The 69,538-nt window shown below is 45.9% G+C and overlaps 4 protein-coding genes across 7 annotated transcripts in view; 3 read left to right on the top strand and 1 right to left on the bottom strand.

The window, feature by feature from the left end:
• Nucleotides 1–5,870, top strand: part of PRKCI (protein kinase C iota) — a 25,183-nt gene extending 19,313 nt beyond the window's left edge. For both annotated transcript variants that reach the window (XM_048059299.2, XM_013174713.3), the window contains 5 exons: nt 871–996; nt 1,099–1,178; nt 2,197–2,286; nt 2,596–2,711; nt 3,284–5,870. In XM_048059299.2, coding sequence (XP_047915256.2) covers nt 871–996; nt 1,099–1,178; nt 2,197–2,286; nt 2,596–2,711; nt 3,284–3,371 — 500 coding nt within the window. In that variant the 3' untranslated portion in view covers nt 3,372–5,870. The remainder of the gene's footprint in view (nt 1–870; nt 997–1,098; nt 1,179–2,196; nt 2,287–2,595; nt 2,712–3,283) is intronic.
• A 5,617-nt stretch (nt 5,871–11,487) lies between these two features.
• On the top strand, nt 11,488–28,046 carry SKIL (SKI like proto-oncogene). 3 transcript variants are annotated; one of them, XM_067002409.1, is made up of 7 exons: nt 11,488–11,567; nt 11,904–13,730; nt 16,919–17,016; nt 18,415–18,653; nt 18,882–19,120; nt 20,216–20,440; nt 23,563–28,046. In XM_067002409.1, the coding sequence occupies exons 2-7, from the start codon at nt 12,624–12,626 to the stop codon at nt 23,722–23,724; spliced, it is 2,070 nt and encodes a 689-aa protein (XP_066858510.1). In that variant the 5' UTR covers nt 11,488–11,567; nt 11,904–12,623; the 3' UTR covers nt 23,725–28,046. The 3 variants fall into 3 exon arrangements, with proteins under 3 accessions (XP_066858510.1, XP_066858511.1, XP_066858509.1); XM_067002410.1 differs by having other exon boundaries at nt 11,507–11,562; XM_067002408.1 differs by lacking the exon at nt 11,488–11,567 and adding an exon at nt 11,578–11,661.
• Nucleotides 28,047–31,011: 2,965 nt separating this feature from the next.
• Nucleotides 31,012–41,563, top strand: CLDN11 (claudin 11). Its single transcript, XM_013174715.3, has 3 exons — nt 31,012–31,440; nt 33,941–34,105; nt 40,369–41,563. Exons 1-3 carry the CDS (start codon nt 31,215–31,217, stop codon nt 40,599–40,601), a joined length of 624 nt encoding a protein of 207 aa, XP_013030169.2. The 5' UTR covers nt 31,012–31,214; the 3' UTR covers nt 40,602–41,563.
• A 3,080-nt stretch (nt 41,564–44,643) lies between these two features.
• SLC7A14 (solute carrier family 7 member 14) lies at nt 44,644–68,377 on the bottom strand. The gene is made up of 8 exons (XM_048059556.2): nt 68,237–68,377; nt 57,620–58,028; nt 53,868–54,104; nt 52,938–53,155; nt 50,760–50,906; nt 50,371–50,579; nt 48,958–49,835; nt 44,644–47,034 (listed from the first exon to the last, which is right to left on the bottom strand). The coding sequence occupies exons 2-8, from the start codon at nt 57,921–57,923 to the stop codon at nt 46,712–46,714; spliced, it is 2,316 nt and encodes a 771-aa protein (XP_047915513.2). The 5' UTR covers nt 57,924–58,028; nt 68,237–68,377; the 3' UTR covers nt 44,644–46,711.
• Between the last annotated feature and the right edge of the window lie 1,161 nt (nt 68,378–69,538).

Here is a 69,538-nt window from a genome sequence, read left to right as displayed (position 1 = left end):
GTGATAGTAATAAATGTGTTGCAAAGGGCTTAGGTAACAGACATCCCTTTCACAAGGTTCGGTGTTAAAAGAAAAAAATGAAATTGTCTATGCAATTGCTTGTTCAGGAAGTCCACAAGATTCCTGAAGCAAGAGATGAGAGAGTACAGAAGGCAAAGGGTTTTTTGTGTATGTTTTCTCTACTTACCCTTTCTTTCTGAGCTTCCAGTGCTGTGCCAAGCAGATCTTTGATCTGTGTTTTTTCCTTAAGATTCTGAAAAGTTCCACAACTACTTCCAATTAAAAACCAAAACAACAACAAAAAGTGTATCTGTACTTTCAAGTCTACTAACTGAATTGATTGTCTCTGTTTGACTGGCTTAATAACATCCTTCTGTCCATCCTTCCTTGCGCAAACTTTATAGGCCAAACAGACTATATCAGTCTAAGCCTAGCCGCTGGATTTTTTTTTCTTTAGCAGTGCATCATAAAATAGATATGTTCAGCTCCATAAATGACTGTCTCTCTGCTATTAAGAGCCACGTACTTCCTTCTTGTCCTTCCCCCGCCTCAGATAATGCACTGTTGGTTAGCAATGACTAAGCTTATATATAGTCTAAGACTTTAAGGTTGTAACACCAACCTTTAAACCTGTTGCGTTTCCTTTTCTTTGTACAGCATTCCTTCCTATCCTGCACCCAATGAACCAAATAATGTCTGTTACAGCTGTTACCTCTCCTCTATTCAGTAGTTCATAGAGAACTACATAATCAGAAAGACTGTCAAATTTTTGAGCTAATTCTTAAAGGAAGTCTTAATTTAGCCCTAAAAATGTTTGTATTTTTGCTCTAAAAAACCTTAATCTTGTGTATTTTCTCTTGTGAATTCTAGGCTTCAGCGTAGACTGGTGGGCACTTGGTGTACTTATGTTTGAAATGATGGCAGGCAGGTCACCATTTGATATTGTTGGAAGTTCTGACAACCCTGATCAGAACACAGAAGACTATCTGTTTCAAGGTAAGTACAATGAATGTTCATATACTTCAGTGCTTTGTCTCCACTTACCTTTAATCTAACCTTAAAGATGCAAAGGCTGATGTGAACGTTGGTTTCTTGCAGTAATTTTGGAAAAACAGATCCGAATTCCCCGATCCCTTTCTGTTAAAGCAGCAGGTGTTCTAAAGAGTTTCCTTAATAAGGTAAGAGCTAAATCAGACAATTTGAGACTTCTCAAGAGAAGCTGTTTTTTAAAACCTGTTGACTAATTGTTGTGTAGCAGATGTATCTTACCTGCTGTACACAGAGACAGGGTAGAAAAGGTGTGAACATATTGCAGAGTTTTAATGGGGCTGGGAGACCTGTTTTAGATATTTCTCTTAGAACCTGAAGTTTTAGATTCTTAGTCTGGGGTTGAGAGTAAATTTCAAATTTAAAGGTTTAGAAATGCTCTAAATAATTTCTTTAACTTGGGGAATTGGACAACTACCAGATTTGTCTGGGTACTTAAACAGGAGTTTAGCAAATCACTCTGACAACTTCTGATGACCTTCTTGAGGAAAATGCAGAGGCACTATGCACTTGCTGTTTGCTGGTAGCTAACTAGCCTGATAGTCAAAACCTACATCTGTGGCAGTGGATTAGTCTGAGCACATGCTGGGTTTTATTTAGTGAGTTGCAAAAGTGGGGGGAGAATAGCAGGAGAAATCAGATTTAGTTAAAATTACTCAGAGGGTAATACTGTTAAAGCACGCTGCTTCTGTTGCAGCTTCCTCCTGTATTGAGAGCTGTAGTGTTACAGCCTCCTAGTGGAAAGACTTGTTAAAATAATCTTTCAGCTGTATTCATCAGGAACTTGGAGTTGCTATCCCAGTGCAATTGCCTGGCGTAGGCAATCTGCTTGTTGAGAGGGAAGAGTCAAATTCACTTGTGTGTTTCAGAGCTTGGTTAGATTACAGTACATTTAAACAGGTCTAAATAAAAATGAGGAAAGATGGGGTGGCTGTTATATATAATTTAGTTATAGGCTTCCATATATTCATGCCTGTTTCAGACAGTAAATTGGAATGTTTTCCAAAATAAATAATGTTAACTTAGTTCTCCATTGCCCTCTGTGACAGAATTCATAACAATTCATAATTTCTCACAGAATTCATGTTTGTCTTTTTATTCATGTGTAGGCCATGGCACCAATTTAGAAATATTTTTGTTCTTGCACAGGATCCAAAAGAGCGTTTAGGCTGCCATCCTCAAACAGGATTTGCAGATATCCAGGGACATCCGTTCTTTCGCAACGTTGATTGGGACCTGGTACGTGAATACCTGTTGGCGTGACTTACTTTCTTTGTACACAGTGGTGACTTGACAACTTGTTTTGGTTGTATGGGATGCCACAAAAAAAAAAAAAAAAACTTTCAAAAACTGTAAACTCCTAACGGGTGTACCATAGTCATAACACAGAACTTTTTAATTCTTTTTACTTACTGTAAGTACAGTAGTTTAATAGAATACTCAAAGAAAGCATACAAAAGAAAATAAAGACTAACTTTCAGCCTTGTTTAAAAATAATTCAGTAGGTTGTAACTCATTTTTGGTGTCACTAAATGCATTTATTCTTAGATGGAGCAAAAGCAAGTGGTGCCTCCGTTTAAACCAAATATATCTGGAGAATTTGGTCTGGATAACTTTGATTCCCAGTTCACCAATGAACCTGTGCAGCTCACTCCAGATGATGAGTAAGTAATACAGAATTTAAGACATTTTGATGAGTCAGTGAAGGAGTTAGATAAAATTATAGAATAGCTGTATTTATAGTACAGAGAGTGTATGTAAAACAGTAAATAATGATTTCTTGTGTTAGTTTGGAAAATTCTTGTGTGTGTCCTCATGGTAGACTTAGAAAGGATGGATTCAATATTGTGCTATGGCACGATGTAGAAATCAGCAGTTGGAAAGCTACTATAAAGAATTTTAGTTTGAAAAAGGATGAACAAGTGCTATTTTACAAGTTTTAATGGTATCACTTGCAAGAAACGAACACGTGAAGGAGAAGACCTGTTTTGTGTGGTTTATTTCTGCATTACTCTAAGCCATTATATTTCTAGAATATTGATCCCGAGTGGTTTTGTGTTTTGTCACAGTTGCAGGGGCTAGAAAAAAGTTACAAGGAAAGAGAGGGTCAAAAGCAAGAAAGGGGAATGTTCTCAATTGCAGTCTATTGTAGACGTCTATGTTTGAGGACAAACTACCAGCTAATCTTGCTGCCTTTTAATTTTGTTGAGCTAACAACTGTTTTTAATCTTAATAGTGATATTGTGAAGAAGATTGACCAGTCTGAATTTGAAGGCTTTGAATACATAAATCCTCTTTTGATGTCAGCTGAGGAATGTGTCTGAATTCTCCATTTCTGGACTGTGCCAATTGTTACTCTGTTCATTTTTGCATGGATAAACATCTCTTCATTTGAATGCACTTGCATAAAAATGAATAACAAAACGTCATACCATTGCCACCTAGCGTGGATTACTCAGTAATTTTTCTTTTTGTATTAATTGTCATCTGGGACAGTTGTTGTGCTGAACCTCGGGCTGCCAGAAGATTTAAAATGTAAACTTCCCAGCAGTCTTGCCAAACTTGAATTTTAATATAGAAGTTGGTCTCTGGGGTTCCTGACTGACAATGGGATCTGGCTGTATAATTTGCCAATACAGTGTTCTGATAAAGGAAAGTTTTCTTACTGCTTTAAGAATACAAATTGCATTAGGGGAAGTAATAAAATATCATTAAAGGACTTCCATTTTTCCAGCAAGACAAGTAAGACCTCATGACTTTTGTAGTTCTAAATCTAAATGTGTGATAGCCCTCTTCTCCTTAGATGTCGAAGTTGCAGCTCCATCTTACAGCTACATTTGCCCTTCAGATTTAAATGACAGTAAGGAAAGCAGATTTTTAAACTGAATAGGTCAAGAATGGCTGTTCTCGTAGAGTATATTGATCCTGTCCTAAAGGAGTTGATTAACTCAGTATTAGAATCAATAGGCTTCACTCCAAAATGATATACAAGGACTTGTACGCGGTTTGATACACAGAGTGCCTTTCTGAGCCTGTCCCTTTCAGTGAGGGTTGTGTGGTATTAAGTGTCAGTTTAAATAAGTGGAATTCAATTAATACTTTTAAAAATTAAAATCTGTAGAGTGCAATTTAGCAGGAATGGGCAGCTAATACTGAAGAATGCAGAACCTCATGCTATTATTTATTGCTTTCACAGTTTCTGTCTTAATGTATTAGAACTGCATACACTACAGCTATGGCCTAGGTAAGGGCATTGTTTCCCTTTTTTTTAATCTCACTGCCATACTGTTGCCAGTGGAAAAAGCACATCTAGAAAAAAAATAGGTGCTGTCCACAATGACTCCCTTAACTTTTCCATTTATAGACAGTAATTTGTAATCACAATCAAACCTTACATGTCGGTAGTAAACTCAAATCTAATAGTAAAGCAATCAGAATAAATAGAACAGTTCAAACTAGGACTTTTGGGAGGTGTGTTTCTTACATTTCACGTTGGTAAACAGTGTAATATACAGCACGGCTTATTTTTAATGTTTGAGGAATAGTTTTGAACGTCTTAGGCTGAAGAAATGCCAAATGTATCACTTTTTTTTATTTTTATTTTGTATTTTGGGGAAAAGGGATTAAGAGACATTGAAGAAAAGAATCTGTATTATATAAATAAGAGCTGTATGGCAAGCTGAGTGTTACTGAAAGCAGATTTAAGTGTCTGTAAACACGTTAGCAAACCTTATCTGAAGCTTTTAATAATATTTCTGTTTAGTCAATGTCTCTCCTTGAAAAATTCTTGTGTGGTGAAACTGTAGATTCATAGCACCAATCTTGCAGTGAATGTTTTCACTTACAAGTTAGCTTCAAGGGGAGAGATTGCACAAATGCACAGTAGTTGGTAGTATGGGGTTTAGTTCATACTTTTCTTTGCAACGTGAGTAGGAAACAAAATATTGGACTGAGTTTTCAAAACTAGGAAGTGATTGGAGGGGCCTCAATTTCAGGGAAACGTCGAACCTCTGCACTGTTAGAAGTCGGGTTCCCTTGAACTCAAGTTGTGTATTTTCAAATGTAAACTATCAGAGTAAACCTATTTCTAAAGAGCAACTAATAACTTCAACGTGGTTAGTTCATGTGAAATGAACTGCTTGCGTGCAGTTTTAAAATTGCGATCAAGTGTTTAGCCTTTGACTCTTACACTTGGGTGACTAGTTTAGACATCAGGACTTAATTGGTATTAAACTTTGAAGTTACTTCAAGCAAGAAAAAGGTTGTACAGTGGCTTAATTTCATATGGGGTATTAAGTAAAATGGCTTTACGTAGGGAAGGGCATTTCTGCTGTTCATCACAAAAGTGTAATGGAGTAGTACACTGTCTTTTGTGCTCAAAGAAAAAAAAGATGATGTTACAGAAAAGAATACTTTTTTCTATTTATATATCTAACCATTGTCAATGACATAAATCACAAAGATCTTACATGACTGTAAGTCCATTTTTAAACTTTAATTTTCTCCAAAGTGCCATCATATTAACAGTTATTTTTCACTGTTTAGCATATAGCAAGTGTCATGAATATTCAGAAGGGACATAGGGTGTAAACAGTTCAGGGCAGTAGGCTTTGTTTTTTTGAATACAGTGTCTGCATCAGAAGCATGATATATTTATGTGGAGTTAACCTTTTTGTACACAAGTTGGATTCTTATAGGTGCTCTGCTAGTTAATATTGTCACTATTTTCCTGTTTCATGTGGAATGTGGTCTTGAACATTGTTGTGTAATCATTCCCTTTATTTGTGCACAATTTTTACTTTAAATAAAACATTTACATTAGGCCTCTGTGTGTTAACCTCAAAAACAAATACTGCGAAACTCTGTGATTTGTTTGGGATCCTTGGAAGACCCTTAACTATCCGATATACCTGTGCCAGCCCATGATTTCCAAACTCATCTTGTACACTGGTATGCAGGTCCCTCCCTAACGTGCTTCAGCAGCCTTATATTCATCGCGCTCTGTGAAGAAAAAGCATCCATGTCACTTCAGTCTTTCCTTCCAGCACCAGTGATGAAACAAAACTAACATAGGCTTCAGTCAGCTGTGCAGATACCAAAAAAAAAAAAGCCTTCAAGTAAAATTTAAAATGCAATTCTAGCTTATTTGACCAAGGACCTCTTCCAGCTGGAGCTTCTGAGACTTTTCAACTGCTGGAGATTTGCGGTTCAGAGCAATGCTGTCATCACTGCACTTATCTCCGTCTGACTTCTGTTCCTTTCACTGCTCCCCACGTATTCTCAGGTTTCTGACACAGCGGCAAGGGCACTTACCTCGTACCCTGTTACAGATGCAGCATTTTTATTATATCTGTGTATTAATGCCTGTGTATCTGCATTTTAAAAGAGACTTCCTCTTGCAGCCTGGCTTCTTAGTAAAAGCATGTAGCAGCAGTCCTAAACAAATGCGACGTACAGATGGCTGCATATCTTAAATACTTGACCTTCCCCCACGCATGCTTCTTGTTTCTGTTCAGTTTGGTGGCCAACTGCTCTCTGCTCAGTCTGAGCAATTGTTTATGTTAAGACACTGTATGAAAGAAATTATTAGCTTGCATCAGCTGTATGTGCTTGATAACTGCTAACCGTGCATTCTCACTCCTCGATGGATGTTCTCAAAGCAGTTTAAGCAAGAAAGGTATCTGAAATTGTATATGATCCGTGGTGTTTTCCTGAGAGGAGGGAGTTGGGGCTTGGAGCCCCTTTCAAAAGAAGGAAACCTTACCATATCTTGTATTTTCTTGAGGAGTTCAGTTAGTGTGCTTTTTTTAAATTTTTTTTTCTGCTTGTGTTAAGGAATCTGAGAGGCACACTTGATGTGTGATCTCACCATTATGTATTTAATCACCAATGATTAAAGGTAGGGAAGCATCCATCTCCTGGATCTGTTCATCTTTTGTGGGCTTTTTCAGACAGAAATAGAAGTGGAAATCTGTCGTGCAGGCATTTGACTTCTAAGCTTGAAGCAAGTGGCTGAGCTTATATCCCTCTTACATTGGGTGCTGGAGCGTTGAGCTAAGCACCTACATTCTGACCATGATTTTAGATGCAGAAATTAGGTCATAGTTCACAATATTTGTTAGATATAGCATTTGTTTGTAACCGTTTCCAAAGTAACTTGTCCTGTAAGATGTGGATCGTGCTAAAATCTATCAGCTTTTTGAATTCTGCAACATGGGGTGTAATAGGGTATCTCTAATACAGCATCTCGTCTATATTAATTTCTTGTAGTAGGTTTCACAAATATATTGAGTGCTCTTCAGTACTACAAACTACCATTAAAAATTACCACTAAAATTAATTTTTTTTTCTTTCAAGATAGCAGCACGCACATTTTTACAGAGAACACTTCCCTCTCCCAGTCAGTGCTAAATTGTCCTCTTTTGCAACTTCAGACTATATGGGAACACTTTTTAAAAACACACTGCTTTTCCTTTTGTCAGAACAGAAACTTGTTTGTAAATATGCGACTTAAATCTTATCCATTAAACTGCGACAAAATTCTTTACATGCTTAGCAGTGTGACAAACAAGTTTTTGCCTGTGTTAACCAGCTCAACTGAAAGATTATTTCATTTTGCTGTAATATGTTCTTTGGCACTTCATTTTATACGCAGTTGTTTAGAGGATTTATTTTTATTTGCACTTAGAAATGCAGATTAGTTTGTCTCACTTGCTCTTCTTCTTAGTGCGTGAGTGGAGGAGATGCAAGGGATCAACCCAAGAGACTGCCTAAGGGGACCTTCAAGGAACAAAAAGAGGTATGTGTGCGAGGAGGACAGGACCTGTTCTTTTTTGAAACATACTTTTTTGATTCACGATATTTTGGAGGCCTGTATTTTTGCATGTGTCCTGCTTGGTATTATTTTAGAAATGTATGAAATAAATTATATACTTTCTGGGAAGCCTTGTGGTTTACCATATGTTATATATGCCTCACTTTTTACTCTAACTGAAAATGAAACTTCTACAGTCACTTTTTAATTATACAGGAAAAATCACTTTTTAAAATAATAACGTTTCTTCCTTAGAGCTGACTTTAAAGACAAAAATTCTGTGCAGGCTGCCTTGGTTTTAAACCAAAGGTGTTGAAACCTACCAGCGAAGGTGCTATTTGTGAATTACGCTTTAAGACAACTTTAAAGGTTAATTTTGTAAGTTTCCAAAGAATTTGAACATTCAGAACAGTTAGTAATAAAAGCCAGATCCCTCCTATGCTCTGCTATTGCAATTGATTATATCTTGCAAGGGTCTGTAACTCAGGTTTTAGTTCCTTTTGGATCTGCTTTGCACAGTCCACAGTAAAAGTTGTAGGTGGAGTTAACATGTTTTAGACAGTCCTCTACCTACAAACTTTCTTATGTTGCCTAATTATTATAGCTCTATAGCAACATTATTACAGCACAATGGTTACCAGAATTTGCAATTTGAAATGGAAAATGTGCAGAACTTTTAAAACCCAAATGAAATGATGATGCTGAATTCCTAAGCTTCCTACATCAGTAGGTCTAATAAAAGATGTAATATCCACCCACATGCAGCTTGCTTGTATCCCCCTCAGTGACATGCATCCTCCCTACCCTGGGCAAAAACAGTTCATGTTTTCATGTAAGGCTGGAATCTCTTGTACTGTTTAAATGGAGAAAAATACCAATATTTATAAAATCCTTCCACAGAATCGCTAATTTTACTCTTTTCTGTCATTTCCATTCTGGCAATGCTGCAGATGTAGCAGCAGTGTTTGATGTAGCAGCCAAAAAGAGAACCAATGCTTGGACAGTCATATGTAATTCTGTGTTGCTGCAGGCTAAAGAACAGCATTTATGAGAAGTACCAGGGTGCTTACTACACACTGCACAGTGTCAGAATTAATTTAAACGTATTTATGTTTCTGTGCTTTGAAATGTACAAACAACAAATGTAGATATCAAACTGCACGTTGAGGTGGAATGACGGGTATTTATTAATTACTGTGCGTTGCTAAATTAGATCAAGTGCAGACAGATGCAAAGATGAGCCAAGAATAGTTTTATGGACCAACATCTGTGAAACTTCCTTAAATACACAAATCTTATTTGCGATAAGTCTCAAGTGGCTGGAAAGTACAAAGTTATCAGTCCTGATCAGCTTCCAGTTCATGAAACTCAAATAATGTGTAGAGACTGATGTTTTCAGGTGTAGACGTTTCAGCTGTGATTCTGCTGCTACAGGGGACTGAGTCTGGCAACAGGAGCTAGAAAGTAGTAGGGTAAACGTAGGGAAGGAAAAAGGCCCTTCCCATAATGGTAATAGCTATTATGATAAGTGCTCCCGGAGGAAGGGCTGAGTCAATCTTTAGTGATTTACAATAAAAATAGAGAAACAAAATGATGTTGGAAAAGGCCAAATAGTAGAGTATTAAAGGGAAAAAAATGAATTTATCCATTAATTGTGTTCTTCCCCATGATTAAATCTTGGCCTCAGTTTTTGGGAAGCTTTTATCTTTACTTTGGCCTACGTGGAATGGAAGGGATTTATGCTTTCCATTCATTTTCTGTTTTCTCTAGCCCATGAAAAGGGAAGTAATGTTTTTGTACAGGCATTCTACGAAATGCCTACCTCAAGCAGCTCCAAGTGAGACCACACTTAATTTCAAGTAATTTGGAGGTTTATATCCCTCAGCAAAATTAAGGTTTCTTTTTTGGTACCCCTTCATTTTGTAGGAAAGCCTTGCCTTCTGCCTGAGGGTTCTGCAATATGGCAACAGTAAAACGATGATCCTTCCTGTTACACCACCTTTCACTGAACATAAAAATGGAAGTCGTGTTCTGCTTCAGATTTATGATTCCTTCATCTCTATTCAAATTCTTTAACAATAGAAAGGTCAAGTGGTTTTCTCTAGGCTTTAAAAAAATAAATATAACCATTATTGTCTTTATGATCACTGTTACTGTTAAAAGCCCAGGCACAGCTGTTTACACAGTTACTCTAAACCCTGTTCTACTGTTTAAACTGCCAGCAATTTATTGTTTTTGCAATATAAAGCACCATGTGTCTCCAGGATTGCATTAGGTGATGTGCAAGCATACAGTAAGATTTGCAGATGTTAACTTCAAGGGCAAAACCTGCAAACAAAATAGTCTCACACCACGGGGAATAATAACAGAGAAGTCAGTACTTTGTCTGTCAGTGCGCAAGCAATATATGTAGTTTGTAATATGTGAAAAGGAGTGTATGCTTCTTTTTATACATATAAGGGGCAATTATATACTTTAGAGTAATCCTGGATCTCTGCTTGCCCAGCCCTCATCAGAAGGAAGCGTTACAGATACTGCAGCGGATGTGGTATTTTAAAAGAGAGTTAAAAGGTGCCTTGCGAAGCCGCTCTGTGTGAGGCTGGAGCACCACTCAGCCCGGCCTGCCCTGAGGAAACCTGAGCGCATCAAAGGTGCGAAGTCAAAGATTAAAGAGTACCCAAATCCCCTGCTTGTAAACCGCTCAGCAGCAAGGTAACTTTTGTTTTTCCTGCTGTCATCATCCTTCCAGCCTGGTGCTGGGAAAGGAGAGGACCGAGGCCGCTCGCGGCGGGGAGCAGAGGGCATAGGGGGTGCCTGGTGTATGTGCAGCCACCCCTTCCCCTGTGCTGCATGCTTTTGTTCTCAGTGTGCTCATGTCGGGTGCTGCACAGGGCGAAAGGCAATGGCAAAGTGGGTCAGTCAGCCGCAGCGTTGCCCTCACAAAGGTGTAAACCAGAGAGCTTCGGGCTCCTTGCGCACACAGCGAACTTGTAACTTACAAACAAGCCACACAAGGACTAAGCAGTCCTTGAGGAGCATCTTCCAGCCATGCAGCAGGGAGAAGCTCCTCACGTAAACCCCTCTTTTAATGAAGCGATGGCTTGATTTATGCTGGGGGCTCCATGCTGCGCTTTGACGCCTGCTCTACAACGCTGCCCCTCTCCGCCCGGCTGCCTCACGGCGACAGGGCCTGGCCGGGGTGAAGTGACCGTGCCCGGGGGACCATGGCCGGGGTGACCAGGACAGGGATGACCGTGCCCGGGGACACCAGGCCGGGGGTGGCCGTGCGCGGGGACACCAGCGGCCGCCGGCACCTCAGCGGGGCTCTGCCCTCCCTCACAGCCCCGCGCTGCCGGGCCGGGCCCTCAGCGCCCGCGCAGGGAGCCACCGCCGCTAAGGGCTGGGTGAACACCGAGTAGAAACACCCAAATACCATTTTTGTAATTTCATTTCGTTTCCTTTTATTTGCTTTTATTTCATTTTATGCGTGTTTTTTTTTTTTTTTTTTTAACGCCGTGCCGGGCGGGGGCAGGGCAGCCTCCTTCCTCTGCGTGAGGCGCCGGCGGCGGCTCCCGCCGTGCCCCAGACGGTGGGCGGGGAGGAGACGGAGGGAGGGGGGGTGAGGGAGGGAGGGAGGCGGCGCGCCCCCGGCGGGTTCGTGCCCGCGCGTCTCCGCCGCCGCCGCCGCCGCCGTCTCCGCAGTGAGGTCACGGGGGGGGGGGGGGAAGCGAGGAGGGGGGCGGCGGCGCGTGCGCGGCGCCTGCTCCGCTCCCGGGCTGCCGGGGCCGCCGCGGCGCCGGGTGAGGGAGGCGGCGGAGGGGGGGGGGGGGGGGGGGGCAGCGGCTGAGGGGGCTGGGGCCGGCCTGAGGCGAGGCGAGACCGGGGAGGGGGGGGGGGAGCGGCGGCGGCCCCGGGGCCTTCCGGGGAGGGTCGGTGCGGCGTGAGGGGAGCGGGGAGGGGACGGGGACCGGCAACGGGACCGTGCCGGTGGGGCCCGGCCGCCGCTGATTCCCCCCCCCCCCCCCCGTGTGTCTCCCCGCAGGCCGTGTGTGGAGGAGCGGCACCGCCGGGCGCAGCCGCTGGCCTGGAGCCGCGCCGCCGGTAGGTGAGGGCGGCCAGCCGGGACGTGCGGCGGAGACAGCCCCGCGGGAGGGGACCCCGGGGGTGGCCGGCTCCTGCCCCCCCCCCCCCCCCCCCTCTGCCCCACGGCCTCTGCCCGGCGGCCCCCCGGAGTTGGCAGCGCGGCGGAGCAGGCCCCGGGAGCCCAGCGTGCGGGGGGGATCGGCGGTGCTCCGGCTGAGGTCTGCGAGCCTTTTGTACCTCAGCACCTAGAGACTTACCGCAGAAGGCTGTCGGTTTGCTGAAGGAGAACCCATCGGGGATGGCCGCTCCTCCGTCAACTCCTTTTTTACTAAATCGCTCTTCTAGACTATTGTGTGAAGCAGCGGTGGGGCGTGAAGCGTAACCTTTCTTATACACAGTGTTTTTTATAGAAGAGAATCGAACAAATATTTATAAAACTTAAAAAAAAAATTGTCTAACCTCTCCAGTCTTAATTTTGTAGTATTACGTGCAAAATGGGTCATGGTTTTTCGCGTTGGAGACTGAAGAATTAACTTCTTACCGAAAGGAATGCAAAACCTGGTGTGCCGGAGGTAATCGAGATCACTTCAGATTGTGTTTGCTTTTTTTTTTTTTTCTATAAACCAGCAGGAAAATGCACGCTCGAGACTTTAATTAATTAAAGTTGTGGCGTTTAGCGATGGAAAGCCCGCAAACAAACTTCCCGCTAGGTCTGGTTTCAGACCAGAAGAGGACGGGGATGCAGGAGGACGGGAGTCCCCCGTTCAAAAAAGTAATGACAGAAATGCACGTAAATAGCCAAGTGCGAGTCGTAATAAATAAATTGTCAACAATAAAGAAGGAAAACTTGGACGAATACGATGAAACTCCTATGGAGGCTGATGGGGAAAATGCCAAGCCAAACAGTACTTCAATCTCTGAGCCTTTGAATTTAAATCCAGGTCTGAAACACACGTTGGCACAGTTCCACTTGAGCAGCCAGAGCTCCCTGGGTGGACCGGCAGCTTTTTCAGCTCGCTATTCCCAGGAAAGTATGTCTCCCACCGTCTTCTTGCCTCTTCCGTCGCCACAAATCCTGTCTGGTCCGCTGCTCATTCCTCCAGACAGTTCCACCGAGCTCACTCAGACTGTACTGGAGGGAGAATCCATCTCTTGCTTCAAAGTCGGAGGGGAAAAAAGACTTTGCCTGCCTCAAGTGTTGAATTCCGTTCTCCGAGACTTTTCTTTGCAACAGATTAATACCGTGTGTGATGAACTGTATATATACTGCTCAAGGTGCACTTCTGACCAGCTTCATATTCTCAAGGTTTTGGGAATTCTTCCGTTCAACGCTCCCTCCTGTGGGCTAATTACACTGACTGATGCCCAGAGACTATGCAATGCTTTACTACGCCCTCGCACTTTTCCCCAAAATGGCAGTTTTCTCCCCGGTAAGAACACCTTGGCCCAACTGAGAGAGACTGGCAGTGCCTTTGAAGTAGAGCATGAATGCCTGGGCAAGTGCCAGGGTTTGTTTGCACCTCAGTTCTACCTTGCGCCGGACGACCCCTGTATCCAGTGTCTGGAGTGCTACGGGATGTTTTCACCCCAGACATTCGTGATGCACTCACATAGATCCCCTGACAAGAGGACCTGCCACTGGGGGTTTGAGTCAGCCAAGTGGCACTGCTACCTTCACATTAACCAAAAATACTTAGGGACGTCAGAGGAGCAGGAGCTGAAGCATCTCTTGGAGGAAATGAAGGAGAAATTTAGTGAGAAAAACCAGAAAAGAACTCGGTCCAAAGTAAGTTGGCCTGCTCTTGTAGAACTCCTGAATCTTTCTCTGCTCACACGTAAATATGCTGTTTGGAAGCACGTTGCTTGCCTTTTGTAAATGTTGAACGCTTGTCAAATCAAGCCCAAGTTAAATCTATGACAGGGCTTCACCATGGAAATACATTTTTGATGAACAGGTGCTGTAATTTTCCTCTTTGGGCTCTGAGTAATTTCATTCAAGCCGGTTTGGTTTTGTTGGTCCTTTTTCCATTTTCAAATAGGCAGTCTTTGGAAAGTTCAGAACTGTTGCGGAAATACTCATTCTCCCTTTTGACCTTTGAGTATGTTTTATGCAGTATGCCTTGCAGCAGCTGAGCACAGCAGAAAGGAGCTTGAAAATGAAGTATTACGAATTACTTTTTCATTTGTTAGGTTTACACCAGCACACACGCTCGTGGTGTATGGCCACCTAGCCTGCCAGCCACCCGTCTCATGACTTTGCCTGCAGGGTAATGGTGCATCGATAAGTCGCTGTTTAGAAGCCCAGCGTCTGCTTGTTCAGCACCAGCTTTCTGTTTAAAGCAGTTGTACAGAGAAATATGCCAAAAGAAGGGGGTTTTAAGCAGTCCAAGTAATGAGCAGTAGGCCGGTATCTTGACAATGGTTAATAATAGACATAGTATTTTTTCCTAAAATACCGCTGCAAGTCTGCAGTGTGGTTCAAAAATACAGAGCTGCTTTTTCCCCAGTTTAAATAATAAGACAAGCACCAGATAAATGGTGAACGTTGCTGGGGAAATAATCGTGTTATGCTCAAGGAATAAGTTTTTAAGAGGATATTTGGTAGGGAGCAGAGAGTAACAAGTAGATGAAAGTGAGATGTGCAGGGAATGCCATCAGAGATGTTTGCCTTCGCAGAATATACAAGTTTATTGTGCATAATTTAAACCTAGATGTTCTGAAATGGTTCCTGCCCCACGCTGTGTTTCTATTTTGTTTATTGGTCATTTAAATGTCTGCTTGCTGGCTGCTGGTTTGATTGATCCATTCTGCCTGTTGGGTGTTGGGTTGTGGACTCCAGAGGAGCAGTGGCAAGAGCAGGCTGGATCAATGGGCCCAAAAAGGTGTGCAGGGTGTTTGACACCTCTCAGTGTAAACTCCTCAAAACGTAGCATTGCAGAAGGGCTTACAACAGTAACAAGTATTTTTACAGCTGTGCCGGTCTGCTGTAAGGGATTTTATCAGAATATTTCCACGAAAGTCTGCAATATGGTGCTTAGAGATGCAGGTGAGCTCATAGCGAGGAGACTGCTTGTCGTCTGATAAAGGCTCTCGTGACAATCTTTGTCCTTGCAATGCCAGTACAGGTAATAAACTGTCGCGGAGTGCGTGCATCTGTGGAAATTACCTTCCAGAGTCACACCTATTACACTGCTTGCTTCCTGCTTTATGGTAACAGATTTCTGACCACGAGATCTTTCAGTTTCCTGTATACAGATGAAAAAATAGCTCAAGTTAACAGTAGCAGTCATTTGGAGTGGACTGCTACAAATGAAATACAAAAAAAACTCTTTCTGGAGTCTTCCCTTGCACACCTGTATAGTTCTTTCTTCTAAAGCAGCACATGAAATCAGAATGAGAGAAGAACTCTGAAAACTTTAGCAGAGATAAAATGGTGGGGAGGGTTGGTTTTTGTTTGGTCTCACGGGTATTCATCTTGAAAGTACAAAAGGTTAGAAGAGTTTAATAGGGGAGTGTTTGGATCACAGCCTCTGCTTCCTTGTCCTAGGTAAGCTGGCGCTGCTTTGGCAAGTCTCGGCTTTCCCTCATTCGTGTGTGCGAGAGCTGTTAGATGTGACACACAGACATTACATTTTCTTACGCTCCTGGGCAAATTTGTGCACAGGATATTGCGTTTGCTGCTCTGTCACCTTCTCACCACTTGCTGAGCGGTTGCTCCTCAGAGCTGTCACCGTGTCTTTGAGGTCGTCGTGGAGGGAGCAGGACGGACAGTCCCCCTTGGCTAGGTCTTGGTCCATCCCTGCCTTCTGGAGAGAAAACTAATAAAGGAAAATAGTAGTTCGTCTGTAAAATAAGACCCAAAGAAGAACAAGAAGCTTTGAAGTAGTAATAATAAATTTCTAATTAAACCCTTCGTCTTTGGGACATTCCAGATGCGATCCTGTGCCTTGCCTCTCTCCTTAGCATTGCACTCCGAGCTTACTCACCTCCCAGTGTACTTACGCTTTTGCTTTCGGTACTTTAGCAGTAGGCAATGTAGGCCCTCCCCTACTGTACTCACACAGTTTTGTGCTAATAAGAAACCTGTAGGCTGTGCATTAGCCACCGAGTTTCTTGTTTTCTGCTGAGTTCTGGGCTCCGTGGCATCATACCCGCCCGCTCACCGTGGAAGTGCCTTCGGTATGCCCGGGTTGCTCCCGCGCTGCGGCACAGCCTTTGGCGTCGCCACAGTTCTGGTGGTCGCTGCACTAAAACTGACCTCGGTTCTCAGGCCGCGAGGTGGCTGCCGTGGTTAACTCCAGAAATGCCTCTTGAGACAAATGACGAGACTTGCTGCCTAAATACAGAACGCACAGAAGGTTTTTGCAAGTTGATGTCTTCTGATGCGCCCGGAGTAATCCTGTTTGTTACTGCAAAGGGAATGGAGTTGTCAGGTTCCTGCAGTGGCCTTGCCCAGATCTCCAATAAAAGGTCCTAACTTCCTTTAGCGGTCTTCTCTCTAACACCAGTCATTTGCGCTTTATTCATTTTGTAGTAAAGCATCTGGCGAGCACATACTCTGATGTGGATGCTTCATTGCAGAGGCTCATACAAGCCTTGGAAGTGTGGAATCCTCCTTCCGCTTCTCTCAAGCGCTTGTAGCATGTCCCTGGCGGAGATCTCAGCAGAGTTTTTATGTAGCTTTGTAAAGAGATTTTCTTTCGGTTTCATTGCTCCTTTACCCATAATGGGAAATTGGAGATGGAAGAAACTTCTGGTGCTTGCATCACCCTGTACCTCTGCCAAAGGCTGTCTGCTTTCCGGTACCCCAGTTTGTCTGCTTCTGCCCACCTCTGTCTATACGTATTAATGCAGTAAGTGCCATTCCACTCAGAAGCATTGATTAAAATGTGAATAACATGTGCCTGTGTGTTACAGGCACAATTACTGGTTTTTATTGTGTTTTTTTTTTTTTTCCTTTTTTCTTCGCTTTAGGTGGATTCACAGCAGAGCCTAGAGTTATCCCAGTGGTATCCCGTTATAAAGCAAGAAGCAGAAACTGAACCTCAGCCACCCTCCTTTTTCCATCCCAGGTAACTGAATTTCCTGTGCAGAACTCTGAGCATCGTATGCACGGGTTAAATTCTTTTAACTGTTTAAAGATAGTTTCAACTGAAAAAAAATATGTGCTTGCAACCTGAACTGTTAGGAAGAATAATCGAACCCTAACTTTTTATTCATTTCTTAGTGTAAATATTAATGAACTGCTTATGAGTGAATTATTGGTACGGGACTCAAGTTGTGATGTATGAGTGTTCTTCAGTAGGAAATAAAATTGAAATGTAATTACAGTTTCCCTTCTCAGAGTAGAAATGGCAGAAGCTAATTTTTAATCTTTCCTATTATAATGTAACTCATGTCTGTGAAAAACCGCATAGGACCTATTTACCATGAGTGCAACTTAATTTTCTTTCAAAAAAAAAACTTGCAAAAAACGTCTGAAGACTTTATCCCACCCTGAAACAATGACTGCAGCTGAATTGTTGGTTGATTAGTTTCCTGGTTTTAGAAACCAAGTGCACGTCCTTCACATAGTGCGCACTTTGTATTCTGCATCAACCACAGAAACAGTCTTTGTTGAAGTACCTCTTACCCTGCATCCCTGCGGGGCAATGCATTTAGTTTGTATGGGTGAGATCAGGCTCTTTTGACTAGCAGCATGCATCAAAGCAACACAAATACACACTAGTTCCATGCAGACACGGGAATGGCAGAACATTTCAGATGGTCCCTGTTTTCTGTTTCTGCCGGTGCCCCCTTCAGAACCAGGAGGAAGGAAAGTGGTGAAGGCAGCAGTGTTGACTCCAACGTCGTGACAGTAATTATCTTGGCACTGCCCTTAACAGATCTGGCAGTTTTTCCTTCTGTACTAGACGAAAGCTGAGTGGCTAGGTTAGGGAAATAGAGACAAATTCTCCCAGAAGTCAGGAGCTGTGAAAATCCAGACAGATTTGTAAACTCACGTGGGGAAAAAAGGTCGTCCGATGCTGGTCTCGGGTCCGCCCCAGCACAGCCAGCACACAGCTTTGCTGTTTAAAGAGCAGTTTGCTCATTCCCACTACACTGATCCCTTCCGCCATTCTCCGTTGCTAATACGAGGATTATGAAAATGCTAGAGTCTGGATCTGGTGCCATTCTAATTTCACTCTTTGCATTTAAATGAAGACTTCAAATGATTTTTATATGATTTTTTTAATCTGTCATGTTTGAAAAATCTGTTTTTTGATGGCCGTAAAACTGTATCTAGATAATCTAGTCAGTAAAGATGAAGTAGGTCATTATTTCCTTTTGCGTAGGAAAAATTTTGAAAGGATATGCTTATTTTTCATTGGAACTTTTACTGTTTGAAATCAGATTAAATTAAACTTACTGCTCTCATTCATCATTCATTACACATTTTCATGCTTGGTTGTACTGTTCTACTGTTGCAGTTACTACCTTTATATGTGTGATAAAGTGGTTGCCCCAAATGTATCCCTTGCATCACAATACAAGGACGTTGCGAAAACAGCAGTCAAAGCTTCAGAAGTAATTAAATCTTCACCTGGACAGTCAGAGAAAAAGCTCAGTAGCGGAAAGCACAAAAAAGTTGCCTCCTATCCAGAGCTTTCTCTTGAAGAACAGGAAAAAATTGACTTGAAAGCTGGCATGGAACAGCATAAACGATTAGGTGAGTAGATAAACTGTAAAGAAAATTATGTTGAATTCTCTTCAATTTTTATAGCATGTAATTTTGGAAAGTTCAACACCAACCGAGTATTTTCTGATCATTTCCATGTCACTTCAGTTTTCCAAAAATTCTTTTGACCTTTTCTTAATCTTCAGTTCCCTTTGCATTTTTTTCACTCTAAGCTTAGTTTTGTGTGATTTTTATGCTGTGTTCTTCTTTTATCTATAGATCCACCTGTGTCAACTCATTCTGCAAGAGGTGGAAAATCCGAGCGCATTTCTACCAAAAGCACTAGAGACTCTAAACGTGTTGAAGTAGGTAGCATGAGAACCTTGTCCCCCACTCTCATGAAAGACATCAGCTGTGAAGATGACAAGGGAAGGATCATGGAAGAAGTAATGAAAACCTACATCAAACAGCAAGAAAAACTAAATACTATTTTGCGGAGGAAACAGCAGCTTCAAATGGTACAGTGCCAGTCTGAATACCTTTAATTTTTGTCTACAGAAAACTAATGCTAGATTTTTGGTTCTAGAATCAATCTCACAGGTGACTTTCATGTAGAAACACCAGAACACACAAATAGTTTTCCACCAGCTTGAATCCAGACACGAAATATTTAATGTCCTATGTGTTTATTAGGTTAGAGTTTACTAATAATTGATGTGTGTTCAGTTTGTAACTACTGTGTTTGAACTTCTTTTATTTTATCCACAAGAAAACTACCTTAAAATATTTTCCGAACATATAAGTATTTTGGCAAATACAGTTTTAAGTCCTCTAAAAATTTCTCAATTTTTAGGATTTTAAAGATGGAGACATCAATATCCTGGGAACAATGTTATCATTGGCATGTGTAACAAGAATACCACCTTCCTATTTCTATTTGATAAACCTTGTTTTTAGGAGGTTTTATTGATCTTTTTAGTAATGGATGGCATTAGAAATCGGTGTTCATTTGTGATTTTGCCTCATTTCTATTTTCTGTACTAACTTAGGTAAATACTGTCTTGGCTGCTTACATTCATAACCCAGACCTATTTTTTTTTTTAACATTAAGCTCAGAATTGGTCAGCTCAGATAGGGTCTCAGGGCTGCTACTTTTAAGGTGTTCTGCTTTTGGAGGTAAAGCTTAGAGAGAAGTTTATATATATATATATGTATATTTTGATATTTTTCAAAAGGTCTTAATGTTAACAGAAAAAGAAACCAAACACACTTCTTTTTTCTGATGATGCACCTCTTCCTCTTTAGAGTATGTTTTAGTAAACTAGTGCTACTGCTTTCTGAGGTTCACTGCTGGATGTTGTGGATCTGTTTCGGGAAGCTCCGTGTACTTGAAAGTATAAATGATGTCGTTATATTGAATTAAGTGCTTGCTACAAAATTCCATGCCAGCACTGATAAGTAGATAATTACCATTACCAGGCTATTGTTACCTTAACATAAATATGCTCTTTTTGGCCTCGTTGTTTCTAGATACACATTTAAATTACAAGGCTAGTGTTTTACTTCCCTGGTGTTAGAACCAAGGTGTATGTAATCCTGATCTGTCTCCACAGGAAGTGGAAATGTTAAGCAACTCTAAAGCTATGAAGGAGCTAACTGAAGAACAGCAGAATTTACAAAAAGAACTTGAATCTTTGCAAACTGAGCATGCTCAAAGAATGGAAGAATTTTATTTTGAGCAGAGGGACTTGGAGAAGAAACTGGACCAAGTGATGAAGCAAAAGTGTACCTGTGACACCAATTTAGAAAAAGACAAAGAAGCGGAATATGCTGCACAGGTGAGAAGTGTATCAGTAAATTGCAAAGTTATTGCTCGTCCATTTTAAGATTTCATCTTCTCCATATCTTCTGATGCCATAGACTAACTCCAAAATAAGCGACAATGACAGCATGTTTATTTCCCTTTCCCTGGACTGAAACTGAGGGAGAATGCAACTTACAGAAACACTTCACCTGTCAGGTGCTGCATGGTTCCCATTTCAGATACTTGTATGATATTGCTGATGAAATAATTAATCTTAAACATGAGGTCTGTAATACTCTCATTTAAAACAAGTCATGTTTTTAATGTATGTAGGCTTGTCCATGTTACAGGATTAAACATTATCATTTTAGTTATAGAAATAAGCTGTTAATCTTTTTCTTCTTTTTACTGGGGGGGGAGGGAGGGGGAAGTACCAAACCTCTCGACTGCCTTTGTGTCAGGTTAGTAGCATACCTTGCTGCTCTGTGTGTTCCTTGGTGGTACCATCTTCTGCACCATCTGCTGAAACCCCTTCTGTGCTCTATCAAAGTATTTGATCAAGAATTCTCTTTTGGACATTTTTTGGGGATTTTTGTTTCTCCCTATTCCTGCCTCTTGGGTTCAAATATCATAACCTACGGAGGTATTTTTTTCTTTCACCTTCTTTTTGACTATTATTATTGCTTCTTTATGATGGAGGTCATTCCAATAGGAAAAATCCATTAAACGCCCAAGACAGACTTGGAAGGGCCCTTTTCAAAATTCATTGCTGTTATGATTAAATGTGTATTGAAGTTCTTTGTACTGTCACAGAAAACATAGTCTTTTAAACAAACAAAATCTAAAACTTAAGCTCAGTAAAACTTTGTGGTCATTTGATCATAGTTTTATCTGTTCTTATTGTCTCAAAATAAGAAACAGGCTGTACTTGAGTGACTGGTTTTGGTATTTTTAGGGAGTAGGGCAGTGACTAGCATCATAAATCCTTCTCATGAATTTAATTTCATGACATCCCGCTCCACAGATTCCTAGCCTTTGCTGCCAGAACTAATCCTCTCTGACTAAGGTCTGATTTACCAAACATCTGGTACAAGCCCTATTACTGCAAGTAACAACATGTTCTAATTTATGAAGATAATCGTGCATAGTGTGTTTTGTATGGCTTGTGTAGTTTACGTTCTTTAGAGGATAAAAAACATAGATTGTTCCCCGAGGAGATACATCGATTGTTTCTTTTGATGTTAGAATACTAAATACGTTCTGTCCATGAAAGTATACTTGGTTATTAGTTGTATAACTATCTGGAACATATCATTTGACTCTTTTTTTCCATTTATCACATCTATATTTTGGACCCCAGGTTCCAAGCAATTGTCAGAAGCGTCTGAGTTAAACAGAGGTCCTGGCAATGGTTAATTTCCCAGAGCTGTCTTATACAGCATTGAAAACAGCTTTAAGCTGATGTCTTCTTGAAGCCAGTTGCGCTGTCTCTCTCTCAGAACTGTGGACTGAGAAGAACCCTCTTTGTACTTTAAATGAAATTAATGAAAATAGGGGGGTTGGAATTTGGGTAAATGTTTGCTCTTCTATCTAGCCCTGCCTGAAGATGTGCTAAGTGTTTTCTCCTCCTTTTTTTTACTCCTTTGTTGACTTGTCTAGTTTAATTGCTGCTTTACCCTGTCAATCACAACAGGGCAGTATAACCAGTACTGAAGCCTCTCCTTACAGCTGGAAACCAAAGCTCAGCCAGAGGACCTGCTTATGTAGTACGTGCTGTGACATGCAGGCAGTGGGCTTTACCGTGCTGCACCAGTCCACATAATCAAAGCAGTGGAGTCAGAAGACTTGTGTTAGTAGGCTAGTGCTGTCTAAGAATTACTTATATATTTCTGATCATATTAAGAACCGTTTAAATGGTTCTGATTATACAAGTGAAGGTTAATGTCCGTTGAGCAGTAGGTTCCTCTAAAATCAGCACAGCAGTTTCTTTGCCCAGGATGTTGTACAGTAATTGGCAAACACCAGTGTTCATGTATGCTCCTCCTTTTTTCATTTTCATGAGCTGTTTTTTTTTTTTCAGTGAGATGTACATGTAGCAATTATTTAGATAGATACACATCATCGTTAATGCAGATGGAGTTTTTAGATTCAGTGAGGTCTTTTCATAAGAAACACGTAAATCAGTGGAAGAGAAGATAACTGGTTTCTAGTCTCCCTGTTTTAACTGAGGGTAGTATACATGTAAGCAACTTGACATGAACTTTGTCACAGTTGAAAAATTCCTCAGACTTTTCCAGATCTCACTGTAAAGAAGTTTTGATGGGAAAGAACTGACCCCAATAAATTCAAAATAGTTTTTTAATTATTTAAATCTAGGTGCAATATTTATTCGTATATAAACAAAATGTGGTTAATTTTTTAAAATTACTCTGTTTCATATATATATAACAGAAATGCCCTTTTCATCAGTGGCTGGTATCATTTGGTCTACTTAAGCCTTTCTGACAGTCTGGCAAGTTTCACATTTACGGTACTCCAAAGATTAAAAACGTATTTAATTTTCTGCATTGAAACACAAAATATTTCACAAGAAATCCTGGATAGACTCGTGTTTATATTTGAACACACATAAATGCGGTTATATTCAGGATTTTCTGCATCTCATTTCTCCTTCATTTATGCTAAAGAATATCAAAAGCAGTGTTGGTAGTTTTCGTGTGTTCTAGAAATGCATTAAGTCTTTGAAAAAAATAGTAATATTTTATCAGGTAAGAGAAGTTAACATGGAAAGTGGAAAAGTGCTATTTATTTTGGGATTTGTGAAACATCTGATGCAGACATCATCACAGTCTTCCTAACATTATTGATATGGGCTGATGTGGCAGTTCATCTAACTAGAATTTATATGTATTTAAAAATCAACGTCTTCCATTTTTTTGATTATAATATGATGTTTGTGGAACTTTCCTTATTGGTGTCATTTGCTATTGGTGTAGTAGGTGTAGCATAATTCTTGATAACTGTAGAAAATGAGCTGATAAATAATGGTGAAAAATATTTTTATCTGATTCACAGGGTGGTCATCGGTGGGGTCTTGAATAGTTGATGTTTACAAATACGTTTGCTAAAATTAAATGTCTGTCTTCTCTTTTACAGCTAGCAGAATTGAGACAGAGATTGGATCATGCAGAGGCAGATAGACAAGAGCTTCAAGATGAACTGAGGCAAGAACGAGAGGCAAGGGAAAAGTTAGAGATGATGATAAAAGAATTGAAGCTACAGATTTTGAAATCTTCAAAAAATGGAAAAGGAAAATAGAAATTCAAAGAGGAAGCATGACTGTGTCTTTCAAACAGGGTGTTTTGTTTTTTATCGAATTGTAAGCTGTTTCTGTGTGATAAGAGAAAGTATTCTCTACAGATTTCTATTTGCCAGACAAGTCCAGATGAAGATATACATATATATAAATAAATAGATAGGTATACATTTTTAGATTTTCCTAACTAATGAAAATCTGCATTTATTTGTACTGCTGTTTCTCAAACTATGAAAAAAAAGAAACTTACGATTCAGAGTGACCAGTTTCTGTTTATTTCTAATGCAGTCTTGAGGACCCTATACCTTCTAACATTGTCTGTTAAAATATATTTGGTGATCTTTATTTTAGCATCAGTTATAAAAAATAAAAAATTTAAAAATTCTGATTTCTTCAAGGCCAAGAATAGTTTGGGTTTCAGTGAGAATTTTGTGTTTTCTAATTGGAGAAAGTAAAGGCAGCTTTTCATCTGTAAGGTAATACCCAAAATCACCGTGACAATAGATGGATGATTATCAGAAGTGATTTGCCAGCATGAGTTTTTCCCATAATTTTGTTACGTGAAATCAAGCTGATCTTTTCAGTATGTGCTATTTAACAATTCATTCACTCTAAAGCATTTTACAGTAATCATTTGGTTACCATGCTAGAAGAAGAAAACAACAGGCTTTTTTTCGTAAATTAAAAAAATAGAATCAAAAATGAAATCTTCTAAAATATAAAAATCACATTTTCTTTTATTGTCTTCTGTACTGCAGGTAAAGCAGACTGTTTACGAGGGCTTGTAGTGACAAGAGAAAGGGCAATGGTTTAAAAACAAGAGAAAGTAGATTTAGATAGGATATAAGAAAAAAAAAATTTAATGATGAGACACTGGAACACGTTGCCCAGAGAAGTTGTGGGTGTCCCATCATTAGAAACATTCAAAGTTAGGTTAGACGGGGCTTTGGGCAACCTCAGCTAGTGGAAGATGTCCCTGTCCATGGCAGGGGAGTTGGACTAGATGATCTTTGAATGTCCCTTCCAGCCTGAACTTCCATGATTCAGTGGCTTACCTGGTTTTCAGATACTAGTGCTTTCAAGAAAAATAATATTTATTTAAAAAAAAAAAAAAGTATTGTTTTTTTTGGTACCCCAAGCCTCCATACTTTGAGCTTCTTGCTAGCTAGTGTATTTTTCTTTCATCACATAAAACAGGCCTTAACTGACATGATGATAATTGCTTAGAAAAATCAAATTTTAAGATATGGCACTTTGAAAATCATTTTGATAGTTTCTACATTTGAATGGCATGGTAATGTTACCATGAATTAAGAAATACAGCATGTTCGTTGAGCTATAACATTTAAAAATGTGTAATTGTACAGAATTTCTGTTTTATGTATATATAACATTTACTTGAGTACTTCAGAAGTCTGATTCCTGGTAGATTCAATGCATGACTACAGATTAAGATGAAGTACTTCTTTGCACTTCTTTCCAAAAAGTTTGATATAGCTGACAGGTGTTAGCTGATTATGTCGATGACTAGAAATGTCTTAGCAGTTTTGTTACTTCACTACATAATTTTAAACTGTGCTTTAGCTCCTGTTACATTTTTAAGGTACTTAGGTTTATAACTCTCTTAATAATTCAGTTAGTACTGGTGAAACCACTAGTGAAAGCCTACTAGCATCGATTTTTATTCTGAACTAGTAAAACTGAAAACTTCTAGTTCTTCCTTATCTCTCTGTTAGTGGTATAATAGGATTGAATATCGTAGAGACAGATAAAATTGCACAAATCTTTAAATTGAATGAAAAATTAGGTGGTAAATGTCATGGAGTCATAGAATGATTCTTTTATAGCTGTATATAATTTTGTCTATGGACTCTATGTCACATTTACACTGATAATTAAGGCAGGTTAGGTGAAAAAATATGGAACACTTTTCTTTGACGATGTTAATCAGAAAAGAGGATCCAGATTACATTTTTCCCTTCTTCCTCAGCTCCATGTCCAAATTATTACTTAAAGAAAAAAAAGAAGAGACTGTCTTTACAGCAGAGTGATGGTTTGGAACAAAATGATTATAAATTATTCTTCTTGTATGTTCACCACTTGCTTTAAGATCACTTGAATGTTTTATTTTAATAACCACCAAGAACATGGCTGTAGGGGGAGTGGGCAAGAATGTCGGTAAAAGTGTGATTATTATTAGGCACTGCAGCTTGAAGCTGGATTAGCTAAGTTGATAAATAAGGAAACACCGTCCTGGGGAACCACAAAGTTTCTTCTGGGTGTTATCAGAGGATCAAAAGAGACCGTTTGGAGCTGCTTTTCAGTATCAGTGTTTTGAACCAAACTTGTTCACTTGTCAGTGTAGAGAAGGCCACGCGGTAGGGCTGGAGTACGGGATTTACCGCAGTGTTTATAGCTTAGCTGGCGAATGTATGGCATCCTCACGGGATTATTATACCAGAGTACTGTATATTCACTTTTCATTCAGGTCTTGTCTACGTTACGTGACTTCCGCTCCAGTTTCCCATTTTGCCACTGGTTGCAGTGGGGGACCAGTACAGCTGGGGTCCGTGCCTCGGGCAGCGCTTCCACCGCGCGCCAACCAGGCTTGCTGGTTCCTGCTACAGACCAATAAAATGCTGGTGGCCGTAATTTGTACTAATATTTTCACTGCTGCAAAAACTCCAGCAGCTTATAGCAGTTTTAGCAATTCCAGCTGCAGGTAAGGCCTCCTAATACTTCTAAAACATCTGGCTGAAAAAGCTAATTGAGCATTTATTAAAATGACTTAAAAAGTAGCTTTGTAAATATTCCATTTAGTCAATCTGAAGTTAGGATGCATTTTAAATTATTGTAATCCTCTTAAAATTCTTAAATATTACTTTCAGGTTCTTTACATAACATAAATAATTTTCATATGTGTAGACTTAATTTTATACTGATTTTAAGTAATAATGTATACATAAATGTGCCATAGATTGTGTGTTCAGTCTTTGAAAGATAGTTTTTTAGTAAATTGTAAATAATATGATGCAAGTTCCAGAACAAATATATGTTGACCTTTTTTCACTACCTTATGCTAGTTAATATTGAGTGGTTTATTTTACAACCCAATGTAGGAACTTGGAATCAGAGCTTAAGGGCCTTCACTTAAGTGCACACCTAACGGTAGAAACTAATTCTGTCACTAGGTACTTGCTTTTAGCCATGGCATGCTCATTTTATGTATTGTTGTTTGTTCTACCTTCAGGTTTTGGTTGCCAACAATTTAGGCAGGAAGTTGTTTCCTCAGATAGTTGTGACATTAAGTCTTTAGGAAAAAAAAAATCCTAGAATTGTTCACAATTTTAAGTCTTGATTATTAAACACCTAGATTGAAATCAAAGTTGCTTAGTGCACCTTTTGGAACAAAGTAGGATTCAGGCTGAAATACCTAAATTGCTCCTAGACTTTTTGAAAAGAACTTTCACAAGCTTTGTGTACTCTAATGAGCAAGAGAATATAAGATTGAGAGAAATTTTGCAAGTCTGAGAGAACCCTCGTTCACAGAGTAGCCATGTGTCCCTAGACGAAAGAGATTTTATCCAAAATCTCCAAACTTGAGTCCGTCTGTGTTTAGTTTTTGTAAAGCATATCGTTTAGCTTGAGAACTTAGGTGAATGTAGTTAAGTTTCACATCCTTCAACTAATTTTATTCTATATTTAATATATTAATAGCCTAGGTGTAAAACCGTTTGTATATAGTGAAGGCATAATGCAATTAGTGAAGTAGGAAAAGTGGAGTGGGAGCATAAAGCTACCAGTGGCCTGAAAAAATACGGCTTGGTCCATATTTTAGAAGTCACGACTGTTTATTCATACATTCTTGATTTATACTGGAGGTTGGATAGCTATAATGTGTTAAGAAATTTTTGGAAAACTTTCCTAGCATTAGTTGTGAAGTTGGCCTTGAAATGCTGTCACGGTCAGCTTCCTAGAATTCACTTGTTTGTAGAGTATATATTTTGACTGTCAGCAAAGATAACAACTTTGTATTTTTTCTGCACTTAATTCATGTAATTGATCCACACAACAGAGTTTTCTATAATATGATGAAGTCAACAAACGACGTAATTACACCTACCTGTTAATCTGTGCTTGAACTATATCAGTAGTTTTATTTAAGCTGTCAGCAGCAAGCAGCAAGAAGCTGCAATTTTTGATCTTTTTGCTCATTTGTAGTGGGAGAAGTGTTCATCAGTGTTTTCATTACAGAAAGCTTGTAGAATTTTCTATGTGTTGCAAATCTATTTCAAAAAGATCCTTTTTTTTTTTTTAGCTTTTGTGAAAGCACTCATTGCTTACAAATTGCATGACAAGTGCACTGTGTGTCTCTATTATTTAGATTTTTCCATTATTTAGCTTTCTTTTTTTTTTCCAGAGTTGGTGGTTCAGTTGGGAAATGCTTGAAAAATGAGTTTTAAGCACTTCATCAAGCACAGCAAATGGTTAAAATTTTGTTTTTGGAAAATTGAATATATGTAACAATATCAATTGATATTTTTTTTTTCTTCGAATATAGATACCTCACTTAAAGGAAAGCACAGTTATACTGTATTTAAAATAATTCTAGGAAATAATAAAAAGTTGGTCTAAAATATTTTGTTGCAGTTACGTTGCTTTCTGTGATGGACAAAATCTGTTTTTGTGTTTTCGTACTTGCTCTCAAAAGTATTTATTGATGTTGACATGCCAATACGATTATCTTAAATTCCAGAAAGTAGTTGCAAAACACCAGTCTGTTTAGCTCAAGGCAACAGGTTGGATGACTATTCCAAAACCATAGTAAAAGCCTGTGAAAACAATCAGTGCATTCAAGGATTTTTAATACTTTGCCAATGATGTACAGTCTTACTGCTAGCGTTGCTGTGGTTGCATTACATGACACACAAAACTGTCCTCTACCTCACGTGAGATTAACTGATATTTTATATGGTTTTAGTAAACAAGAGGCTTCTATCTGGTCACTTAGTTTACAAATTTTGAATTATATTTATTGAAACATGACATACTGTGCTCTTAGCTTATACCTCAATTGTATTTTGTGCTGTTATCCATTTTCATGCCGTGTAAATACATGTACAGATTGTGGACTCAAAAACAAATAAAAAACTAATGTCACAACACTTGTCTTTGTAGTGTTTTGTACAAGGAAACACAAATGTGACTTTCTGAATGTGTTTAACAATGGTGCTGGTTTAGAGAAGACAGTCTGCCTTGCTTTGATTACAATAAATTAAGACCTGATTACACTGAAGCTTTGTTAGCAGAACTCCAACAGCCTGCAGCAGCTCCCCACTTTTATAAAGGGCGTTTTTGGCAAAATCTACAAGATCCCCCTCACAGTGAGTCCATTTCCTAAGCCTTGTAGGGCTCCATGAAGATATCGACAGCAAGATTTCTCTGTATTTCGACACAGAGTTGGTGTTTGTATGTGTAAATATAACCACTTGTGTATTTGGCATGATCTCCGGTGCACAGCTTTTGTTGCTACTTAACTACTCCAGCAATGTTTCAGTCGTTCACACCTCTCCTTATTAGATTAGTAATGAAGAAAATAACACACATCACCATACAAAATGCTGTGATGTATAACCATTTAAAATCAGAAATGGTAATTATACTTTATGTGCTGAAAAATATTTTTATTTACTGCTGATGGAAGCTCTGCCCTACAGTGACTCTAAGGAGTTCCCAGGTTTTGTAAAACCCACGGGATTATGTGGTTTCAAATCAGGAGATTATGCTGTGATCTGCTGAACACAATCGTGCCTTCCAAGAAGTGGAACAATACTAGTTTCACTCGAGAGATGACGTTTATCTCCTGAATAACAAACGAGCAAATGTATTTTGAGGGAAAGATTAAATCCACCTAGAACCAACCCCTAGACAATGTGGAGATGGCACTCGGACATAAATAACAGCAGTGAGCATCAAGGAAGTCAACGGCAAGACAGCAGGCAGCGTGGCTTCACAAAAATACGGTTAACCAGGCATAGAAGATGAAATGACGAGGAGCGTAGGCAATGATATAATGCAAAAGCAACCATTAAATTTGTGTTTATTATAAAAGCTCCTCTTCAGAGGTGATTTTCAGCCCTGTAGGACTGTTTAGGCAGTAACTGCAGTGTTCAGATGGGGCTGTGATAAAACAAAAGCTGTGGCCTTGTGTCCCTGAGTTGTGACGCTCAGGAATGTGAAAAATAAGGCTCTGCATGGTTTTGTTCGTGGTTTTTATTTTGTTTGCTAAAGAACAGGAAAAATACTGTTGGATGAAGAGCAGGATATATTTAATTCACGACTTACTAATCTTGGAGTGTGGCTTCCAATATTTCTGTTTCATTAACAGCCACGGGAATGAATCAAAGTCACCGTTCTGTATTTTTCATGATTTTTCCCCTGCCCGATGCAGTGCTGGAGGCACTCCGCTAGTGGTCTCCCCAGGCACGTTTTTTTTCCGTGTAAACCCAAGCCCTCTGCAAAATCAGAAGCTGTGGTGGACGCACACTGATGAAATTTCATTAGGGATGTGTTGGCGTCCAGTATCATAAATGTGTTTGCAAAAATACGAGTAAAAACGGGAAAAGAGCATGACTGCCTGTTTCTGCAGGTACAGAATTGCCTGTGAACTTTTCCTTTTGACATTTGGAAACGGGCTGTTCTTTGTTCCATGAAATAGGCTGAAAGTTACACCCATAATGAGTCTGAGTAAAAAGCCACTTATTCTAAACGTTAGCATTTAAAAATGGAAATAAGGTGCTGCCGAAAGCAAACTTAAGACTCTGAGAGTGTTAATTAAGACTTCTGAAACCTCAGGCACGAGAGAACGCAGAGATGGGTCTTTTATGTTTTGCAGTTACTGAAAAGATCAGAAAAGAAACAGGACCGATTATGTGCATTTACTGCAGGAGCGCTGGTGGCTTTGGGGAGACGATCAGTTCCATCTCTCGGGTAGCTCTGTCCACCACGTTCCTTGCCTTATTTTTCCGTGAAGAGACAGAAGTGTGATCGTTTGTCTTCAGCTCAAAAGCACTGCTTCGGTTTTTATCTCGAGCCTGAATTTTCAGCAGCCAGGCTGCTTGCACGTGAAGAAAGTCGCCTGTTTTGTCGCCTGAGCACCGTCGGAGGCGATTCTGCATCCCCTGTCCGCATCCTCCTCCTCCTCCTCCAGCTCCCTGCGATGAGCTGGCAGAAGTTGGGGCTCCCCCCTCGCTCCTCCCATGCGCCGTGGGGCTGGAGGCAGCTCTGACCCCTCCCAGGGAGGGAGCTGGGCAGAGGCAGATGTGTGTGCTGGGGGACCTCTTCCCACCAAAGTCCAGTCCCTCCCGCTCCCAGCTGGCGGCAGGTCCCAGCAGCACGCATCCTGCCCTGCCCCGCAGAGCTCCGCAGCCGGCTCTGCCAAAGCTTTGCCTCTGCTCTCGGGTCCAGCTCGTGAGACCAGGGCGTCGTCGACATGGTGGCCACCTGCCTGCACCTGGCTGGATTTGTCTGCAGTTTCATAGGGTGGATCGGGGTGGTGGTGGCGACCGCCACCAACGACTGGGTGGTGACATGCGGCTACACCATTACCACCTGCAGGAAAATGGACGAGCTGGGGTCCAAGGGGCTGTGGGCAGACTGCGTCATGGCGACAGGCCTCTATCACTGCAAGCCCCTCGTGGACATCCTCATCCTGCCAGGTACGTGTCCCCATCCGTGCCCTCGTCCCTCCTGCCCCGAGGCGCTGCTCCGTGCGGTCCTGCCGTGGGGTGAAATGCTGGCGAAGCTCCTTCTACTTCACCAGCCCGGGAGACGGTCCATTAAGTATGCTAAGGAATTTGAGTGATAGCCCTTAACATGATACCCATTAAGTTCTACCTGGTTTTAATCGTGCCTAGGTATGATGTGTTATCTCTGGCTATTCAAATCCACTTAATGCTATCAATCATTGCCCTTAATAAACACTCGCTGTTCCTTTCACGTCTCATTTCCAAGTTGTATCACAAAACATGTATAGTATATTGAGATCTAAGAGAGTATTTTGAGTTTCGCTTTGAGATGATGATGAACTGTTACAAATGTTAAGGATCTATTCCTTGAAATGATTTTGAGTATAATTAATCTTTTGACATCTATTATTAATGCTGCTATGGCTTTTAATCTTCTGAAAGGTTGTCATTGGTCTTGACGGTCTTGTCCTTTGGGTATCTTCTAACACAAGACAGAGCTTTTACACAGTAAAGAGATATAACTACACTTAATTTGTCATGATACTTTCTAATCATATAGTAATTTTCATCTAGTTTACTGCAAAGCAAGCATTAAGCAAGGTGTTTCATGAGTGTTACTACATCTTTTGAGCTAACTAAACCCGTCTTTGTGTGATCCTGTCCCTGTAAGTTCAGTTAATTATTTTACCTAATGATTTTACCTATTTAAATTACTGTTAACTCTGTGGTGTTTCTTTGTTCTGCTACATTTTAGATTACACCTCATCAAGAATTTCAGAGGTGCCCCTTCCAAATCTGACAGGGCAGAAATAACCATTCCTTGTAGCTTGCATTCATTTTTCCTTATTTATTTGTTTAAACTGTTGTGGAAATAATTTCACAGCTGTTAGAAAGATTATTTCTGAAATACTCTCTGATACAATGCCTAGTCAGTATTACACAGTGTTCAGCAATTTTAAATCTCTCAGACCAGCTCCTATTCTTCCTTTCCGTGCATGCATACTTATATTTTAGTAGATTTACTTTCCTTATAGCTACTACTGTTCTGCATGATACAGCACAGAATAGAGAGAAAAAGCTTGCCCAGAAGAAACAGTATTGAATGAAATTTAATAAATAAGTGAATAAGTCTTTCATCAACAGAAAGCAATGTTTCTTTTCAGCAGAAACAGATCACAAAGCAAGATTCTTCTGCTTGTAACTCATCTGAGACCCATAGCTGTCCACGAGAGGAATTCATCCTTGCTCTGCCTGCTCACTGAATTGTATTTAGAGTCTTTCATTGACTGAGCCAAGTCCTTAAACTGGTGTGTTTGTGTGCATGTTTGATAGAGATCGATTACACAGAAACCACACTGGGCATTGCCATCTTCTTTGTTTTCTCATTTTCTGCCCTTAGCCCCTCAGAGAACCTTTTCTGTTCAGTTTCCTGCGGAAAAATCAATGAAATGTTTGTTATACCTGGGCTCTGCCTTTTCAGGAAGAGTGAAATCCTCATTGCCGCTCGCTTATCCATGTGTTGGTGGGATTTGCTTGAGGCCTTCTTTTGCTGCTATTCTTTGAGGCATCACAAAACACCGTGTCTGCGTGTGGCAGCTTCTTCTTGTTAACAGGAGGGGAAAGAGAGCCAGCACTGTCACTCTGTGGGGGCTGTCCCGAGAGCTGTATGTACTCAGAACTCAGTATGTTCTGACACAGTCCCTTACAGACCAGTAGAAATAGCCTGCCCTGAACAGCCCCTGTTGTCCCTCACGGCCTTGTGCCGTCTGCTGCTGCTGCAGGGGACAGGAAGGGCGCAGTGGTGACTGACGGAAGGCCAGGGGAACCCGCGATGTCCAGAGGGGCCCAGATGAATAGCTTGGCTTTGGCTGTGAGAGCTCAAATAACTCTGCAAAGTGCAGTTATTTCTCTTCCTCTGTCTGTGCCGGTGGTCAGCTGGACTCCCGGTGCGTGACCCTGGTTGCTGCCCCTCCTTTTCCCCGGTCCTCAGCAACCCCTGGTGGCAGTATCTGACAGACCTGCGTGTTTCAGTGCGGGGTCTTCAGCTCTGCAGCCCTCCTCTGCCTGACTGCGGACCTCGTCTGGTGGTAGGAAGCTGATCTCCGAGTCTTTAAATTCTAGTTATTTAATCAAGGCTGAAGAGATTCAGGAAAACTCCTTCCTCCCTGTTTCCTTTGCTGTCCCTTCCCCTATTTCCCAGCTCCATGATGTCTCCACATCTTGCTGGGAAGGCTTTGTGTTTTCTGGGCAGTGCTCCTTACGCCATGGAAAATTTTGAGCATGACCACCCTGTTCGTGCACTAACCACGGTACTGCGGTCTCACTGTCAATATTTATTCACACAATGGCTTGAACCTGTCTCCAATGCTCCATGCACGTGTTCTGAGCTCATCAGGCGGGAACCTTCACCCAAAGTTTTCTTCCTCTTAAGCCGAATAATCAAAATCCCATTTCCTTGCCTCACCAACAGGGTACGTCCAAGCGTGTCGAGCACTGATGATCGCCGCCTCCGTCCTGGGCCTTCCTGCCATCTTCCTGCTGATAACGGTCTTGCCCTGCATCCGCATGGGCCACGAGCCCGGAGCCGCCAAGTACCGCCGCTCCCAGCTGGGAGGAATCCTCATCATCCTCCTGGGTAAGGCGCGCGTGGTGCTGCGTGGTGCCGCCTCCAAGCCTCCAAGCGGGCCAGGTTAGGCCGGGCTGGGCCTCAAGTGCTCCGACCAAAGGCATGAGCAAGGGGAGCACCGGGCAAAGTTGGCTGAGCCCTGTGGGAGGAGAAGCTCACGAGTCAGGGGGTGCTTTTCTGCGGGGACATCAGGGGGGAGAACACGGAGGTGTCCCCCTGCCTCCTGCCAGCCTTGCCCCCGACCTCCGAGTTCCCCAGGGAATTTCTTCCCGTCCTCGGGGCCCGCGGAGGACATTGTTTTGAGCAGCTCAGACTGTGGAGCTCATTGTCCTCCACGCAACACCTGCATGTTCTTGAGGCCTCGTCATCTCAGCAACAGGCTGCGGTGCCTTGTTTTTACCCGTTTGTTTGGCAGAGGAGGAGGGGAGAGGGAAAGTGGCCTCTTTGTGCGGCTCTGCTGCTCGCTGGCAGCCAGCGCTGACATCATCCTCGTCTTTTCTTCTTCTTCTCCTTATTTTTTTCAAGTGGGCACCGCATATAGCTGCCATGAAAGAGGTATTCGGTGCTGCAGCTTGGGGAGCTGCTGCCTGCATGTACCCGGCTGGGGAAGAGCCCATGAGGCAGGCAGTGGTGGGAAGCATTTAGGACGAGTCAGTATGTCTGAAACCTAAGCGAAAGCACAGTGAGAGTGAAACCAATGTGCCATTGCACTTGCCACAGTTGGAAATCCTACCACCAGCTCGACAGGGCCTGTTCAGGACATCCCGGTCAGGAGCAGCCACGCAGGAGAGCTGTGGGAGCATGGCCCTGATCGTTGGCCTGAAACGTTGAGTCACAGATTTGGTCTTGGCAGAGAAATAAAGTGTTTTTTCTTGTTGTGGATGAAATTTTAGAGATGGAGGAGTCTGCTCTGCCTGATATCTTAGTCCTGGGAAGTGGGGGAGTGCCAGCAGAGCTGCATTTTGTAGCAGACAACTGTGAATTTTTGGTTTCGGTCAAGGAGAACTGTGCTGTAGATCGGCCCCATTTAGCACGGCTGCAGATGTGGAGCTGAGAGCATTGCCCCAAAATCTGCTTTGCTGAAGGGCAGCAACAGGGTTACAGCAGAAGGGCAACAGGTTTACAGGACCAGCTGATGTGGCAAACAAATTGCTGTGCCAATATTGAGTTATACAGGAACAACTGGTGGTGGACCAGGGGTTTTGGGATCTGGTGTGACACCTCCTGACCTGCTCCTGCTGTGGTGTAATGCCGGTGGGGAGAACAGATGTAAGAGCATGAAGGAGAGGAGCTGCAGTGCCCCACAAGCTGGAGGAGCAGAAGTGAGGCCACCAGCACGCCAGGCTCAGCCGCACGGCTCCTCTCCGCCTCAGAACGGGCTTTCCCACTAAGCAGATCCTGTGAGAATGGCAAGTGGGTATTTACAGAGACCCTGGCAGACAGATGCCCTTTGGGTCAGATTTGGTCTTCTCACTGTTTTCACCCCTGTGAGTTGTGGAGCATCTGCAGCAGAAGGGATTTGCTCACACCACTGGTGTCCTGCGTGAGCTGGGCAGGGGCAGCCCCAGGTCCTGGGAGCTGGGCACCACACCACCCTAACTGCACCACCCAAAGGTGTTTTAGTCACAGTTACAGTAATGCTCTTTTTGTCAGATTACAGATAAAGAATTAATGTGTTCCTTTTGCTCTTAAACTTTTCAGAAAATATAACCAGCCCAAACCCATATTTATTTTTACAAACACTTATTTTTTTTCCAGTCTGATTAGCGAGACTGTGTCTTTGGAAGGAGAGTAATGTACAGAGCTCGGGGGACTTTGACATTATTTAAGCTGATCAATGATCTGTTGTTTGAAAAATGAGGTGTTACCATTCCAGAGCATTTAATAAGTATGAGTATCAGGCCTCAAAATGCAGAATACTGACTTAAAAGTCACTAAGTCCTAGACTGTTCTTATTTATTCTCTGGCCACTGAACCCTCACTTGTGGTTTTCAGTGTTTGCTATCCAACCTGAAGGGCTCCATCCTTCTCCTCTAAGTCAAACCCAGATCCCAGAGGTCTGGCTAAAAGAAATCAAATCCTAAAACACTCACAAACATAGCAGATATATTGAGAGCGGGGATGTGACCGTGGAAGTTGGCCCCACGGTAAAACACCGCTTGTTGCTCAGGGAGGGGATGGCAGTTTATCACTGTAACCATTAAAAAGGAAAGAAGGGGTTGAAACACAGCGTGGAACCAAAAAAAAAAAAAAATAGTTGAAAACTTGCCAGGAAAACAATGGGCTCAGATATTCCATTGATTTTTCTGTCCACTGATAATAGCAGGCTGCAGAGTGCAACATGTGTGCACACCCTCCTATCCTGCCTGCTGATGTATTTATGTCTTTGCTTGATCCTATCTGACCAAGAGAATTGATTTATTGCTGAAAACAACCATCAGCAGTGGTTTGCTCTGAGCTGGTATGAAAACATTTCGTACGCTAGTGTTGATGGAAAAACCCGGGCCCATCCTGTGTTGTTGATACTAATTCAGGGGACCCCTTGCTGGTACCCAAGCGGTGATTTTCCTAGGGGAAGTGAGGGACCTGAGAGACTGAAAACCAGATGGAAAATATGTGAGTTATTGGGAATTACCACAACAAAGTGACCATATTAACTATTGTGTACTAAATAAATGATATTGATGGTTTTTTTTTTTTTTTCTGGAAATGGAAATTTTCTGGAAATTTTTTCTCTTTCTCTCAGAGAACTCTACCCCAGGAAAGCCAAGGTTTGAAAGTGTTTTTTTTTTTTTTTTTTTTGTCTTTTGGAAAGCTTAAAAGACCTTTGTAAACCACACTGTTCCCCCTAGAAGAAATCACAGAATCATTGAACCACTTAGGCTGGAAAAGACCTTCAAGATCATCAAGTCCTACCAATAAATCGCTTTACACTGCAACACTCAAACTGTGGCTTGAGCCTCAAAACGTACTGCGTTCCCAGGTGGGCAGGTGGCTCAGGTAGAAGCGAAAGCCGGCATCAGAGCAAATACATAGACCTGCGTGTGGTCCACTGAACAACTGCTGTGCTGTGCACAGGGCTTTGCACTTTTGGAGGCCAGACCATGAACTCCAACACTCTCAGTGGATACCGTGCTGTTCTGTGATGTTATTTAGCTGGAATGACTTCATGAGATTTATTTGTACAACCATAGATATCAAGATAAAAAGCCTGCCTTTAAAAGAGAAACAAAAAGTCGCATATCCGTTATTTCATTCTGCAAGACCAACTGCTTTGAAAAAGAAATCTTGACTTCGAGTTGGCAACTCAGGATAATTAAATTCAGCCATGAAAGAGAAGCATTCTTTCTTCTGCAGATAACTTGTAACTTACTGTCAGGGAATTTGGCAGGGACTCACAGTCCCTTGAGCCGGGGCTGTAGTGCTCTATCCTCCCCACCTTCTGTCCATGTGTGCTTCCACCGGCTAATTAAACCATGCCTATAATGCCCGATATTAAGAGATTCAGCTCAATGGATTGAGCAAGAGCATTGCCAAAAAGGACTCAGGCCTGCTGATGGCCCCGTGGGCTGATGGCGATGGGTGACCCCAGTAGGTAGAGGCTTTCATGAGGCTCGAGCTCCAAAAAGCAGGCGAGCTTTCCAGTATGCATGTGCCCCAACACATGCCTCTTTTTCCAGCTAACCTAGCTGGCCTAATAAGAAGCATTTCTTCTGTTTGCAGGCCTTCTCTTATTTTCTGCTGGACTGTGTTGACAACAACAGCTGTGCTATCTGTACTCCTTCTCTTTTAGGGAGAGGCAGAGGCTCTCAGCATTAGCACAAAAGAGAAGTAGCAACAGCTCCTACTCAAACAGCTCCTCCTTGTAGGGAGCCTATCATAAAGTGCACTGAAACATGCCCTACAATGCCTTTTGCAATTCTTTTGGGTTCCTTGGCAAAACAGCTTTTCTTCAGTTTTTCTCTGTGATGCTAGTCCGAAATTTGTGCCCAGCACCTGAATGAAATATCGCAGTTCCAGACCATCCTTTGCACACCTCGGAGGAGGATTTACCGTGCCCAATCCACGCGGAGCGATGAAACCCAGCGCTGTCTCGGGGCAATCCTCCTCCTGGCAACTGGGACTGCTGGTAACTGACAGCAGCTGGTAGCCTCCAGAGGCAGAGAGGCCAAACCCACCCCTGCAGAGCCCTTGGCTGGTGTTTCAGCTTCCTACTATTGTCAGCATTAAAATAACGTGCTTTCACATGTGGCTGATCCATATGCACAAGAGCTGCTATTGTCCGAGCATCCCTGAGAGCTCTTCTCAGCCCAGCGCAAGTGTTTTCTTCGGTCCCGTCTCGGGGGGAGGGCTGGAAAAGATAAGGCTCTTATATTCTATGGACGTAAATATATATATATATTTACTGCTGACAGAGAAAGAAAAGATGATTGTGTCCTTTTGGACAACAAAGGCGCTTTTTGTCTGGAGCCCATCAGAATGCTTTGCAGATTCTCATCTGATACATTTTTGTTTTAAAGCACTGGAGGCTCACGAGCTGGGAGCAGGACTGATCCCCACGCAGAACGGCTCTTCTCCCCTCCCTGCCTTCTCCAAAAATTCCTTCCAAAGCCACAGGGTCCTTGCTTTGAGAAGGCCCAAAATTATTGCTGGCTTTATTAGCATCCTCCAATGTTCTCCTCTTTTCCATAAGAAAATATTTTTTCTCATAATAACTGCAGCTATTGGGGATGGGTTTTCTGCTATACCGGCCAGGAGCTATGGTTTGTTCTCTGCTCTAACTAAACAATTTTATTTTTTCTCTCACCCCTTTTTTTTCCCCTCTTGCAACCTTAACTTTTTGACACCGCCCCCAGCTATCTTTTAACGCGGTCGGTGGAAATCTGTACCGCTGCCACAGTCCTGTTATTGTTTTGCTCTGATTCTCTGATAGCCACAAGGATGGAGTCCTGCACAGCTTGTCCCGGAGGCAAGTAAATATTGACGGATTAATTCTTGTCAGATGTACCGGCCATAAAGGAGTATTGTTTTAAGACCTGCTCCTGTGAGCTGGTTAACACAGCCGCTCCTGTTGCACGCGGGGGCTTTGCAGGATGGAGGAAGGACCCTCGCTGAGGGCGAGGAGCGGTGTGACACGAGCAGGATGCAGGGCATGTATTTTCTCTGTGCTCTGAGCACACCACGCACGGAAAGCGCTGTGCTCTCCAGCCTGGCTGCCTGCGAAGTCCTGAATTCGAACACTTCACTGTCCGGAGGGCATCTACCTCACACGCCACCTGCCCAGCAGCCTTCCTGCTTCTCACGGAAAAATCTGAGCAAAACTTGAAGTCCTCAGTCATTTTTTGACCTGCTTTGTAGACTGTGGGTTGAATACCATGTTCCCTCCGGATAAGGCCCCATTTCTATTCATTTCAACAGGTTTCTGGGAAGCCTTGCTGGGTTTGTCAGACCACTTGACAAGAGAAATTCTCCATAGGGAAGAGGAATTTGCTTTCCAGATTTGGGAGATGTTTCCTACTCCATAAAACAAGCAAACAAAAAGCCAGCACCCTGCACTGATGCTCCTTTTACTCCTGCCCATTTTCTGCCTGTATTTTGTGAACCCTGCTCTGTCTTGCTAAGCACTGGGATATTTCGTAAATGTTTGTGGCCATTCAGTTAGAACAACTGCAGCGATGCTGACTGATGTGGGCTGAAGCTGTAGCACGTGGGCTCATGCAGAAATAGTGATTTAGAGGAGTTAACTCTGAGACCCACGTTTTACTCTCTTATCGGTGTGTTTGGCTTTTTGTGGTCCTAAATCTGCAGCTCTCCAGAGCGTCCCCTTCAGGGCTGACTTTCACTCCTCACCCTGTTCCCTTGTTCTAGGGAAGAAATCCATTTCCCGTGTAAGGTACCAGGTTGTGTCATGCAGCAGTGGTTTTTCTTGTTTGTTGGTGTCGGGGGGAGACTGCTGTTCCCTCTCGACCTCTGCCCAGCTCAGGCCTCCCCACGCCGCCTCCTGCTCTGGGAGCACCCAAACCAGGAGCGATGCTGAGTCCCACCGTGGGGACTGCGCAGGCCCGGGGACAGGCTTCCTCTCTGTGCTCTGGGGCCGAAACGAGCTGCAGGAGGTTAAAGCCAAGCTGCACAGAGTTATCAGAGCAACAGCTGCACCTTGTGGGTCTGTCTCGGGATGCCAGGGGCCGACGGATGCTTTCTGGGCGCCCCTGGTGTGCCCGCGGTCAGCGTGGGGCCGGGCCTGCGGTGACTCTCCCCTCCTGTCTCCCCAGCCATGTGCGGCGTCGTTGCCACCATCTGGTTCCCCGTCTGCGCCCACCGCGAGACCACCATCATGAGCTTCGGCTACTCGCTGTACACGGGCTGGATCGGCTCTGCCCTCTGCCTCTTCGGTGGCTGCGTCATCGTCTGCTGCTCGGGGGACGCCCAGACCTTCGGCGAAAACCGCTTCTACTACGCCTCGGGCTCCAGCTCCCCAACCCACGCTAAGAGCGCCCACGTGTGAGGGTCCCCGGCACCTCCACGGCCGCCGCCGGGCGCGTTGGCTGCTGGCACTGCACGCACTGCGCTCGCTTCTCCTGGCAGGCGCCGCTGCCAGGCCCCTGGGGGAAGACCTTAGAAAAGCAGCCCCACTGCCCGGCGGTTCCAAGCGTTCCCGTCCCCACCTGCGTTGTCCCAGCCCTTCTCTAGAAAGGACGCCCCGGCCAGCCCAACCCCTCCCTCCTGCCTGTTTCGTCCTCGCCACCTGCCCCATCTTCCCGCAGCCGGGATGGCTCGGATGGTCCGGGGCCTTCAGGTGGGGTTTAGGGGTTTTCTTTTACTGCCTAGCTCACCTGGTTATAGGAGAGTTTAAAGCAACAAAACAGACACGAGAGAGACGCTTCCCTGCTGTTGAGAGGCCTCCAGCAGCTCTTTGCTTTCCCCTGTTCAAGGTCACTGCAATTTGGCAAGGTGCGGGTGGGAGGGCAGGGAGGAAGGCTGCAACCCTCCAACCAGGCAAATGTTTCTCTTTCGGAAGAGTAGGGAAGTTTTTCTGCCTTTCTCTGTAAATACTTTTGTACGGATTTGATCATTTTAGTAACAGTATTTCCTGCGCTCCCCCGGTCATCAGTATGAAGGAAGCAGAACCCAAAGTCCTAACCACACGGTAAATAACAGTGCCTCTGTACATAGTTTCAAATGACTTTGAGGGCTCTAATCTCTGCATTCTCATGGTGTTTTGGTTTTTTTTTTTTTTCCTTCTCTTTTTTCTTTCCTTTGTACAGATCACTTACTAAAAAGGTATTTTTACATTTTTAAAAAATCTTTGCTTTTCTCCCACAAGTTTATGTTCTGTCCTGCATCATTAAAGTAGCACGTTTTTAACTCAACGTAATGCACCTGTTACAGCACAATTCTGGTGAGTACTGATGATGCCTTTGTACTTTAAGTGAAATACTGTACAATAAATAACAGAGTATCTGCAAACGCTGCCTTCTCTTTTTCCTTCCTTCCTGTGTGTTTCCATAGCTGGCTTTTCCATGACAAAGATTTCCCAATGATTTTGAAGTGTTTTTTTTTTTTTTTTTTTTTTTTAAGCAATTCAGGACAAGAGATTTTGCTGTGGAGTTCAGTGTGCCTCTTGTTTTGGGGGAACATTTAAAACCCGAGTAACCTCCTGTATGGTTCTTTCAATGTTCCTGATTGTGGCTTGCACCAGGGTAGGGGTTCATGGTACTCCCTACATCTGGGAGAGTTAGAAACCCACCGGGACAGTGGAAGTACAGCCCCAGCACTGCCTGGACGTGCTGAAGTCCACAAGGCATCATGCTCTGAGCTAAAATAAGAGTCCGATCTGTGGTCGTCACTCTCTTTGATTAAAACTATAAGATGGAGATCTAGCTCTGTCCTTACTAGAGGCTGTAGCAATTTAATTACGTTGATACCGAATCCCATCTGTTCCCAGGGACGTTATCGCAGTTCAGATAACTGGTGTGAGCTGGGCTTCAGGCCCAGGGAAAGAGCAATGGCCAGGGGCTGCTGCGTGGAGCAGGAGAGGAGGAGAGCTCCGACCTAGCGCTTTGGGGTGGTGGGGAAGAATTTGAAAACAAGGCTGCAGGTCAAGTTGTGGTGGGTTGGGGTCTGTCTGCTCGTCTCGGTCTGCTTCTGTTGGACAATCCCACCACTGCCAAGGATGCTGTAGCTCCATGCCTCACCGTGCCAGGACGGGAGCATTTAAAAGGAGAGGAGGAGGAGGACAGCCATGGAAGCATCTGCCTTTGAGCCTGGGCAGCCTTGAGCACGGCTTCTCCTGCCCGCCGTGCCCTGCAGCACACACAATGTGTGTGCCAGCCGTGGGACACTTGTGGCCATTACATCAGGGGCAGGGCACAGTCGGTTGTTGTGTGCGCCGCGGGGACGCCGTCAGTGCTGCCATTGATGTGCGGGTGCCGCGGGCCGGGGCAGCGCGGGGACGTGCCAGCTTGTGCAGGCGGCTGGGATTGTGGATTGTGCGCCCGTTAACCCCGGGGCTGGCGGCGAGGGAGCCCTCGGAGCAGGATCCCGCTGCGACACTGCCCTGCAAATGGAGGGGAAGGCTCAGAAAACCCTGTCAGTGCAGCAGGAGGAGGGAGGATGGCCTGAGTGGTGTCAGAGGGCTTGTTTTCCAGCAGGGAGTTGGTGCTGCGATGAAGCTGTGCTGGTGCAGGACTCTAAGGGGAGTGAGCCCTTCCAGGCATCACTTGTTTGTTTGTTTTTTTTGCTGTTTTGGGCTGCAGCTTGGCACCTTTAGGCATGCAGGGCTGGGGATGCACTGCCATGCAGAAGGGACTCAGTGGGGCTGGAAGTGGCACTCGTCTCCCTGCCCTCCCCGTGCTCTGCCCAGGGTCACTGGGTACCCGCTGCTGACCCCAGATCCGATCCCTGAAGGGCTCCAGGCAAGCTGCTCAGAGGAAGGAAGATGCTTTATTTCAAGGAGGGGAGGAAAAAAAGCAAAGCAAAACAATCCCAGAGCAGCCGCAGCGAAGACGTAAAATTGCAACCCGCAGTGTGCGGAGAGAGGAGGTGCCAAGTGTGGGACTGGATCGGTGCTGGCGTGGCAGAGGGGAGATTTTGGAGTAAGCACAAAGAACACTAAACTCCTCAGGTTTTTAAAGGATCACGGCTGGGATACCTGCTTCCACCCTTCTGAAATACCCCGCTGCCCCAGGGTCTCTCCAGATCACAAGTGGGACTGGGCTGGGCTGGCTGCAGCACGGCTGTCTCCCTATGGCTTTGGGTGCTCGTTGCACCCAAGAGCCCAAATCGAGTCAGATATCACCCGAATTCGGAGACCTGCTCCGTGCCATGCCCTGTGGTCACCCTGGCTCGGGGCTGGTGCTCCCCGAGCTCCCAGTGGAGCCCTCCCTGGGTCAGCACCCACAGCCTCCACCAGGGCCGGGGCGAGTCCCCGTCACCGTCTGGGCAGCACCGTCCCCAAATATCAGGACGGAGCCCACGGGGGACGCTGTGCACCCAGGGGTGAGGTGGCCGTGCCCCTGGGGCCATGCAGGGGTGGCAGTGGTGCCGTGATGTCCTGGGGTCCCCGGGTGAAGGCGAGTGCCGGCGGCACTGCGAGCAGTTGGGATAATGCTGGTGCTCCCGGGCCGAAGGAGCCCCGTGGGGCTTCGCGCTGCTGTAGTCAACCTGTGGTCATTGGCTCTCAGTTTTTTTCTTTTTTGTGTTTTTTTTTTCTTTTTTTTTTTTTATTGTGTAAACGAATAACCATTATTTTCTTTCACAACAGTGCAAGTAAATACCGAAGTCAGCCCGTTGAAGTGGATTTTCTACAAAGGAAATTTTGAAGCATTTAAGGCAAGATTTGTTCACCTATAATTTCAATTTAGCATTGAGAATATATTGGACCCTCAGATACTGATCAGCTTAACAAAATTTATAAGGGAAAATTCCTTTTTTTTTTTTTTGATTTAGTCTTTCATTTAAAAGATTTACATTACTACGGAAGGTGATACTAAGATACATTTGTCTCTGACTTCCTTTAAAAATCCATTAGTTCATCTTTGTTTGTTTGTTTTAATGTAAAGGCACACAATAAAGCTTTATGCATTTATTAAAATATACAGATCTTGGTAAATTTAGATTTTTTTCTTAGTATCTCGATAATATATATATATATATATATATAATATGTATATTTGTCAACAACACAATCATCTGAAAATAAAAATCACTCCATAACATATCTGCATATTTTTTTTCTTTCTCATGACACATTACAAGACCCCATTGTACAGTGCACCAATGGGCTGCTGGAAACCACAAAAATAAATAAATAAATAAAAAATAACAAACTCCTTTAACAAATACACCGATTTTATACCAGAACTGCGGAGAACTGTTACACCAGAAAGTACCATCTGCAAGAAAGCAAGATCTACACCAGAAAGACCGAACAAAAACGAGAGGAGTGAGGACCATTTACAAGCCGGATCCGTGATGCCCGAGCGGGCTCGGGGCGTGATTCCTCTGCGGCGCGGAGGCTGCTGGCGTGCTGGGCCGCGGCGTGAGAAGGTCTCTGGTGGGACCGAGGGGCTGACCAGCCGGTGTGGGAGGCGTGAGGTATTTCTGCTCCACATGCCCCAGGCCCCAGGCAGGGCGGCCGGGTGCTGAGCTGGGCCGTGGCGGTGCTGGCGCTGCTCTGCCCGTGCTTTCCTACTGCGTATACACCCCCTGGGTGCCCACCCGCGCCTCGGGCACCACGCGTCCTTTCCTGGTGGTCCTGGGGATGCGGTGCAGCCGTCCTGCCCAGCTTCCCAGGGAGCGATGGGGACATGGAAGGGGTGGGGAAGGGTGAAGGGCTGCAGAAGGACTCCAGCAGCCCCCCTCAACGCGTTGATCCAATGGAGAGGTGCCTACAGACACCAGGAGCAAGGATCAGGCCCTTGCCAAATGATACCCGGGGAGACACGACGACAGACACTGGTACTGGAAACTGCTCTGTAGCAGGAGATTAAGGCTGCAAAAGGAACAAGAGGCTTCGACTCGACAGGGTACTTGGGCACGTGTTTGTGGGCCGGCAGATGCCTAAATGCCGTGGGGAAGCGGGGCGAGGACAACCACCCCAGGGTTTGGTAGGAGAGCTGGTAGGAAATTAGCATCAGTCGTTCTCCCAGCAGAGATAAAGCCAGACCTGTGAGGGGCTGTCCCCCTTGGGCATCTCTAAGGCATCCTTGAGGAGAGCAGCGGAGCACAAGCGACCTTTGTGAGGGCTCAGCACCGACAGGGACTGAGCACGGGGCAGTTTCCCAAGAGGGTTAGCAGAGCTTACGTGCATCACGACAGCTTTCGGGTGGGAGCCGCTTGGGGTTTCTGCTTGTAGAAGCCTGGCAGGGGCGGGCAGCGGGAGGGGATGCCAGAGCAATGCTTACAGGTCCTTTACCAAATCCTTGCTCCCATCCTGAAGCCCTCCCGTGGTTACAGACTTCAGAAGTGGAGGTTGTTCCTCACTGGGAAAGGGGCTATGGCTGGCAGCCACCTGGGACAGGAGCTGCAGGTGGGAAACTTTTACATCCACAGCCAGAGCCTCTCCTGGCAGCGCCGCAGGGGGGCAGGAGCAGGATGGGGCCATGCTGTGGCTGTACCGGGGGGTTTAATAGTGAGAAATGTCCGTCTGCTGAGCGCCTCTGCCCCGCGGGCCACCGCCTCCTTCTGTTTTGTGGGGCAGGAGCAGCCGTGGGGCATGGACGTGCCCTGAAGCCCAGGGCCAGAATGAGTGTTGAGTGGTGCCCAGCACTGATAGGGAAGGGAACGACGGGTCGGTCATTTTGTGAAAGACACCAAGTGGTGGGCACAGCGTCCAGCCTCGGTGACACGGCCTGTGGGGCTCGATGACCGCTTGCACAAGGTGGGCTAAGGCAGGAGCGGGTCACAGCCCGCGGTGCGACCAGAAATAGGACCAAGCTCAGACATGGGATGTTGGGCCCTGCTGGGATTTCAAGATTTGTTGGAGGCTGTCTAGAGAGGAGCAAGATACGGATTAACTTTGAATCCCAGTATTTGGGACCTTTGGGTTCGGGGTCTGGGGATGGACACAGGGGCAGCCCTGCTGCATGCACTGAGCGCCTTAGCTCCAGCACGGGCCATGTGGTGGGGGCGACATCTCACTCCAAGCTACCCCTTGGGAGAGGCTTTTCCGTCTCTGCTTCCCACCCGCCTGCCCCTCTAGCTAAGCTATCACTGCTGGGCAGTTCAAGGAAAAAAAGGAAAACCACACGTGCGAAGAAAGTGCCAAATATGCAAGAGCGGCATCGCACCGCTGCGGCCATAGGGTGAGTGTTCCCCAGGGGAAAACCCCATCTCGTCCCCCCGTGCGGCTCCTTCCACCCCTCAGAGCCCTCCCAGTTTGGCACATCTCCCCTCAGCACCTCCTGGGGCTCGGTGGGTACCGGGGCTCCCGCGTTCCCCGGAGCACGGCCCGGGACACCCTTGGGTGGGCTTGGTTCGGGGTCGGCGGCGGTCGCAGAGCGTGTCCTGAGGACCGGAGGTGACGGGGCAGCGGCGGGGGACGGGATGGGGCAGGGGAGCCGCGGGGCCCCTTCCTGGCCGGCCGGGCGGCGCGGCGTGCCCCTGCCCGTCCCACTACTCGGGCGAGTAGTCCAGCTCGTCGTTAGCGATCAGGGCCTCCGAGGGCGGTTTGTGCCTGCCTTTGCTTTTCGATTTGCTACTGGTCCGATGGCTTTCCTTTGCTCCCGCCATTTGCTGGTACGAGAAGCCCTTGTCCTCGGCGGGGCCCCAGCCCGGGTAGCTCTCGCCCTCGGCGGCGTAGGAGAAGCCGTCGTCCGTGGAGAAGGGGTCGACGTCCACGTCGTAGCGCTGGTAGGTGCTCTGGTGCAGGGCCTCCTCGCGGGCGCTGATCTCCAGCGTGCTGTTCCACATCCCGTAGCCGAAGTAAATGAGCAGACCTGGGGTGGGCGAGAGCGAGAGGCTGGAGGGGAGGCTGGCCCCATGCCGTGCCCTCGCTCCTCTCCCAGCCCAGGCCCCACAAAGCTGCTCCTGACCCCAAAGCCCATGCCAGCGTCCAGCCCCACTCACCACAAGCCTAGCACCAGGTTGGCTCCAGCCGACAAGAGCTAAACCTAAGTAAATGCTCCTGTATTCTTAAGCTTGTGTGTGTTTTCATGGATGTCTGGTCTTTGAAACCACGGAGCGTGTGTTGTCCTGCTCTCAGCTGTGACCGGAGAGCTGTGTGCTTTAAACATCAGCTGGGACGGCTGCTTCGCCATGTGATCGTGCCATCTGCAGCCTTGGTGGGAAAGCAGCTCCCGGCAGGCTTGCCCCAGCCTCCTGCGTGCTGAAAGCCAGCGTTTCCCTCCTGTCATCCTCTGGACCGTCCTTTTCCCTGTGGATTTTTACTATGCTCTCACTCTCTCTCCTTGTGGTACCTGCAGCACCGCGTGCCCCAGGGTGGTGGGGCTCAGAACATCTGGTACTCAAACAGCTCCAAAATCCTGTCCTCCCCTTCCCAGAGTCATTTCACATTATCCCTCTGGCCCTGCCTCGTCTCACCTTCCTGCTTCCTACAGGAAGGCTGGCGGGGTCCTTCACGCGTCAGCCGTGTGGCTTAATTGACTCGCTGCCACTGCTGACAGCTGGAGAGGTGTTGGATGTGCCCACAGGGGAAAGGATTAATCACAGTGGATTAACTCGATGCTTTGAAGTGAAAGGGACAGGTGGAAGGGCTTTCCCTTGCTCTGCAGCTTCACCTATTGCCTGGGAGGGCCAAAAAAGCACTGAGTGTGTCCAGCCCAAAGGCTGCTTGTGGCAGCTACTGCCAGCGGCTCGGTTGGGGCCAGGGGTTGCTCAGAGATGGAGCTTCGCTGTGGGACCTCAGGAAGGAGGCCGCCTGCCTTCCCTGTCCTCCTTCTGCAGCAAAAGGGGGAATGGCAAAGTGGAGGAAAAAATGGGGGTAGCAACCTCCCCCCGAAGGATGGGAACCCTGAGACTGCTCTAAACTCTCTGAGATGCCACAGGGAGGTCCAAGGCCTGTTCATGTTATTGCCTGGCGATCCCTGCCTTTATGGGAGACAGCAGCTGCCTCCGACCTCAGTGGGTGCTCATATGGCTACTATTTCTCCCTAAAAAGCCTTCGACTTTGATATTTCCTCCTTGCTTCAGTTCTCTGTAGTCCAGACGTGAGAGCCTTCAGGAGAAGCTATGAGAGCCGCTCTTTTTCTCATGGGTTTTTGGAGGATGTGAATTGAAATGTAAAGCAAAGGAAGCTATGGACATGCCAGGCTGCTGGCTACCTGCCAGGAAGCCTACATTTGGCCAAAAAGGTCCGCAAGAAAGCCTTGCATGTCCTGAGAGCCCCCTGCCGCAAAGTGAGGGGCTCAGACCAAGCCCAGGAGCTGGAGCCCACCATCTTGTGGCCCTGCCATTCCCAGGGCTGTTGGGGTTGGGCGGCTCTGGGTTTTGGAAACACAATGCTGAGATTTTAGTGTGGGCTGCTGAAAGAGCTCAAGTGGGTGAAATAACAAGAAAGCAGGCAGATTTCTGTAGGAAACCTGCCTGGGAGGCAATTTCCAGAACCCACCTACTTTGCATCAGAATGCTCATCAAAATAGTCACCTTTGCATGAAGCAGTTTAATTCCATCAAACTGACATTTTTCTGGAGGTGTAATTTTCCAGTTAGCTGTAGTCTGGGGGCTTGATTAACTGAGGTTTCTAAGATCTTCAGGTGTTACATGGGGCAAAGGCAAAAGACTGGGTAACCCAGCTGAAAGGCATCAGCCTAAGCACTGATTGGCAAAGTTGCTATTAACACCCTTTCAAAACAGACTCAGTTAAAAATAAACAAAATAAAATAAACAAATCTGGGACTCACCCACAAAACACCAGACGGCAAATCGGATCCATGTGACTGTGGAGAGCTTCAGCATGAGATAGATATTCACCAGCATGGCGAAGGCGGGGACAAAGGGGAGGCAAGGCGCCATGTAGGGCAGCTTCTTGGGGTTTTCTGGCTGCTGCAGGATCACAAACACCAGCACGACGATGAGCAGGATCATCAGCACGACGAGGAGGACAGCCCACCAGCTCTGCTCGTAGATGTAGTCAGCCCCGAAAATGATGAAGGAGCAGAAGATGAACATCAGGACGAAGAGCAGGAGCACGCAGGTGGTGACCGTGTGGCCGGTGGCCGCCGTGGGGCGATCCATCTTCCCCGGCAGCCCCAGGTGGATCCGCATGGTGTAGTAGCGAGGGCCGATCAGCTTCTTCAGCTTGATGAGGTAGATGTTCTCAGACTCGTCTGCCTCGATCCCCGAGGTCATGTCGACCGTGCCGTAATTGGGGTGATTCACGCTGTAGGTGGATTTATCGGATTTCCCGATGAGCATCTCGTTGTCCCCCAGCGACGGAAGGTTTTTTGCCCCACACGTGTTGGTCGGTGGGCCTGCGAATTCTTCTCCTTCGCTCCCCGGGGAGCAGGCCTCCTTCTCGCAGTCGGCCAGGATGCCCTCCTTCTTCTTGGTGTGCTCCTCCGAGAGGAATTTGACGAAGCCGTCGATGTCGCTCTCGGGCTGGTATCGGAGGAGCAGGACGCAGACGGAGACCAGCGTGTAGGCGAGCAGCGTGCCGATGGACATCATTTCTATCAGGTCCCGCAGGCTGACCAGCAAGGAGAGCAGCGCCGCGAGGAACCCAGAGACGATACAAGCCACCACCGGAGTTTCTGTGTAGGAGCTGACGTGGGACAAAAACCTGGAGCACAAAAACCGTTGCAGAAGGTTAAAATTGCTTACTGTCGTGGCTCCCTGTCACAATAACCTGTACCTGGCTGGGAAGGCACGGGGGCACGCTCTGAGCTGCAATCACTTCAGCTCTTTTTGGAGCTTGGACTCTGGACAGCCAAGGACTGGGAATACTGTGGAGGCTGAGGCTGGAATTAGATCTAGCTTCAACTGACCTTACAATCTGAAATTGGCACTTGCAACTGCAAATAAATGCCAAGTTTTTGTGAAAATAGGCTGCTCCCCTTTGCAAGCAACTCGAATTAAATGCTCATCCTCACATGAGCTCAATCTCTAGGCACCAACAACAAACGAGCAACTTTTGTATAGACCTCTCCTGATTTTAGCTTGGTGCATGCCCTGCTCCCCAAGCCCTGAGCCTGTGCATGCTTCTGTGCTCCCTGTGGTGACAGCTCCAGGCTGTCAGGGCACAGGACAGCCCCTGTCCCCCCAGCACACTTCCCCTCCAGGTCCCACAAATAAATGCCAGTGCGGGTGTGACTGACCTGAAGAGCAGCCCATCTCCGGCCATGGCGTAAATGACTCTCGGCATCGGGAAGAGGGAGCCCAACAAGCTGACGGTCAGCCCAGCCACGGACCCGATGGCAACGATGAACTTGGCCGCATAGAAGCCACGGGCCACGAACATTTCCATCAGCGGGGACTCGGTGTCAATGGCATCGTACGGCACCATCAGCGTGAGGATGATGCTCACCTGGGGAAGGCGAGAGGAGCAGATGTCTCAGATCCCACCAAAGAAAGGGCCCTTGTTCGAGGGTTGAATGGGCACACCGACTCAAGGGGAGAGGAGCTGAGCAGGTGCTCATAGCATGTCCAGCAGGGACATGCTATGTGTGTATATATACATATATATGCGCATATAGCTAGTACTTACGGACACGTATGCTGTCAAGCATGCGACGAGCGAGGCCGTGATGGCATACGGGATGGAGGTGTTGGGACTCTTTGCTTCTTCTCCTGTGGTAGCGATGATGTCGAAGCCGATGAAGGCATAGAAACATGTCGCGGCCCCTTTGAGCACCTGCGTGGAAGACCCGGGGGATTGAGCAAAACCAATGGTTGGGCAAAACCGTTCTGTACACATTCTGCCTGTGCTGATCTGGCAAGAACTGGGGAGTGGAGTTAGGGATGTATGAGGGCACTGAACCTGCTGTGGACCACCAGGTCCTGCCACTTTCTGGGAGCCCAGAGGTCCTCTATGAAAACCAGGACTAGGATTAGCCATGGTGTCTCTTCTCAAACTGGGTGCTTTAACAAAGAAGCTTGGTTTGGGGGGTGCATACTTACAGCCGGGTGTCTCCATTGGGGGAATGACCCTGGTAGCAGCCATAACCCAGTGGTCTGTTCTAGGAAACGGATTTCATTGTGTATCCCGAGTCACTTGAAGCATCTGCAGCCCATTCATGGTGCCCCACAGACCTGTGCCTGCACAGTGCCCAAATCTGCTGGGACATCCTGGCAGTGACAGGCAAGGAGACTGACCAATTCCCAATATTCTACCCAAATCCTTTTATATTAGTGGGGATTTGTACCATGTTGACATGCTCCTTCTTAGCAAGGCTCCTCATGGGGTAGCAAGATCTGCTAGCAGAGGAAGCAGAACAGAGCACGAACAGTCAGATGCGCGCTGCTCTCCAAACAACCTCTGCTTTGCTTGGAAGCTGCAGACAGGTTGGAACACTTGGATAAGGAATTATTTGTACTGTTTAGTTATTTTATTTTATTATCTTTTTTTAATGTACAGTATTAGAAAGGACATTTATAGGAAACAAAAGAAGCAGGCTAAGGACTGTGAAGCTGTAAGGAGAGAGCTACTTTACAGTTCCAAAACCCCTACATGCATCTGGCTAGCCGGATGCTGTGTGCCCATCACCTCTCTATCTCAGTTGTTTAGTGATGGAGCACACAGGAAAATTCACCTCTTGCGGGGGACTACCTCTAATTAACTTTTTAAAGTATCCCTGTACTCCTGGGGAATCTCATGCTTGCACTGTGGTGGATTACCTTCTGCAACCGATTTTGGAGAGAGACAGCCACCTGAAAATCATGGGAAGACCCTATTGATTTTGATAGGGTTTTGGATGTATCTTTTAAATGAGTGTATCTTTTAAAAATATGTATTTTTGCCAGGAGATATTTGGTGTGTTGAATTAGAGCAAAACAGCTATTGTCTGTTTTCTTTTTTTGATTCCTATTGTATGGCACACAATGCCAATCACAATCCAAAGGTAAATTCAACCTCTGCTCTCAGATGGGCCTCAGTGCTCTTCTCCTCACGGCCATGCTCTGGCAGAGAAATACTGACTTATCGAAGGGCAGTGAAGGGACTGCATGGCAGCCTGGGACCCTTTCATTAATCGAGATTCTTGGTTTACTTTATTTTCTTGCTTATTTTTCTGCACAAAGCCCCAATGGAGTCGAGCAGTGTAAATCTGAGAAATTATCTTGGGCTTGGGCCAGCTGAGATATTTTCAGTCTCTGTTCATCCTTGGATAAAAACCAGTGCAAGCAAGCTAAAAAAGACAAATATGTCCAAATTCTCAGTAAGCTCTGAGGGAACATCCATAAAATAAGCACTGGCAGGTGGCATTATGAAGTGCTCAAAACAAATGCTCAAGAACATTGTTGTTGAAAACCAGCCAACGTAAGTATCTCCCCCTCCGCAGAGGCTGAGCTAGCTCCTCCTGAGTGCCCTTCCTTGACCGGCCACCGCATCGTGCTGTAGTGAGCCTGAGGATTAGTGGCATTTCCTGGGCTACACCGTCACATGCAATTTGGGGGAAGAGCAGGGTTAATTCTAAGGGATTCTAGGAGACACGGGCAAAGCATCGCAGTGTCCCTTGGGTCTGGTGGAGTGAGGAGGGCTCCAAGCCTGCAGGGCTGGCAGCTGGAGGTCTCTGGCCAAAGCACAGGTGGGTTTAGCGGGGCCAAGACCTGGGGAGTGAGGTGGAAGCAGGGTCCGTGCACCACAAGCAAAGCTGAGCATGTGGTGGGGGGGGGGTAGCACCACGCAGGTGCCACATGCCCCACCGTCTGCATGCACAGGACTTACCCCTGGCCATCCAAATGGCAGAAATTGCCCTTCAGACCAGTTGTCAGCTTTGACGAAGAAGAGTCCGGCTATCATGATGAAGATCCAGACTGCCAGGTTAATGACGTTGAGCACATTGTTCAGCCCCACCGAGTTCTTTACTCCCATGGCCACGATGATGGTGACAATGACAGCGATGACCAGAGCAAGAAGGTCAGGGTAAGACTCCTCTCCTTTCCCTGGGTAAGAGAAAAGAGGTGCGTAACTCTTCATCTGTAGCTGCAGAAAGCAACTCCAGAAAATCGGGGGGGTCTTTAGTAATGCTTTTCAGACCCTGAGGTTTTGCAGAACTCCTTGATCTCACTGTGAAGGTGGTCTCCAGGTGCCCCTGCCTCTGTGAAGTAGAGCTCTTTTATTAAGTTGATAAATCCTGATACCTCAACACACTGTTAGGAGTTTGGGGAGTGCAGCACACAAATGATCAGGTCCCAGTTTGCACAACGTCTATCTGCCAAGTACTAATTAAAAATCGATCAAAGACTAAATTTTCATGACAGGATTATGGGAGAGCTAGCTGTTGTTACTGGTAGGAGCTGTGGACTGTTACTGGTTGTATGGGACTGTCACAGCACCGAGCTTCTACAGATCAACTCGATTGGCACTTTCTAAGAGGCTCTGTGTGTGCTTTAACAGGATTTTTCTGGGTGTTTATTCTGCTAAATGCTGGCTCGGTTCAAAGAGGCTCAAAGCACTGGGATCACGTATCTCTGGCCCCCAAAACCCAGCCCGTGAACCAGATGCAAAGGCAAAGTACCAGAGGCAGACAGATGGTAAATAATGAATGAAACCTAATATCTATGTCTGTCTTCTGACGTGCTTCCAATTACTTTTCGGGCCCTAATTAACGGAAGAAGCACGGCAAGACACGCGTGCCTCCGGCCTGGTTCTCACCCAGCCCGTTCAACGTCCCGACGCTGTTGATCATCCATCGGCTGATGGTGTGGTTGGCCAGCGAGTCGAACATGCTGCTGAGGGCACTGGCGCCCGCGGCCGTGCCGATCAGGTACTCCAGGATGAGGTTCCAGCCGATGAAGAACGCTACGAATTCGCCCACCGTCACGTAGCTGTAGGTGTAGGCAGAGCCCGTGGTCTTGGGGACCCGCACACCGAACTCAGCGTAGCAAACACCTGTTTAGAAAAAAGATATAAAATGAAGTAACATAAGGGAAAAGTGATGGGGTAAAAGGAAAGAGACCGATGTGCCTGGAGGTGCCGGGAGGTATCCAGGGCTGCAGTCAGCGTCAGAGACCAGAGACATTGCAGTGCACCATGGTGACTCCCCCTCCCCAGTCTCTGGGCTTCCAGAGCATCCCATTTCCCATTAAAAGTAAGTTACGGTGGATATTTTTTGAGAACAGAGTTCAAACCACCCAAACATTTACAGCCTGTTACAGAAGAGCCCTCTCACAGGTCCGTGCCTCATTTTCGCAGCATTGACTCAGTGTCTGCAGTGCTCTGGGGAGGGCTTTGTCTTTTCACCCACAGCCCTGCCTGCAGCAAGACCTCACTGCTGCATGTTCCCCCGGCACAGGCAGCTGCAGCCCCTTGCAGGCACACCGTGATGTTGGGGGAAATTCATCCCCAGGGAGCAGAACTGGGCAGTGCTGGTGGTGTTGTCCTGGTGGCCCTGTTTTCATACATTAGCTACGCTGGTGACAGACTTCTCTTCTTCCTCATCCCATAGTGGCACCGTACGATGATTTTTTTTGCCATTTTTTTCCTGAGACTTTTTCCCGACAATGGGTCTTTCAGATGTATTATTTGTGGTACAAATATACCAACAAGATCCCAGCACTTGAAGCTGCAGGAGCCACCATAGCCCTGCGGCTCACGGGATAATGGAAGCTGCAGTGAGACCTGCTGGAGGATGGACTATGAGCATCTTCAGAGTAGTGCGGGGTATTTAACTGGAACAGTTTGGGAGAAGATTTCGGTGGACTTCAGTACTCACCAAACTCCTTGTGTACTTACTATGTCAGGATACTTTTCAGTAAAAACCTGACCCTGACACACTGCTGTCTTAAAACAACCAGCAAATTTTATTTAGAAGTCATGGATGGACTTAGTCAGAAATTCCCAGAATATTAGTCAGGATAAGTGCTGGGAGGGCACACCGCCTGTCCCCATCCCTGCGACCCCAGCTCAGCCTTGCTGCCCCTGCCTCCCTGCTCAGCAGTGTCACACGCCTTAACGGCTTCGGGATGTAATTATCATTGTGTAAACACGTACTAATTACTGAGTTCTCTCTCAACCACCGTTCTCTGTTCTGAAGATAATAATTGCTTCAAGTTTGCAATCAGTTCAGTAGATAAAGAGGAATGAATAATTTATAAAAAGTTTGTGAGCTCGCTGCTCTTGCTGTAAGTGCAATTATTACACAGCAGAGACACAAAATTATTGGATCCCTAAGCTTAATTTGGGTGTGTTTCTTATCCTGTTATTGTGGCTTTGTACATTCCATTCTCTGTTTAGCTTGCATGCATGATGCTGGCTGTGCTTTTCAATGGGACTCTTCAAAAGCTGATTTCTGTAAAGCTGGCCCAACTGCAGGAGCAACAAGATGTACTGATCAACCCGCCCCACACAGTCATTATTCAAAGCTGATTAAAAATGCATGCACTCTGCAAAGGTAAGACATTCACAGATAACTGCAGGCCTAAATGATTTATGAAACAGGTGCTCTGATGGGGACAAGTATCTAGTTTCTTTCTTTGATGGCCTTAAAATCATATAATCTTTCTTGGTGGCAGCTCTACTTCTAGCCAATGACAAGATAAAGCCTAAAGAGGATTGTTATTGATGCAGAATGATAGCGGCAAAGCAGAGACATTAACATGTATAAAATGTTTCAGTCTTCAATTACGCTACAAGGATCCCACAATAGAAGAGTAATCTTTTTCTGTGCATTGGGTACCGCAACGTGTTGGCTATATCTGCATTAGGTATCAGCATACATTAAGAAAATAAACTAATTTTTATCACAGCATGTGGTACCAGCCCAGGGGACACAAGATGCAAGCTCTGCCTTCCATCCCACTGCCACTGACCATGCCAGCTGGCATTAATCAAACCACTTTGTGATGCTACAGGTCCTCCAGCAGAAGAGGGGTTCACAGCATTTCCCTCTCTGTGTACTGCTTAAAAAAGGAGATAATATAGTAATTTATTAGGGAGCAGATTTTATCTCAGTAATCCCTGCTCTATCTATAGTGTAATGGTGATAATAAAACTGTAACATTAAATGTGAATCCATGAGTAGGGCTGTAATGAACCTGTCCTCTACCTGAGAGAGCAAAGGCATGCAAGGGCAGAGACCAAACCCTTCCAGAGTGAGGAGCTGTGCTTGGTCCCTGTGGGAAACTGGCCTCCAAGAAAGCAGCAATTGTGCAAAGAGCCTGCAAATGCTGCCTTAAGTAACGCCATCAAATTCAGTGGCACTCCCGTTCACAAAAATGATCCCCAAATCTTCGTGGAAATGAGGCCTCGCAACACCGCTGGGAAGCTCCGAACTCCGGCTCCGAGCCCTTGCTGGGTTTCACTTGCCAAAAACACGCTGCTGTTACAAACAACAGCAGAGCCAATGATGAGGCGAGGAAGCGGCCAAGGAGACTATGAAAACACCGCATCCTTGGGAAAACACTTTCCCAGGGCTACACAAGCAAGGGGAGATGAAAGCGGAGCCGGGAGAGGCGCAGCCATGGGCTGCGGGGGCAGCAGGAGCCCCCTGCCATGGGGCAGGACCCACGGCTTGGGGGAAAAAGCCCCATTTTGGAGGGCGGTGTGTTTGCTCAGAGGATACCTGCCCAGGCTCACTGGGTTGCTCTGCTTGCACTTGGTTTGCATCACGAAATGGGTGGCGGAGGATGATAAAGGCACAACAGTCTTGAAAAGCAGAGCTGGGTCATTCCCGTCTGGTGTTCAAGTCCTCTGCCACTGACTCAGGGTTTCCTGCTCAGCCCGCACGCAGAAGCAGGACGCCAGACTGACACAGCAGGCAGAGCCCTGCTAGCAGGGAGAGCGGGGACATCACATCATCACGTTAGCGCTGATCTGGAAAGGACAAACGCCAGCAGGACTGGCTTCATGTGGAAACTGCAGCTCGGGCCATATGCTCAGCTGGGGTCACAGGAGGCGATGGAATTCACTGACTTTTCACTAAAATATATAATTCCTCCCTCTCTGCAAATTGCTCTGTTTGTTTGTCTTTTTGGAAATTCAAAGAGTGATCCTGAGTGAATAGGAGCCAACAAAATCAGCTCCAAAACTAGCTGAGGGGTTCTTTAAACGCCAGTAATGTCCACAACAAGAGAAGGCGGCCCCGGTGCCGCAGAAACCACCGGCGTCCTTCCCATTAAAGCAGAGCTCCCACGAGCTCCAGCCCTGTCCCGTGGCCGTGCTCTGCCCTGACCACACACAGCAAAGCTCTCTCTGGTGGCTTTAAGCGCGTTAAGCGCAGGATACATCCTGCGGGGAGCCGTCAGTGGGTCATTACTCCTCTGCAGGTCGTGGGTGTCCCCCAGGTGATGAGACCCAGCATCAGCCGCCGGCCCATGGCAGCGCATGAAGGAGCCTCCGTCCCCCTGGAGCAGCCAGCAGGTGCTCAGGGCAGTGCCCCACGCAGAAAACCCGCCCGCACCACTCACCTGACAAGATGGAGGCGACGGCGGCGATGATGAAGGAAACGATGACCCCGGGCCCCGCCATCTCCTTGGCCACCAGGCCAGACACCACGTACATACCGGTGCCCACGCAGCTGCCGACGCCGAGGGAGATGAGGTCGAGGGTGGTGAGGACCTTGGCCAGACGGGCTCCCTGACCGGCAGCCGTCCCTGTGCCCTCCAGCATCGACTCCACGGGCTTGGTGCGCAGGACGCGGGCGCGCAGGGCATGGCCCGCGGCCCCCCAGGGCACCCGCCGCGGGTCCAGGCGCGAGACCAGGCCGCTCATGGCTGCGGCTGGGCCTGGGCTCGGCGCAGGCGCTCCCGGATGGATCCGTGCTCAGGGCTGCGGCCGCATCCCAGCGCCCTGGTTCCTCCCGCTCTGGCGGCCCGGCTGCAAGAGAGAGAAAAGGCCCTCGTAATGTGGTTTTTGGCTGAAGAACCGAAGGAAGAGGGGTTGTGCCAAGGTGGGGATGGACAAAAAAGGGGCCCTGAGCCACTTGCTGACGGGGCTCCAGCCCCAGGGGAGCTTTGCGAAGAGAAGAGGTGGACTTTTGGAGTAGCAGCAAGAAGCTTTGGGGTCTTGCTTCTGCACAGCTGAAGAAAACCCAGAGAAAAGCTCAGCAGCAACACCGCAGCCGCTGCAGTCATCTTTTAATACTTCAGCATTACGCTGCCTGAGCCCGTCTGCTCTAAGTGGCCATTATGCCTTCCAAATCATAAGATCGTCTTCTAAATCATGAATTATCTTGTGCTTTTTCATCTTCAGTCATATTCTCAAGCACTGTTCAGACACTGCCCTTTCTCTGCCCTCTCTGTCTCTTGTTTTTTAACAAACTGCATAGTTCTCAGGCAAGCAGAAATGACTTCCCAGTGACATGTGATGACTTCTTGACTTTGAGCAAAATAATCAGAATTGACATCTCTGCATACTAAAACGAGGAAAAAGGAAAAATAGTTTATTTAAGATGAATTCTAGCCTGGCAGTTTCCTTCCTGTTAATGCAGAAATCTTTTTTTATTCTTATTACCTCAAAGACAAAACAATTATTTTTTCCATCTTTACATCCAAAACAAATTACATTGTGTCTACCAGGCAGCCTTGTCTTGCTGGAGTTTATTAAATAAAGCACAGCATTCGTTTCATGTTTTGGTTGATCACGGTTCAAATGGTGCTGATTCCTACTTCGAGTTACCGCAAGCTGAACGGGTCCATGTTCTAGCTAAGAATAATAGTAATGAAAAATAGATACTACTCTTGGTCAAATGTGCATCTCTGGGATGAGAATAAAAAGTGGGTTTAGCTGCTTCAGGGCCATGTGCCCACCTCTGGGGCTGTATTTTAGTCATGGGGGAATGAACTCCTATAACCAGAGTTATCTCCACCTCAAATCCGTCCTTCTTTTCTCCAGAGCTGTCACACAGCATCTGTAAAGTATGGGCTGGCAAAGAGGTGTTTTTGCACTTCACTTGACCGCTTCCCACCCTTGTTTATTTCTTTTCCTTAGTGTGTCTTTATGGATACTCCTAGTTGAATTAGAAGGACTCGGGTCGCTATGCTTAGGTTTGCACCAAATGGACATGAACTAGCCAGAGAATCAGGCAAAAGTTTCTGTTTTTTGAACTGCTGCAATCCAGATGCCCTGATCTCTGTGCAATTTCCTCCTTTGTAGTTTGTATGGGAAAAAAAAAACATCCTTTTCTGGCCGGGGTTGTTGGACGTGCCCCAGCTGAGACCCTGGCACATACAGGTCCTCTTGAGCCACTGGGGGAAAGACCTCAACACCAGCTGAAATGAAATCACTTCGTAATTGCAGCTACATTTGATCAAAGCGATCACTGGAAACTATTGCAGGTGTTTAAGCGAGATCAGCGTATTGCTGCTTGGGAACATCCTCTCACCCCACCTGCAGCCATAAAACACATCTCATGGACGGGCAACATTTACCTGGGGCAGGGACAGCTCATTTCTGCCCTGCCCCACTGACACCTCGAAAGACAGAGCGAAGCAGCCAGCAGCCAGGGAGAGCTTTTTGGCGAGGCTGATGCGCAGGCGCTGCTCGGCGATTGCAGTCATCCATTCCACGGCTATGCAAATTGTGAAGCCTTGAGAGACTGGTTTAAATCCACAGCCAGGAGGAGAGAGCGCTTTTTCCTTGTGGCTGCCGTCTGCTCTCCTCGTTACGCGCACGGAGGCTGAGGGGAGGCCGAGGGGAGGCTGAGGGGAGGCTGCGGCAGCGCTGGCGCAGCAGCGAGGGCCGGCCTGGCTCCACTCGCACTGCTGCCACCGCGCGCTTGTTAGCAACCACTGTTTGTACCACAACACTCTTCTTCATTAGGGTAAATTAACTAAAACAGCAATCAAGTCAGAAGGAGAGGCCTTGCAGTTTACAGGCGTGCATCCTTCTCAGCGTCTGGTTCGGCGCCGAAGTTTTCCTGACCTAAACCTGCCGTCCTCCTTACCCCCAGCTCATCCCTCAGGATGGTTCATCTCACCCTTCTGTTAATTAATCCCCTCTGCCCAGGGGGTCCCCAGGGTGTCCCTAAGCAAGGTCCTCTGCTAAATAATGTCAGGAATACAAGGAGCAGAATGTCGATGATGATGAATTAGAAACCAGAGCTCCTGTTGGCGTATCGGTGGGGAGCCAGTCGGGGGCACTCATTAAGATGAATGTCAGAGCCAGAGCAAAGTTACCTCTTCACCCTGGGCATGGACGTGCCTTGGTGCTCGGTCAGACCGGGGAAAGAAATGTGGAGAGAGTCAGGAACACCCCGATGCCCCCTCCGATGACAGCGTTCCTGCCCTCGGCCCCCTGCCCACCCCATGCAGGGGCTGCGTGCTGCAGGATCACCCGCAGGGACGGCAGTGCAGGAGGCTGCTGCTGGCAGCAAACCGCTGCAACACGAGATGCAGAAGAGAAAGTGAGAGAGAAAAAGCCTTGCTATCCTCGCTTCCCTGCCCCCTTCGTTGTTTCTCTTTCTTCTTTCTTTCTTCTAATTACCAGGCTGGTATCTGTGAGGCGGAGTGGTGGGAGCAGACACGAGATGCTCGTTCCCATTTCAGCCCCTACAGCAGGGAGAGAAATGACGTCAGTGTCGGGCGGCCGCGGACAGGAGGGATGCGTCTGCCGGGCTGCTCGTCACGCTGCTGTTTTCATCGCCAGCGCAGTCGGATTTGGAGTTTCGTGAGCTTGTTTTTACAGCCTCGGGCCCCAACCGGGCTGCCCCTGACACAACTGGTGCAGCCGCTGCTCGCAGCCCGCTGCCATGGCCGGGGAGAGCCCGGCACGGAGCCAAGCACTCGGGCTGCTCCCCGCCACCGCTCACATCGTCCAGCTTCAGCATCTGCCCCTCTGCCTTTGCAGATAATTTGCGGTTTGTTTTGTTGTTTAACTCTCTCCGTTTTTTGCCTCTATTTGAGCAACTCAAGTGGAGCGGTGGTTATTTAAAACTAAAATTCTCACTAAATAAAAATAGCGATATATTTTAGGTTTAAGAGCAAAACTGTGTTGTACCTACTAAAAAAGAGGTTCATTTATTTATTTATTTATTTATTTATTTTCTGTGTGTCTTCAGAGCGAAATGGAATTGGAGGGGTCAAACCACATTTTTCTGTGCTACTTTCATCTGTGTTATTTTAGGTGCTTTACCAAAGTTAATGTTGCTGCAAGATGGCCAAAGCCCATTATCTTCTTTTGAGAAGTAAGCGCAATAAAAGGGGAGTTATTTAACTTGGCCAAAGCCATAACGCAAGGGTGCCACACGTCCAGAAGCAGACCCAGGAGTCCTTAAATTTTGTATTCCTCTCTCCAGTACAAGTAAGAGTCAAATTAGAATAGCCTCCTTCATGGCTTGCAGCCAGCGGGTCCCACTTCCAAAGCTAATTAGCTAGTTAGGTATTTGGGCACCTATGCCGGCATTCTGGTTTTGCACTTTTCCACCCTTTTTGTACAGGTAGAAGTGACTCTGCATGGTGCAGAGCGGCGTAGGACCAAGAGCAGGACGCTTATGGCAGACACAGCCATCTGTGATGCAGTGCTGTAAGTAATGCAATATGCATGAAGGGCTCCATTTGTGTTTGCAAAAAGCTATTTAACCAACAGGAGGAAAAAAAAAAGAGAGAGAGAGAATTATGGAGAAAGAGGTATAATCAGTTTGCACGTTTCTAAAAAGGTCTGGTTTGTCATTGTTGTCTTGAGATGGCAAAGTAAAAGCCTTAAAAAACATAATGATGCTGCTAATGCAGGGAAATGACAAATCAATAGATGGGTGAGCTGAGCAGAAGATGGGGAACCAGGAACTTCTTGGAACTACGCTGGCAGGCTCCCTCTATGAGCACGATGAGACCACATGAAATAACTAAATTTGTTTCTCCCTCAGTAAAACGCAGAAAGCAGCTCCCTTCCAGAAGTGCACGAGTGGTTAATTCAGTTGGGTTTTCTAAGGAAGCTGCAGAGAAGACACACTGAAACCGACTAATCCTCCTCTAGCCAGACCTTGTTGAAAGCAATGTTGTGTTTGTGCGTTGCATGTGCACAGGGTGATCTGCAAAAGGACGCCTGCGGTGCCATGCACATTTAAAGCCCCGTTTGCTGCGGCTGCCTGACTTTGCATTCAAAGCCCAAAAGCTCGAGGCTCTCAGACACAGCCTCCCCCATCAGAGCCAGGGGACAGTCAAAGAAATTAGACCCCTGAAGGAAGCTGTTCTTGCAGGCTGGGGGGCACAGCCTGAGGCTGTCCCACAGGGACCGACATGCTGCCTTCCGAAATTTAAGAATTAAAACTCTGCAAAGGGGGCGCCCAGGACCAGAGGCACCCATCTCTAACACCAGCACGTACTTTGCAGCCCGTTCTGGCCACAGCTGCCCCTGACGGCTGTGGGGGCTCCTTCTGGGGACCACAGCGAGCAGCCCAGTCTCGGTGCCGCAGGGATATTGCCTCGTGTTTGCAGCTCCATGCTTTCTCCTGCTTTGGGGTCATACTTTCAGTAATTACTGCCTGGGCAAGATGCATGCTTTCTGTAACACATCCCACTGCCATAGAGGACCAGGGCTGCCTTTCTATCAGCGAAATGTTTAGACCTGGGTTACCAGACAGGCTTTTCTAGAACAACATTCATTTAAAAATGTCTTTGCTTTAATAACATGCAGGAGAAAGCCACTGTAATTACTTGGTTACACTTTCTTTTTCTTCCTCTGCAGATCCATACTTTTGTGCCATAGAACGAAAGTCATTAAAGTTTGCTCCAGGCCGGCCATGAGAGCTTTCTTCATTTGACATAATTCACAGACTGAGTTACTTATTAATGTGTGAGCCTCTCTAAACAAAATGGATTTTTACTGTTGCAAAGGCTGGCTGATGCATCATCATGACAACTTATTTCATTTCAGGATATCGTTTTGAATTTCAGTGGCAAAAATACAAATTACATTTTTCACTAAAGTACTGATGTAACACTAAGGTTTGTTGTCCAAACCAGAGAAAAATAATGACCTGTATATCATATGCGGGATCTGAAAATCCACTATTTTTAAGTCTCCTCTTCTATTTTGAAGATTGCTGTTTTTATAGAGATTCCTTTATTCCCTACTAAGAAACTGTTTTTTCCTCCCGACTCTCACCAGCAGTCTTCGTGGCTTTCTGCAAAGCCCTTCCATGCAATAAATCAGCAGGACTCTGAACCGGTCTTCTGTGCTGTAAACACATCAGGCTTACACGCTTGGTGCAGCTCTTGCTGGCTTTCAGATGCATTTCTCTTTTGTATGTGCACAGGGTCTCATTAATTAGTTATCGTGTTCCATCTGCAGTTATACAAGTGTAATTGATTATGCCTCACTGCCCTGTTTCCATGATTTTGTCTATTAGCTAATTAATGCAGGAGAGGTTCTCAGGGAAATACATTCCTCAGAAGGAGCTGGAAAGAGGCATTCTTCAGTCCAGAGCCTCCTGAAGCCTCCAGAAGCAGCAGCAGCTGTAGTATATGCAAATCAGCAGGCTTTTTCCATATGGAAAAGGCAGCCGAGAGCTTGTAGGGCGATTTGGGTGGTTGTAGCCCGTGTCACTAAATTCCTCAACAGAAGTGTGAGGTAGATTCAACGCACTTCTAAGGAAGTGAATAGCAGCTCCTGCTGCTTCTATTACACATTTGGCTGCTTATTATTATTATTTGCTAGGACAAAAAATCCCAGCCTTACATGAGTAATCCTCCTGCATTTCAACAGAGCTGATTACATGAGTAATGTGAACACAAGTTGATCAAAGAAGATGATTTATAAGAGATTTTCTGTGTTTAGTCATTTATCATCATAAGTCAGGCAAACGCACTGCAACACCTAAGCAGTGTGTGGTGTGAGTAATACCTTGTGCTGTAGCATGAGTGCTTTTTGACATTTCCCAACAAGTGAGTTATGAATGTGCAACTAAGACTACATCAGCATATAGGATGTTACTTATGGAGCAGGATTAAATGAAGAATGATGTGTTCTTAAAAATGCTAATAGCTCAAAAATTAGGGTGTTATAGTACTCCTGTGTAATGCACACTAACTGCCTGGAGATGTCCTTGAGTAGCAAGGGAATCAACATGAGCAAACATGGTTATCTATAGCTTAAAATTTGGTTGCCATTGAAGCCCTGTTAGCTAACCACGTACTTTGTCTCAGCCTCCCTTAAAACTGAATTGAATAGAGTTGCTGAAATATTATTGCTGTGGTCATTAAGACCTGGTTCAATAATGCTCTTGGGCACATGCTTAAAGCAAAGATTTAATCATGCTGCTGCTGGTGGAACGTGCCCAGATGTGCAAGCAGCCTCTAAACACAAGGGGGTGGCTCCAGCCTCAGGTTTAAGTGTGTGCCAAAGGACTTTGCTGAGAAAAACCCAGCCAGCACCCGGGGAGCTGGGGACTCACAGGAGGAGCTGACAAAAGCACCAACTTACATCACAGTAGCTGACAAGCGTGGGCAGCAAGAGTTGGTGGCTACTGAGGGCCAGCACCCAAACCCTGTTCACTTGTGGATCAAGCATTTTTTTTTTTATGTGTTTACATAAAGTTTCAACACACATCCCCCTGTAGACACTTGTGGCATAAGAGCAGAATCTCTTCCAGCAATAATCCTTCTCCCTGTAAGCAGCAAACTGCTTGACCCTCTAACTCTGTATTCCCAAAATTACGATGCAGCATTTGAAAAACCTGCTCTCTGTTTGCTCACCTGCCAGGTAGGTTCAATTTGTTGTATGCTGCCTTTCAGTAAATAATTGATACAGCCATCATGCAGAGGAACAGAAACAATAGAATCACGTGTGGTGTGGCTCCACCCCACTGTTTTTGTTTCCTAAGTGCCTGGGCTTCTCTCTGACAGTTTTATTGCAGGGAAAGAATAGTTTTCTCCTAGGGACGTTCCAGTGAGGTGACAGCAAGGAATCGGCTGCGGTGGCAGCCTCAGCACCAGCTGGAGCACCCAGCCCTGGCTGAGCCCCGTGACGATGACCGTGGAATCTAGAGCTGCTATCTGACGAGCCACAGGAGACATATACAAGAAGAAAAATTGCTTAGTACTCGAAGGCAGTTTCCAGTAGACAACCATAACTTTGCTACATCTCATTGCTTTCAAATGAAAAAGAAAAAAAAAAGTGATGAGTTTCTGTGGCTCACGGATCTAAGCTGGAATCTGCTCCAATTACATAGTGGGTGGTTTAATGACTTCAGCAGCTACCCTAGGTTGAGGCAGGACTGTGGCCAGGATTTCATCTGTAGGAATCAGCTTGAAATGCTTCCTATATTTCTTGACAGGACCCTTTTGCACCCTAGATCTAATATCTCTCACAAAAATTACAGGTTTGGGCGCAACCATATCATTATGCTTTACAGAGAGAGCCAAACAACAACGTGCTGGTTCAACATACACATTATGAGGGTCTTAATAGCTTAGGTGCTCTGAAGGCAAAGTTTTAACTATTTGGTAGCTAAGAAGTCTGAGGGACTAAGCATATCCTAGTACAGACTACTCTGTTACCATCATAACCATTTTTTCCCATGAAGAGCCTAGGACTGTATTTACTTCTCTATAAGCTCATGCCATCCCATGTTTGAAAGCTACAGGTCTTCACAGGACAGATATTAATTTACTCAGTGAAAGGTTGTCCTATTCTCATTGAATTTTCTAGAAAAACTCCTGAGTCCTTCAAGGGAAGATGGATGAAATCTTATATTATATGTACATGATCTCAGAACTGAGCAAACCGACCGTCTTGTGCTTCAAAAGGGAAGCAGTGTCAAGTTAGCCTCTACATATATCCTTTAAAATATTTTGGATTGGGCTCCTCGTTGATACGATCCCATCTGAGACTCTGAAATTTCATAAGCAATGAATTTTCATCATTTTCACATGATCCTAAAAAAATTATCTAGAGAAGACTAAGTTATGTCTTCACTTAGGAGTCATGACTGACTCCCCAAGGAAAATGATTTATGTTTTAAATTGCTTCACTTTACTGCAAAGTGCACAAAGGAAGGGATTCCCTTTAGGGAGAGTTAATTAATGAAGCAAGTTGAAAAAATAAATAAATAAATTGAAGTGTTCAAAATACAAGTTGGTCACTCATTTGTTCTGCTCTCAGTACATGGCCAAAACTCCCCCTGAGAACGTTGTGCTTGTCGAGAGGGGAGGTGGGCCACCTGGGAGCAGAGCTGTACGCCCCTGTGCCTGACTGCGGGAATGAGGGATCAAAGGCACCATTAAGTCCACCGAGTTCATTTTGTCTGAATTAGCCATTAGCTTCCGTGCAATTAATCCTGCAGGGAGCCAAATGACTTGCTTTGGCTAAGTTGCATCATTTGGGAGAACGTCAAGTCTTGACATAAACAGATGGAGAGTCCAGCAGGTTTTCTGATAGCTCCTTCATCAGGTCATCAGCCCTCCACTGTTCAAAAATGTGAGCCCTCACTTAAATCAGAATGTTTTGGCTTTAGCGTCTCAGCACTAATTCATGCCGTGCCTTTCTTTGACAGATGGAGAAGTAACTCAGTGCCTGGTAATTTCTTTCTGTAAAGGCTCTTAGATTTGTGAATCAAGTCACCTCCCACCCTCTTTTTTAATGAATCAAATTGACCAGGTGCTGTAGTTCTTCCGTTATAAGGCCTTTGTTTCAATCCTTTCAAGCTTTGGCTTTTCTTCCTTTTTTTTGAACTCCAATTTTAATGTCATTTTTGTTAACATGTACTGCATCCTAGCAGTCTCAATTGCCAAAGGCAGAGGTAAAATTTCCTTGCCACATCTCTCCTTGCTGAACAGCAGTTGTACGAGGCCTTTTTGGCCTCAGTTCTGCTCAACTGCTCGTACTTTTTTTTTTTTTTTTTAACTTTAACTAAATCAATTTATATTGTACATATTGCCTCCTTCCTATCTTTTCAGATATTTACTGTACATTTGACTTTACTTTGAGCGGACCCAAGCTGCTTCATCTGCATCATTTACCCCTCATCACTCTCCGTTTTGCTGGCAAAGTTCAGCACCTTCGACAGATGAAAATGGGGAACAGCGCTCGGGCCTCGCATCCCCGCAAGAACCCCTTACTTCCCTGCTGTCACAGAGCACAGATTCCCCACGGAGCTTAATGTTTTAAGAACAGCCAATTAGTCGGTTTAATCTAGGTAACTGCTCGCTCTAGTATTGCTTTTGGCTTGTTTGGTTTTTTGTTTGTTTACAACGTGTTGTTCAACTATGGTAAGTCATATGCCTGGTGTGTACCGATAAAACGAGTGTATGTAAATATCTGTAGCAATCAGACTTTCAATCTCATGACAGCTTTTGGGCAATTAAACAAACGCCTTGGCATGCTAAAATGTACTTACCTACTACTTAGGGGCTCTGGGAGGATTAATTAGTTAATATGCTAGATTAAATCAGACGCGGCCCTTTTGAGCTGGGAGTCTTCTCTGGGGTTGACAGGAGGAACGCTGCTTCCCAGCCCTTCCCAGAGCCCGTGCTGATTTCGGAAGCCCTATATTAGGGCTCCGTATGCACGGGCTGTCGCGGGAAGGCACTAAGTCGGTCTGTCTAAACTAGCATTTAATAGGCCACGAAACCCAAGCAGGGAAGCGACTCTGAGAAGGGCGATCGGGCTTTTCCGTGAGGCGATGCACAAGCGCGCCCAACGGGGGCTGTTGGGCGCCTCCAAACCCCCCTGTGCCATGGACGAGCAGCGCCCGGGGGGGGTTGGGGTACGAAGGATGCCCAAGTCCAGCACCGGGCCCCGACTCGGAGCCACTTCTGCCGGCGGGGCTCCAGCACCGGGGACAGCGCCCGGTCCCCACGCCTGGCCCCGGGGCTCCGCATCCCCCCGGGCCGCCCCGGGGCTGTTCAGCCCCCTCTCTCCCTTTCTTTTCCCACCGTTCCCCACCAGCCCCATACCATCAGCCCCCCGGCCCATGGATGCCCCAGCATCTCCGGGGCGCGCTCCGCACCTCGGGGGCTCTGCGGAGGAGCCGGGACCGCAAGAGGAGCCCCCCCCGGCGGGGGGCAGCGCTGTGCCCCTTCCCTCTTTCCCCCCCCAGCACTTTCCATCCCCTATCCCTGTCTCCCCCCGGCCTTGCGGGCACTCACCGGAGGCTCCGGGGGCCGGCGGGGGCGGCTGCGCTGCTGCAGGCGGCGGGGGGGGCGCTGGGCACCGGCGGCTCCGGCTCCCGGCCGCGCACGCAGGGCGGAGGGAGGGATGGAGGAGGGATGGAGGAGGAGGGAGGGATGGAGGAGGGATGGAGGGAGGAGGGAGGGATGGAGGAGGAGGGAGGGATGGATGGAGGAGGGCGCTGCAGCTCCTCAATTATTCAGCGCTTCCCCCTCTCCGCTCTCTCCCCGCCCCGGCAATACCACCGAGGCGGGTCGAAGAGACCTTCCCCCCCCCCCTTGCTGCCCCCCTGCCCAGGTGTCCTGAAGGCTGCCCTTGGCCTTCCCCGAGTGGCCCTGCTGTTGTTTTTTTACCCCCCCGGAGGACGGGTTTCGGCACCCCGTGGGGAAGCTGCCCCTCGCTTTCCCCTGGAGCCGCACGCCGAGATTTGGGTGCTGATGCTGTCACCCCAGAACGGGCAGAATTAGGGCTGAAAGAAAATGCCTCATGCCTTGCAGCCTGCCGCGTCCAGCCCTCTGCCTGGGAGGAGTTAGCAGGTGCAGGGCATGTTTTATATCCCTGGCTGCTTTGGAGGATAGCTGCGCTTCGTGTTCACGATTATTTCCTATCTTCCCATTGCATTTTTATTTCTCGACTCTTGCTATTTGTTTCCCTCTCGAAGTGCTCCCTCTCTGCCTCCATATTCTTACTGTTCCGACATCAAATCCAAAATGTTTTTCTCTCCGGTGCTGTCTGTGGAGGATCAGATTTCAGTCTCCATTACAGCGTCATGCTATAACTCCTAGCGTGACCCATCCCCAGGTGCACAGTGTGCCTTGAAGCTATTCGCTCTTTTAGCACTGAAATAAATATCTGCTGGTAAAAATTCGGAGTGATCCTTCAGCTTCTGTCCAGCTTGGACCAGTGCCTGCCTAACGTGAGAGACCCTGACAGGAACCGCATCAATGTGGGGACCTTGTGGGGGCCTGCAGAGAAACACCGCACAGATAAACCTTGCCAGGACGTGCACGATCCTGGCTTCGGGCAGGATGCTGGATCATGTGTCACCTCCCATTTCCGTGGTACTTTCTGTGGCTTTCCAGATGAGTGCCATCATTTTCCCAGTTTCTTACCAGGCTCCTTCCTCTCTGCAGCTTGGCTTTGCCTCCCTTCCTGCAAAGCAGTCCTCTTGCAGCCACTCTCTTCCCCGAGGAGAGCAGAAACAAACTGCTCCCTTGCTATCCCGGCCAGCAGGAGCTGTCACTACAGAACCACCGATGCTCTGCTCCCCTCATGCTGCT

Source organism: Anser cygnoides, chromosome 9 (assembly GCF_040182565.1).
Source record: "Anser cygnoides isolate HZ-2024a breed goose chromosome 9, Taihu_goose_T2T_genome, whole genome shotgun sequence".
In the NCBI taxonomy this organism is placed as follows: Eukaryota; Metazoa; Chordata; class Aves; order Anseriformes; family Anatidae; genus Anser; species Anser cygnoides.
The sequence above is the reverse complement of the archived record's forward strand: the minus strand, read 5'-3'. Positions and strand labels throughout refer to the sequence as shown.

Bases quoted from the DNA above. Each gene is read 5' to 3' on its own strand.
- SKIL (XM_067002409.1), top strand. From the start codon at position 12,624: ATGGAAAGCCCGCAAACAAACTTCCCGCTAGGTCTGGTTTCAGACCAG. The intron at 17,017-18,414 runs GTAACTGAATTT...CTACTGTTGCAG, and splicing joins CCCTCCTTTTTCCATCCCAG to TTACTACCTTTATATGTGTG. The intron at 20,441-23,562 runs GTGAGAAGTGTA...TCTCTTTTACAG, and splicing joins AAGCGGAATATGCTGCACAG to CTAGCAGAATTGAGACAGAG.
- CLDN11 (XM_013174715.3), top strand. From the start codon at position 31,215: ATGGTGGCCACCTGCCTGCACCTGGCTGGATTTGTCTGCAGTTTCATA. The intron at 31,441-33,940 runs GTACGTGTCCCC...CCTCACCAACAG, and splicing joins GGACATCCTCATCCTGCCAG to GGTACGTCCAAGCGTGTCGA. The intron at 34,106-40,368 runs GTAAGGCGCGCG...CTGTCTCCCCAG, and splicing joins AATCCTCATCATCCTCCTGG to CCATGTGCGGCGTCGTTGCC.
- SLC7A14 (XM_048059556.2), bottom strand. From the start codon at position 57,923: ATGAGCGGCCTGGTCTCGCGCCTGGACCCGCGGCGGGTGCCCTGGGGG. The intron at 53,156-53,867 runs GTGAGAACCAGG...TCTCTTACCCAG, and splicing joins CGGGACGTTGAACGGGCTGG to GGAAAGGAGAGGAGTCTTAC. The intron at 50,907-52,937 runs GTAAGTCCTGTG...TCTTCCACGCAG, and splicing joins TGCCATTTGGATGGCCAGGG to GTGCTCAAAGGGGCCGCGAC.